Genomic DNA, 56,831 nt, shown 5'->3' with positions numbered 1-56,831 from the left:
AACTAAACACGATTTAAAATTAAAATTTCAATGCTCAAAGAAACCTAAGTAACAAGCAATAAGGATTTTAGACCTAGCTATAAATAGAATACCTCCCCTTAATAACCAAATAAGTCAATTAAATGAGAGGGCCGTCGGCCTTACCAGCATAGCTTTAAAAGCCTAAAACATAAAATTTACTCCAATAAAGCTTTAGATGCACGACTTGTGCCTCTCGACTTCTTTAAAGTTGAAGAAATCCTGTAAAAATACAATAAAAATGATGAAATCCAGATTCTATCGACACTATATGGCAACGCATGTGGCGCGTGAAGACCACACACAAGGGACTCCTCCGACGCATGGAGGCATGTGCAGTAATAGAGGGAGGCGAATATGCTTCATTTGACCAGATTTCCCCTTCAAAGGACGATGGTGGTGTCCATTTTGTGAACTGACGTGGGGGAGTGGGTGTTTCTAGCTCTGGCAACCTGAGAACAGAGTATGGCAGCAGCTAATCTCCGGCAACAGGAACGGCCTAGGAGCATTCAGAGCCGAGCTCTGATACCAAATTGATGCAATACTCTCTCTCCTCTCTCTCTCACTAGTTCAACAAAAAAGGAAATGGGAGATCAAACAGAATAGAGAGTTAAATGGGGAAGGAAACGAGAACAGACGGAGGGAAAGAGAAGAGGAAGGACAAAACAAAGAGGGAGTAGGAAGTGAGAGGCAGAGAACGCAGACTGGAGGGAAAGAGCATTCATAATATCCCAAATAAATTCATTCATCAAAATCTGATTTGAATACACGAGTTACCCATAAGATTTCCTTCCTAACAAAGGTAACCTCTACCTACTTGCTGAAATAAAAAAAAAAATCATTTAAAAATCATTTCCACTCACTAGCTGGTTTCCTTCACAAGAAGGAAACTTATAAAAGTTAAATGAAAAGCAACAAAAGACTAATAAACTATTTCCTTCTAAAATAATGTTTGCCATATTTTCTATCAAATAGGGGCTATCCTAATGCAAGAAGGCCAATCTATTGCTTTTTTCAGCAAAGCATTGGCACCACCACTTTGAAGTTATCAATTTATGAGAAAGAGTTGATGGTAGTAGTACAAGCTTGGAATACTAGAATTTGTATTTATATGGTTATTGTCTGTTGAGGGTTAGTTAGGTCATTCAGCTGTCTTTTTAATAATCTTACTCAGCATCTCTTAGAATCCTATAAATATTAGGATGCCTCCTCGTTTGTAAATAGCCTACTAACATAATGAATTAGCACTATTCAGATTTGATCTCTACCTTATGGATCTCTCTCTCTCTCTCTCTCTCTATCCTATCTCTTTTATTTCTTTCTCTTTCTCTCTCAACTTCTCTATTTTCCTATCTTTCTTCTACCTTCTTTCTATCTTCTGTATCAGATTGCAAAGGAACTGTTCCTACATTTATGATGTTATGCCTGGGCAATTCCAATATGATGGTCTATAGAAATGCCTCCTGCTTTTTGGTTCTAATGTCTTTAACTTCCTGAATAAATTCATGTTTCATACATCTCAAAATAAGAAAAAAAATGGTTATCCATATTTTTCCTTTATAAATGCATTAATTATTGGCATAATTTAATATCCATTCTGAAATCTGAAATAGGAAACTGTATCAGTTTGATAAAAATTATCTACCTACTTTGACAGACAATAGACTGTTCCATAGAAGAATTCCTCTTTCCGCTCTAGCAGCATCAACCATAGACTTGTATCTTGTCCATTGCGCCTTTGCTCTCTCAGTGATTTAGCCACTGTTTTGATATCACCAAACAGGTTTTGTACATCCAAGTTTTATAACTAAATGGTAAGTTCCATAACAGAAAAACATGGTGCATGTTTGACAGGAAAAAAGAAAAGGGAAGAAAGAAATTTGAATATTTAAACAAAAATAATTCAGAGTTATCGAAGGTGTGCCAAAATAGACAAAATGACCTCACTGGCCTCTCTAGTACTTCTGGCAAGGAAATGCCCTTTGACTTAGCCCACTTAAATGCCCCTTCACCTGACAAGAAGCTGCAGATACAGAAATATAGTGCAGATATTATCACACAGATTTATTCACGAGCTGAAAGGAAAAAAAAAAGAAAAGAAAAAAACTTCAAAACTGGCTGTATCAAATATTGATTATGGATTTGAGACTGACACTTAACCCAATGTTGAAGACTTCAGAAGCCCAGATTTGTAATCACAAAAATTCAGCTTAAGGCAGATGTTACAATCATAGGAAATGCACTGATCATAAAAACAGTGAGTTCAAGTAGTCATTACATTGGAGGAATTCGACCCAATAAAGGAATTCCAGTAATTGCTCTTTTGGCCAATAAAGCAGCAATTTGGATAGCATTTCGAACACCTGATCTATAATTTGTAGAACAAACAATTAAAAACAATATAATAAATCTTAGGAGAACAAGAAGTTAAAAACATATCTCTTCAAACATCAGATCTCTCAATTGATTAAACATTATGAGCTAACTGTAAAGCTTAAGATATGCAGTTAGGTCGCTTGCTATCAATGGAAAATTTTTCACTTCAACACAAACCATAACATGAGGTGGTTCTGTCAGGACTCAGGTAAGCACCTGGAACTGCACCAACAGCCCCAAAAGCTCCAGATTTTGCATCCATTATACTGGCATCACATTCTACATTACCATCTTCTGTCAAATTAGAGCCTCTCCCTGCATTTGTGCAAGGATCATCCTAGAAAAACAGTTATATTCAATCAATATATCCTGAATGAATTATCATTCTTCTCTACGGTAATATACCATTTCAACTTTTGCTAGATATTATCATTAATAAATTCAAATCAAAGCAAATCCCAATAGTTAATGCATAGTAGACTTAATAGGAAAAGCACCCACAATTCGATTACTTAACTCACTTCAATATTACAAAGATACAAATAGCCCATATTTTGTCAGTAAATCAACAAAGTAACATTTATATTTTAACTTGAGACATCACGGTTAAAAGATAACGCAGCTAAGGTCAACGAAGTTACAATATAAAAAATCCAAATAACAAAAACAACAACAACGAATTCAATGAAATTCAAAATTTATATGCAAAAAAAGAACATAAAGTACCTCCAACACTGAATTGCTGCTGCAACAGCATCTATACACCTTCCAGACCCCTAAATCAATTAAACATAATGAAGCAACCAGCAATATTTCAACTTTATTTTCTAAATATTGCTTCATCTTAAGTCCATAATAACCGATTATTTATGACAAAGGCTCCTTCTAATAACAACTGAAAGGCCCCAGTTCGAGCTTCGAACTCCTTGGCCCCTAAACCAATAAATGAATTAGAGAAGATTTATTAAATTAAATGATTAAGCCGGCAACTTGCACCATATTGATCATCATTACTGCAGGTAAAATAATAATCCATTTCTTCTGTTTTGGCAACAACTCCCACTATCAACTGGTTACAAAATTATCATCATTTTCTTCAATCAAACCACTATCACTTAAAAGACTAAATATCATTTCACGTGAATCAAATATTTTATAACGATCTCTTTTCCTAAAACCATAAAGAGGGATAAAAGGTCATTTCTAAACAATAAGAAGAGAACCTTGGACAGAAGCGAAGCTGCAGCGAGGCAAGCGCGATTCATGGCAGACCTGAGGGCTTTCTCATTGGAGGGGGAGTGGTAACCTGCGCCTACGTGAACCGCCACGAAGAACGGAGTTGGGCTTTCGGCGTTCGCCTTGCCGGCCATTGAAGTTGAAGCAATTGTTGCAGCTCGAGCTCGTGACTCGTGAGTGGCTTCAAGTGCTGACGTGGACTTAGGCCTCTTCGTAAATTGCACGCGTCGGAAATCAATTTTTTTCTGATACACGGGAAAAAAGGAAACTAAATAGGGCAGTCCTTGTTCAGAAAATGCATAAGAACCAAGGAACTAACTGAAGACCGGAGGCATTAGAAAAGGCAACATTCCTCTGATGAGCGCACCGCTGTTTAAAGGGACGAGCTCACTTTAAAAGACTAGCTTATTGGGTGAAAGAACCCCTCACACTTATAAACCCCAAAATACTTGTGAGCTTCCCGATGTGGGACTCGTAACAATGCCATCTCACAAGAGCCGACGTCCCTGGCAGCTTCATTTTTGGTATCTCGTGAGAATACCCAAAGACTAGTCTTTTGAATGGGCTCTCCCTTTGGGCTTGTGCTCATCACATTGGTGCTTTCATTGAGAGCCCGGTGTCACGAAAAGGGCTACCCACGGAGGGTTCTGACCAGCCAAAGGCCGAGTGAAGTGCCGTGGAGTGAAGCCGCCGGGGACATCGACTCTTGACGGGGTGGCATGTCACGAGTCCCGCATCGGGGAGCCTCACAAGTATTGTGGGGTTATAAGTGTGAAGGGCTCTCCCACCCAACAGGCTAGTTTTGGGATGGGCTCTCCCTTTAGGCTTGTGGTTGTGACATTGGTGCTCTCGTTGAGAGTCGCCGTTCACGGAAAGGGCTATCCATGGAGGGGCTGACCGGCCGAAGGCCGAGTGAAGCGTCGTGGAGTATGAGTCGTCACGGACGTCGCTTTTAAGGGGGAGCTAGTTATCAGTCCCACATCGGGAAACCACATTGATGGAATGTGATTTATAAGTCAGCTGGGCACCATCCCCTTATGAGGGCCTTTTGGGAATGAGTTTTACCCAGATGGCTTGTAGGTGTGACATGGTGCTCTCGTTGAGAGTGCCGTTCGTGGAAAGGGCTATCCATGGAGGGGGGATCGAAGTCGAAGGCGAGTGAAGCGTTGTGGAGTGTGAGCCGTCGCGGACGTCGGCTCTTAAGGGGTAGGCTATGTTATGAGTCCCACATCGGGAGGCCACATTGATGGAATGTAGTTTATAAGTCAGCTGGGCACCCTCCCCTTACGAGGCGCCTTTTGGGGTGAGTTCTATCCAGATGGCTTGTGGTTGTGGACAATCCCATTCACAGTAAGGGAGATTTAATTGAATATAATTGATTATAAAAAAATTATTAACATGATATATTTTTATTATAATTAATTATGTTATAATATGATAGTATTTAGATGATATTTTTTGAAATTAATTTTGATAAATTAAAGATATTTGACAATGATTTTAATCAAAATCCAATTTTAAATATATAAATTACAATAAAGAACATAAATTTAAGGTGACTATTGATAAAATTGCATATAATATATGAGACAATTAACCATTTTATCCATCTAATTTTGATTTGGTTGTAATTCAATCATTAAACTTTCACTATTATTAACTTGTTTCTATAATTAGATTCAATTATAATAAATTATAATGTTTCATCTTATTAAATTTATTTTGATTATTTAACAAACAAATATCTAGTGATATATTTAATATATTAAATTATTTAACACATGCATATACACAAATGTTCGAAACCTTAAACAAGCTGATGCATGATATACGCCACGAAATGCCAGGGTACATTGGGTACCACTTGTTACAAAATGCCAAAGTCATGGAGCATGAAGGCTATGTTTCGAAATGCTAACAAATAATAAATCCTTCAACAACATAATTGTAATTGAAAAGCTAAGGAGATTGGCTTAGTATTTGATTGAGGGGAGGGAGGCTCCCTTCCCTTGTTGGTAAGGTGCAGGGAAAGGAGATTTTTTTAAAATTTTTCCTCCCCTGACCCTCCCTTTCAAAACCCCCCCAATTTGGGAGGATGCTCTCCTCCCCCACCCTCACTCCCACCCCTCCCCTACCCTTCCCCCTCCTCCCCTCTCTTCCCTTTTCTCCTCTTGAATCAAACAGAACCTTAAAGAAAAATATAGTTTGACGCAAATAATCGATTATATAAATATTTGAGTGTTTGAATTATTTTTATCAAAACTTGATTTCCATACAAATCATCAATTATAACACACGTATACAAACAAGTAGTAAGCAGAGCCTTGCCTCGATGATTTGACATGCATTAATAATGAATAATATTTTTCATTTTATTTAATCTCATATAACCTAACTCAAATTTAAAGTGGTTATTTATTTCTTTTCACGACATATTGAAAAAATTGTTTTACTTTTCATTTTTATTCCGTAAATATATATATATATATCATACACACACACACATTTGCAAATCAAATGATATCTAGAAGAATAAACCTATCATTAAAATATAATTTTCTTGCATATATAATGTAATAGCTAACTTGCAAAGTCATTGAAACTTACTACAACAAATGCTATTTAGTATGTGAATAAAATAGAACAAAACAAATCAATATCAATAATATGTATGTATATATATATATATCAAATATATCATATTCCAAGCCAAATCTGAAAAAATAGCTCGTATGGCTTCCCTCTCATGTTACTATTACTAAGTCCTTTTTGTTGTTTATATATAGAGTTGAGGGTTCAAAGAAAAGTGATAGCTTGTGTTTGGACTACATGTTGTAATTTTAGTTTGAGAAAGTTTCACTTCTTTTCTCTTTTAAATTCAAACTCCCTATATTTTTTCAATTTTCTTAAAATAAAATCAAGTGGATGATACTCTCAAGATCTGTGCATGTCTTCTCTGTCTTCTCATCCCACCTCTATTCTACAATTTACTTTATCCATTTTATTTCTATATCTTAACCAAGGAGAGGTTTCGTCTCTCAGTGAAGTCATAGGAAATCCTGAGAGCATAGACATTAATCACACAGATCTTGAGCATACTATATGTTGCTCATTTGAAATCAATTTTCATTGCACTCATACTTTCATCCTTAGGACAACTTCAAAACCTCTCTTTCTCCGTTGTGATCATGGTCCTTGGCTCATACCTTCTTTGTTCGCCATCATTGGTTCCTATGATCGAACCCTCAAACTGGACAAGCAAGTCTACTCTCTATTCTTCAAGTAAACTTCCATAATTCATAATTGCCTTCCTTATATCGTTTATGGCTTCTAACTCATGTTCTTATTTTAAAGAAAACCCAAATCAATATAAGGCCCAGCAAGGCAATTTCCTACGCTTGGAACATACTTAGTAAGCATACCTTTGGCTCAGCCACTAGAGTGATTTTTCATTCATGGCTATCTTACCACTAAATCAATTGATCCATTCCTCTCCTTTTAGTTGATTTCCCATCCTTTTATGGTTTTCTTAGTAAGCATGCCTTTGGCTCAGCCACTTGTGGGTACTGTATTTGTTCCATAGCTATATGTTCTCCCTTGTCATGTTCTTATCAGGAACTAGGTGGTACTGCTTCGAGAAAACTTGTGAGGAAGCATAGTACTTTTACCAAATTGTCTTGGTGTTTATCACTATTTGAGAGAGGAAAAGGCACTTATAGCTGCCTTCCAAGTCATCATTGCTCTTCAACTGGGATGACATTGTTGATGAAGCCAGCTGGATGGAAGAAGAAGGCTTTGCGTTGCAACAAGCAATTCTAGTACCATTACCTACTCTTCCATTTTTTTTGGGCAAAAATTATTTATCATCATCTTCATCATTAATGATTATGATCTATAAGAAGATTGATATGATTGCATCTTCTCACTCCTCTCAACAAATGATTAAATCATGTAAAGGTCCTATAATTTATCTAAGGTTGTGTATTATTGTGCTGCTCTCCTTATGTTGTGCAGTGCTTTTCTTGCCTCCCTTTTTAAGTTTCAAAATTTCTTCTCTTCTCTTCTCACGAATCTCTCTCCCACATTGCTTTCTCTATTTCTCTTCATCTCTTTGAGCTCACTATGGTTGATGCAAACTCCCTTGTCACTATATCTTTGATTTTAAAGGTGGGTCTTTTTTAGAAAAGCAATGATAGGACAACAAGGTCGCAACAATGATGAAGATAGGGAGGAGGAAGGGAAGGAAACAATTCTGTTGAATGCCGCAACCTCACGATTCCAAGAGATAATTTCTTCCTTATTTGTTTTTAAAAAATTTAGAATGATTTTGTTTCTTTGGTCATAATCTTTGGTTGATTTCGTTTACTTGCCTTATTATTTATTTTTTATAGGTAATTTTGCTAATCTACTAAGAGACCAAGATGTTGCAACCTCATGATTCCAAGAGTAATTCTTTATGTCAATAACCCATATCGCATTCGTCTTAGGAGTTTAGAAGTGGTGGACTTTAGTGAGAAAAACCTTCGGGGTCTAATACCAAAAGGGTTCTTCTAACCATGTGGGTCCTTAAGATCAACTTCATTTTCCAAGAACAAGCTTACTGGTAAGATTCCTAATTCATTGAATTATTGCTCTATCATCCTTTCTAGTATATGGTTATTGAGACAACTATAATACCTTAAGCTATAAAATAACATGATGGAGGGAGATATTCTTAAGAGAATTAAGAATTTGTTTAATTTGAAGGAGTTAAATATATAGAGAAGTCACTTTATTAGGAGGCTTCCTACTGCTATTTGTAATGTTCGTTGTCATTAACTAATTATAAACTCAATAATACTAACCCTCATAATAAGGATCAATCAGCTAAGATTAACTCTCTCAATTAACTATGAAAGCATTTCAATTATAGATTTCAAAATTATTTGAAAAAGATCATAAATCAAAAACCCTTGAGAACACATAAAATTAGAGTAGGAGATATTGCAAAAATATAGGATACAAGTTGAGCATTAGAAACAAGATAACAAGGGCAAAACAAGCATTTTGAAATTCTAGGTGTATCTTCCACAATCTAAAGTGCCTCCATTGTGACTAACCTCAAAAGAAGCTGTCCATCATGGCTAACCAAACTTTCACCATGGCAAACCATAAATCACATATCCACTAGTGGCTAAGTGTACATTTTCTATGGCTGATAGTAAAGAGACCATTTATGCTGTGGCTAATGACATCATCTGCCACAACACAACCTCACATATAACACAATAGTAACAGCCCTTAATTTAAACTTTAAAGAACCTAATAAATTGTTCAAACCTTTGATTAAGGTAGTCTAAGTTCCCACATGCAAATAATTAAGAACTTTAACTAATGGCTCTAGTTACAATTCAATCTAGGACCAAACGAGGATTTTGGAATACTTAAGGTTAACATTCTTGTCATGATTATCAACAATGAAAAACCCACATACGCATCCATATGCTTTTATACACACACACAATTATACATTTCACAAAACCTTATAAATGATTTAAGAAACTAACAAGTAAAATAGATTATCCAATTACCTCAATCTTTTTATTGTCAAAAAGGGTGACTCATGGCTTTCAATGGTTCTCAAGCCTCCTCAAGCTTAAGTAAGCTCTAAGCAAACTATCATCTACATAATTAAATGCTAATCATTAATTATTAACTCTAACATAACCACAATCTAAAACTTTTATTGTTGACCAACCCAAAGCCCTGACCATCTTCCATTAGCCCCATTTAGCTTTTTTTTTAAAGCTAAATAACACTAACTTAGAGCCTACATTACTCTTAGTATTCCAATTTAAGGCTAAAGTTTGTCCAAGCCCTAAAGCCTAACTTTAAAACATCATAAAACCACTATCCATAGGTATAGAACCCTAAATTAACTCTTAATGACCCAAACAACTCCATGGGTTAGGCCACAATACCCACACAAAACAAAATCATCATCTCTTTTCCTAAAAAACAATAATGCTACATGAGTAGAGAGAGAAGAGAGGAAAGCGAAGGATCTACCTTAGTGTTCTCAAGCTTAGAACTCTCCTAATGATGATTTTAGCAAGCCCTAGCTAACCATATCCCCATCTCCTTCATGTTTTTGGATCTACAAATATCCTTATCTTTCTATCAAGTTGACATACACATATCGAGTATTTAAAATTATGTTCATCAGTTGCGGTGCATATGACATCCGCCATGACAGATATCTTAGCCTATTAACTTAAATTTAGGCCTTTGCCTTGGGCCTCATTAGCCTAATAACCATCATAGCCTATTCCAAAAACTATCCAAATAATCTATTAGGTCTATTAGTAACCCAGAAACTTGATAATCCTAATTTAATTCATTATGTTAGTAATTTAACCTCATTTATTTTGATTGCTTCTATATTAAAAATTTGGGATATTACAACAACAGACTATGCATATGGTTGCGATGGGTGATTGATGTACCACAAGCCATAATAAATGCATGTTGGATGTGGTGGATGGCTCTGGTTTGTGAAAATGACTGTTTTGAAAATATTAAATTTTTCTAAGACTTCATCCTTTGAATGCATTAAATATACATAATAATAGCTAGTGCAATCATTAATGAAAGTCATAAAAATCTTTTTGACGCCTATAGTAGGCCAAGAAAATCACAAACATCAAAGTGAATCAATCTAAAATTTTAGAACTTATTTCTACTCTTGGGAGAGGTTGTCTTGTTATTTTAGTTAACCATACAATTGGCATATGACTCATGATTTTTAAAAACCTTTGGAATCAAATCAGTATTCATCATGTCATTTAATTTACCAAATTAACGTGAACCAAATGATAATACCATAAATTACAAGAGTAAAAAATATAAGTAGAACTGTAAATATTATTATTAACTTTAGAAATATATATTAAACATGTTCTCACAAAAATAATCTTTGTAATATCCCAATTATTACCCTTCAATTTAATTAGGTTAATAACATCATAAGATATTTTTAAGGTATTTAAATACATTGGAAAATGATTTATAATCAATTAAGGTTTTAGAAGAACATAAAAAATGAGCTGTCTTTATAATCAAAGATTTTTTTTTAAGAAAAAATAATAATTTTTGAGTAATTATTTTTCATTAGAAAGTAGACATCTCAAGCTTTCTATAGAGTTTTAATTCATAATTTTTGAAGATATGTGGAATTAATCACTCAAGGTAACACTTCTAATTCATCTTCTATGCTTTAAGCTAATCTCCTCTTTAAGCAAGTTTAAGTAGTGATTAAGGTTAGAGTTCGAATTTAAAGCAACTCCAGCCATTGGGTTTAAATTATTTAGGTTGTTTGGAGGTAAATAAGTGTTATCTAGGTTGTTCATATGATATTTATCATAAGGGGGTGATTAAATCTGAAACCTAAAGTTATTTTAGGTTAGATTAAGCTAATGACAATGATTTAGAGTTAACCCTAATACTAGATAACTAAGTTTAAGCTAAATAAAGATTAAATAAGTTATTGGAAATGAGTTTTGGGATTAATTTTGCTTAATCATGCTTAATGGGGGTATTGGGCCTTGATAATGATTAAGGGCTAAATAATGACAATTAGTCATTAATGAGGTTTAATAATTCTAATTATATATTTGACTATTCTTGGAGCTTGTTAATTGCTAGAGAACTCCCTCGAACTCCGTAGTGTACTATTAAGGTGGTAAACCAAGATTGGAATTCTTGTAGACAATTATCATTTGTAATTATGAGTTTTATATTATTGATTGTGGTAAAAATGAAAATGTGAATATGCAAGCATATTGGTGTTGATTGTTTTGAATTATGTGATTTATGGCCATGAGCATGTTTGATGATAAAATGAAATGATATGATTGATTATATTGAAGTTCAATATGGTTGTGAAGCACGATGTGAAAATGGTATTGTGATTATTGATATCTTAATGAGTATTTGTAACATCCCAATTTAAATTTTAATAGTTAATTTGGGTTAATAAAAAAAATAATATTTAGAGGTAAGAAAATTAGTAAGAGATGATTATTAAATCTAACTTAGGATATAATTCTAAAAAAAAAGAAAGAAGAAGGAAGAAAACGTGAATGCTTTCGGTCGCCGCCTCAATAGTAACAATAGTAAAATAAAATAAAAAAAAAGAAAAGAAGAAGAAAGAAGAGAGAGAAAAGAATAAAAAAAATGTGTGGGACCCACTGAATTTTTATAAAAACTCACCCGTTTCCTTTCGTTTCTTCATTCTTCGTGTGCGTGAGTTGAGACTGAAAGAGCGTCTAGTTTCACCGGTACAGGAGATCTGAGTTTTAAGGTAAAAGTTTTAATAGGATATTTAGGGTGTGATTTTAAGCTTTTTAAGACTAAGTAAGTGTTCTAAAATTTTTTCTTAGTCATCCTTCTTCTTTAGTTTCTGAGTTTGTAGTGGTAGAAAATTTAAGATCTGGAAGAGGGATGAATTTATGTTGAATAAATATGGTTTTTGAGGTTGTCAGTAGTATAATAAATGTTCTAGAGTATAAATTTATTGATGATTTTTGAATCTGTGGCTTATGGATCAAATTCTAAACTAGATCTGAAAATATATGTTGATTTATTGAGGTTTAGATGATTATTTGGGATGAGAAATGAATTATTATGGTTATAGGATTATGATTCTAAGCTAGAGACTTAATTTTAATTTTTGGATATTTTAGGTACGAATTTATAAAATAAAAAGAAAATTTTGATAATAGAAATTAGTTTAAAATTTGATTTTTAGATTATTAATGTTTATTGATAATTAAAAGAGGAGTTAAAAATTTTACTTAATAGTATTAACTATAGATTTGTATTAAGATTGAGATTAGGAATTATGTTATATTTTTAATTCTATTATTAGAATTATTTTATTAGTTTCAAAAATTGAAACTAATATTTATAAATAATATGTTATTTGTAGATTGTATTACTGGTGAAGATTGTGGTGAGAGAGAAATTTTAAGAAATAATTTATTGAAAAAGCCACAAGGTAACTATGCTTTAATTTGTGATTAGTGTTACTTCATGTTAATTGGGTGATTATTGAGAAAATTATGAATTTTATAATATTGTATAATTGTGCAATATTATTATGAATTTGTTTGATTATTGTGGGAGGTGTTAGGAGACTTGCTATTATTGTTGCTATTATTGTTGTATTATGTGCCACGTGGTACGCCCCTATTGGAGCTTAATAGGTGGCTTGTAAGGGCTCGGGCTAATCTACCTTTGGTCGGGTAATTTAGCACCGAGTGAGGGCTACGGCTCGAGGTTAATAGAGGGATATAAGGATGGTTGTTTGTGTTTATTATAATATTTTTTATATTTATTGGAATTATATTATTTTTAATTCTCACTTAGTAAGCACACACTTAACTGTTTGTATACACTATCATAAATTGGCTTTGGTTACTGGGACTTTTGAGTCTCATTATGTGGTTAACAATTTTCAGGAGAAGAGCCACGAGTGACACGTGGAGGAGTCCCAGAGGCTTAGTGGTATAGATCCACTGTCTCTTTTGGGTATTTAATTTATGATTTATAATGTGTTATATTGCCAATATTAGGGCTTTTTGTTTATTGTCAATTATATGAATATATAAATGTAATCATGCCTTTCAAACTATTTCTGTTTTTGGTACAATTTGGATGACTGTAATTTTAATATTTGGTTTACTTTGGATTGGTTAAAATGGCATGATTATAAGACCAAATAACTGGCTTGTGTTGAAAATTGACTAAATTGCTTATTTTACTTGTTGGGAGTATAAGGATGGACAAATGTGATTTAGTTTACTTGTTGGGAGTATAAAGATGGACAAACGTGATTTAGCCTAATGGCATGTGGGAGGTAAAAATTTATCTGAAATGTTATAGTGTGTGAGTTGAAGCCAATTATAAAATATTTTATATCGAAATTATTGATATAAAAATGTGTTGGGTGGCTGTAACCCAACTATGGTTGAGTTAAATTATTTAAAAAAAAATTTGGTGTGTTACAGTATTAATTAAAGTATGTGACTTAATGAGTTTGCATACAATGAATGTGGATGTGTGATTAAGTGATTAAATGTGTATGGCACGATGCAAAGAATTAAGTTGGATGCATGACTTGATGGGGTAATTTTGCGCACGATCAAATTTGTTAAAGCATATAATGTTCATATGTCATTAAGTATGGGTTTATGATATTGACATAAAGCTTGAGTAGTCATTATTTATGCACAGCTGGACAGTATGCATTTAATTATGAGATAAGTTAATTAAGCTTGCATATATGTCAAGTCATGGAGTAACATGAGCATGTTACATGAGTATAGAGTTAGGTAGGAGTTCATTCGAGAAAGTAGGGCGATAATAAAATCCATATGTTATTCACTGAAACCATGAGGCTTTGGTGCTTTGGTTCTTGACTATCACCCTGAATTAGGTGTTACCCTAGATTAGGCAAGATAACATCTCATGAGTTGAAAATGGGAATTCATGGTTCGAGAATGAGTATGGGAGCTTACTTGGGTCACCCTTCACAATTAGAAAGCTAGCCTAATCCGATCATACGATTTGATCCTATATGATTTGATAGCTAATAGATTCAATTAAAAGATATAAGGAAAGAAATAAGGATATAACACATATGATCATGCATAATTTATCACCATTGCATTATATGCTTTTTAGTTACTGATCATTAGTCTCATTATACATGTTGAAAATGAAAAGATTGTTATTGGTGATTCCCTGCTTGATGTACTTATATTTGCCATACTTTTATGTACTTGACTTTATGTTTCTTGATTACTAAGACTGTATAATCTCACTCTCGTTTGTTAATATTTTTTTAAGAATGCTAAGTATAATGCAAAAGGGGAAAGCATTGAGGTCTAGAGACACTTAACTACATAAGTAAAGTCTATAGCTATTTAGTTGATGTAATTGAATACTTACTATTGGCAACACTTGGGATTGTACAGATTTTAATCATGTTTCCATTGCATAAACTTAGCTTTTAACTTAGGCATTTGTGATTGCTTACTCTTGTGTCTTAGGATAAACCATCTACATAAATGTATTGGTATGATTGATAACCCTTACTTCTTGTCATAATTTGGTATATTAGTTTTAGAGTAGCTTATGCATGAGTTTAAATTACTTATATTCATTTGGGAATAATATTCTTGCTGGTAACATTACTATGCTAATATTGCATAGTTTGTTGTGGCAAACAAAACATTTGGCCATAGTGAGTATGTATATTTGTGTTGGCTATAACGAAAAGGCTAATGGCTACGGTGAAAAAACTTTGTATCACAAGCCGCGGCATTAGTAGTAGTAGCTACAACGAGGATGCCAATGTAGTATTGGCCACAATGAAGGTAACATTTGCCGCGGCTAATGAGTCAATGCATAGTCAATAATGGTGAAGAGTTCTTAATCAAGGCGTACTAGCACTTATCATATTACATATTTTATTGAATATCAATAAAAAAATCACAACAGATATTTTTACAAATTTTTTTTTTGTGAGATATATCTCATCAATCAATATTGAAAGGAGGATTGAAAGAAATTAAAAAGTATAAGAGGCATAAAAATGCTCTATGAAAATTTGTAACAAAATGAGCAATTTAATGAATCAAGCTAGCTTGTTGGGCATTGTAATTAGATCACAAGCAAATTTGTGCATGTTATTTATATTCTATGAAAATTAGAGTGCAACATCATGTACTTTGACTTATCTTGAGTTATTTTTAGTGATAATCACTTAGTTGAGATCAACGTCCGAGATGCATATTTATCCATATTTAACATTTTTGTTACGTATTGTATATTTCATTGGGTGTTACACACACAGACACACACCACTAAGTTATAGATAATTGTCATTACCCCACGATTAAGTTACAGATAGATAACTGCCATTATTTTTCATTTTATGGGGTTCGGCAAATGCTGATCTGGCACAATCTTCCATGGATGCTGAAGCAAAGGACCTCGTTGAGCACAGAGATGATGAGGAAGAAGGTGTACGTGTGCCCAAAACTAATCCACCATGTGCCTTCGAGAGCATTGAGAGACGTAACAGGGATCAAAAAGCTGAGTCATGTGGCTCCTTCTACGTCCTCTCCTCTCCTCCCTCCCTCCCTCCCCGCTCCTTCCACCTCGGTATTCTCATATGCTGCTGTCATGATGTAGTGAGGAAGGATGAGGTAGCCAAATGCATTGGTCGGTGATGGCACCCATATTGATGAGATTCACGTCTAGCCAGATGGATTGCTCTCCTCTCTCTCCTCCCTGCTCTCTCTATGTGCCTCTCTCTCCTCCAAATGTCAACCTTCTCCACCAACATCTTCGGCTCCTCCATCATTGACTTCTCTCCCCCTCTCCTCTTTCAACCTTGAAGCATGAAGTCCAGAGCAGCCTCACAACATTTAAGTCAGTCTAGTTCCTACAGCCTGATGTCCTCTAGTGGCCCAATGACTTGCTGACTACGCTTCAGGAAGGAGACGATGTGGCTGCTCAACATGAACGTTGTCACGCACTCTGACACACTGATGTCCTCAGTCATCAGTTAAGGAAGATACCACGGCCATAATAGTCTTCAGTCTAGGGCAAGCTCTGTTCGAAGAAGAAGGACGAGGAGAAGAAGGAGAGGAGAGAGGAGAGAAGGGGAGGAGAGAAAGAAATGGTGAGGAGACTGCCACATCAGCTTCTCCTGAACCGAAAAATAACAGCAGTCATCTATAATTTTACAGTAGGAGTAAATTGTTCAGGATTTAAAAATTCAATAATGATTTTACAAATTTAAAAAGTTTAAAATTTAGAGTGTTTTTAACATAATACTTTAGGATTAAAAATACTCATTAATCCATATATATAATAATATTTTTATTAAATTCTTCCAGTACAATGCACACAAGAGTTTGCACTAGTTTTATAATAAGCACAGAATCCTCAAACTCTTACTTTTACAAATTAATAAAAAACTATAATTATTATATAAATAACAATTGAATGACTATAATATGTCCCAAAAAAAATTAGAAGACCATAATAGACCTAACGTAATTTTCCCTTTTCTCTCTCAATTTACATCCATTTAACAACTAAATGCATGTCAGTTTGAGTTTTTTTTTAAATAAAAACTTACTTTTTTTGGGAAAAAATCACTTTTGAGATTTACATTGTTTGTTTAGAATTTAAAAATTAATCAGAATTTGAAAAAACATTTTTTTACTTTAAACTGTTACTTAAGCAGTTTGTAAAAATAATAAAATGTGAAGATATGAGAGAAAGTTCTTAAAAATACAAAGATAGATTCAGATATCATAAAATTTGAAAATTTTGTAATGATTAATCTTTTTTATGAATGAAAATACACAAAGATATCATGAAATTTGAAATGCAATAAATTGGTTTTTATAATTTTAACAAAACAAAGTACTTTTTACTTTTTATAAAATGTCTACACAATTAAATAGTTTTTCATAAAATTTAGAAAAAATATATCTACAAGTTCTAATAATGTAACTCAAATGTGAATTAATTCCTTGCGACTTGTTTTGTTTTAATCAAGAATTTATAATTTAATCTATTTTATATATATATATATATATATGTATATAAATTCCTAAAGGTTAAATTAATAATGAATTATTAAATTTCACAAAACAAAATTACTCTTGAAGTTTAACGAAAATTTAATTTAATACTTTTAGCAAAAATTAAAAAAGAAAATTTGATTTAAGACAATGTTTATATTTTTATTAATTTTTTATGAAAATTATACTCCCTCGACTAAAAATGTAATACATTTTTTGAGAAGTTGGATGTTAAAAAATATAAAATATTTTTAATCTTTCGAGGTGTAATCATTAAATCTTTTTAAAAAATGCCCCTATTAATAATAACTTTATATTTATTGTAGGGTGTTTAATAGAAATAAATATAAAAAGATAGGATTAGTTTGAAAGTAGGTAACAATTTTATTGAGATAAAATTCAGTTTAAAATACCTTAAATTTTTGAAGGGAGGAAGTATATGTATAAAAATATTTATAAGACACCTAATTATATATACTTTGATTTATAAAAATTATTTAATTACTTATAAAATCATATAATCATTTGATACAAATATAAAAGTTCTTAATTGTGTTCTTTTAAATGAAAAATTTAAGGAATTTAACATACAGAAATTGAAAAATTGTGAAAACACAATTATTAGCTCCTATAGTTTTTTATCAGATTTTTCTTTTATTTCATTTAATTTTTTTAGTATTTTTAAGTCCTTATAATTTTAATAAGAATGAGTGATATTCATCTTCAAGTTCTTGATGATGTTAAATTACAGGAATTATAAAAATTAAACATATTGAAAATAAATTAAAATAATTAAAAATAAAATCAAATAAAACTATAAAGATCAATGATTATATTTTTTTAAAAAATTTAATTGATTAAATTATAATGATTTAATTGATACAAAATTAACTACAAAGACTGAATTTAAAATTGAATGAAATTATAAAGATTTATAAATATATTTTTCTTAAAATTTAAATTACCTCGTAATTACTTAACTATTTTTCACTGGCATGAGGTTGAACATCAATTTGACAAATCAATTTATTGTGTAATGATTTCAAAAATTTCTCTGGATGCTTGCTTGTGGCATTATCATTGCCTACCTTAATAATGGGTTATGCTTTTCACATCAAATCACCAGCATCAATCTCGCAAAATGGCGCTCTAGTAATCATATTTACTCGAAAACTCATCTGGTTATTGGCACCAAAAATAAAGTGCTAAAAACAAACAGGGAATAGTTGTCATTGTAATCCTCTGCCATTATACAACACAAAAATAGCATTTAGGGGGACCGGCAAGGCATTCATTCAGTAAAGCATACAAAATATTGCTGCAATAATCTTAAGAATTGCTGTTAGGGTTTCCCATGAAGAGTGCTTTACATTGCTTTATTGTATCTTCAAGACTTGTGTAACATCCCAAAAAATTAATCTAAGATTAATTAAGTTAATTTGGAGTAAATGAGTAATTTTTGAGAAATATTTAGATATAAATAATTTTAGTTAAAAGATTATTATTGAATTTAACTTAGATTAAATCCTAAGTTATGATTTTATAGTCAATAAAAATAACAATAATAATATTATTAAAAAAAGAAAGAAAGAAAGAAGAAGGACAAGGAACAGAAAAAAATTGAAGAGGGGGAAAGTAATTTTTGCTTTTGTGTATGTTGATGTGTAAATAGTGCAAAAAGAAAAGAAAATAATTGATTTGTGCGTGTGCAAATTTAAGAAAATAAAAGAGAAAGAAAGAGAGAGGGGGCGTGAATTTGACATGGGACTCACTTTGTGTTTTAAAACCAACACGTCTCTTGTCCTTTTCATTTCTCTTCCCTTTTCTTCATTCCTTCTTCCGCACACAGGGAGCAAGCGACATCATAACTGGAGCTGATTTCGAAAGTAAAGCTCTATAATAGGATACTTCAAATGTAATTTTAAGTATTCTAAAATTAGATAAATGTTCTAAATATTTTTCTTAGTCATTTTTTCTCTTGAGATTGCAGATTTTGAGATTTTGAAAAACCTAAGGTTTGAAAGAGGAATGAATTTCTGATGAGTAAATTTAGTTATTGAGGTTGTTGGTAGTATAATAAATATTTTAAAGTATTGTTTTATTGATATGATTGAAATTTGATGCCTTTGTGTTTATTCCTAAATCTCTATGAGTAAATTTTTGATTAAATTTGAAAATATAAATTAATTTATTGATATTTAGATTATTATTTGAGATAAAAATAAATTATTATGGTTATAGAATAATGATTTTAGAGTTAAAATTAAGTTTACAATTTTTAGATATTTTTATGTGCGAATTTTTGGAATAAAAAGGAAAATTTTGATATTAGAAAATTATTTAAATGATGTTTTTAGCCAAACTTCAATGAAATTATTGTGAAGGAGACTATTGAACCAAGTAAATAGGTTCAAATACATGAAATTAAATTTTAAAACTCAAGAGGCTAAGACTAAGGTCTTAAAAAAATGAAATAAAATGAAATAAAAACTTAGGTGTTAGAGTATGAGTGAAAATTGTGTTAATAATATTATTGACACATTAGGATATGATCAATTGTAGATTAATTTTCTTTTGACACCATTCAAGTTTTGAAAAGTTTTGGAAGTGTTGTAACTTGAGGGGTAACTTTTGATCTCTCAAAGGTTGAGATAACCAGGAAAAATCTATTTTATACATTTGTATGTTGATTAATTAATTATGTTGGTGAAACAAAAGAATATATATATCTAAATTTTGAAATGGTTGTTTATAATGCATGTGGCTTTGTTGAGACCCTATAATTTGTGACCAACTTAATTGTGACTTGATGTTAGTAATGAGATTGATGGTTGATGATGTGGTGTACACTCTTGATTATAAATTGTGGATTATATATAGTGATGAATTGTATATGAACATGTTGAGTTTTATATGTTGCTAATATGGTTTATGAATATAAAATTGATGCAAGAGGCATGATTGAAAAATGATGATTCTTGATACTTATTGAGCAAGAAAGTTGATGAGCATGTGGGATAATTGTGAATTATATATATACGAGCTTTTGAAATGCATTTTCTCATGAGCATGATCATATGGCGAGAGTTCGCCTTAGTGAAGAAGTTAGTGGTTCTGCAAAATCTATATGGTACTTGGCTATTAACCAATAATCCTAGAGGTTATAGCCACCATTTACCTTATAAGGTATTGTAGCATTGTTCCTATTAAGGGATTTGACTCTACTGGTCTATCTGAAATTTTGGGTAAAGCTAGTTTTGGATATGACAACCCATAGTGTGTGATGTAGGGAAAACCGTGTTCATAAATGAGTAAGGTAACCCTAACCCGGTAGCCCATCACGATATGATTAAGGCCTTGGGTAGTCTCATCATATGGACGATTCCTTTCGGTTGTTGGCCCACGGATTTCATGTTAGAGGAAATAATGGGGGATATAAGGAAGATATTGTTATGCATATTATTATTATCATGCCATTTGAGTGATTGATGAGTATATCGAGAATATGATTATAATTGTAGAAATGAGAATATGTAATAATTATGCGAATAATGTATATATGGCCATTTGTGCAAATTTTGTACTTGACTTTATTCTTGAGATTGTTCACATTAGTTAGATGTTAATGTGATTAACATGTAATTAATGTGATTGTTTACATGGTCACCTTGATAAATTTATTAGCCACTTGCATTCATGATTAATTATCATGCATTTGTATAACTTAGATGTATCTTGATTACTGAGTGGTTGTACTCACCCCTCTCTTTTAACATATTACAGGAGCTAACTCATCTTAAAAGAACAGAGAAAAGGAGCATTAGGCCAAGTGATAATAATCACTTCTGTAAGCTTTTTTCTTTTTATTTTGATATGCGTATTTAGTTTATAATATTGCCAACTAGGATAATATATTATTGATCTACTTGCATTATGGGTTTTGTGTTGGGTGGAAATATATTTTGGGTCTTTGAGAATGTAGTTTGATGCTTGTGCTATATTAATGGGTCAAAATATTTGTGCAAGTAGAAATAGTTAATATCTGCTTAGATTGAGAACTTAAATATTGTTATGGTCTCCCCTTGTGTTTTGGATGTCCAAGGGTAAGCAGTTGATATTAATTATATGTAAATAAAAAGGAAAAATTCATGCATATGATGTGCTGTTGATGAATAGATGATATATAGAGTATGATGATTAGATAATAGTTATTATGATAAATGTGATTGAGACCTTGGCCCTTCGCTGCTAGTTATGGAAGGGTTTGAGTGGTCAAGTATTATGATATAAATATGTATATATTTATTGTTGAATAAGGCATAAAGAAAAAATAAAGGGGGAAGCTTTTCTCTCATGTTGATGTGTTTTCTTTATCATGCTCCGGCATATGTCTAATTGAATGATATGAGTTCTTGAAATATTTTAAAAATTTGAGATCCTTTTATATTGAATCGTTTGTGAAAATACATATTAAGAATTTATTTAAGTTAATCTTTTATAGGATAATTTTTTTAAGTTAGTCCTTAATTTAATATAGTTAGTCTGATGATTAAGTCCTAATTTATGACACCTTTTACAACTTGCAACTGAAAAGCAAACAAAAAATATTAGGAACTTGGAATCCAAGAACGGATGTTAATCTCAGTCGTGTAAACAAGTTCGTAGATATGATCTATAATTGTACACAAGTTCGCCGATATCTTCAAGTCAAGAAAACAACCAACCGGCGTGCTCAACAGTTCTCTCTGATTCACAAATTTCATGGTCATTCCCACCCTGATCAGAGAAGAAGTTAACATGAAAGCTAGCAGGCGCTAGAGGATAATAGAAAACTCGAGGCTACTCCATGCGTAAGAGATCTTGGAATCTATCACAATGGTGAAGAATAAAAAAGCACGTGAAACAAGTCATGGAAAATTAGATATCGGAAGATAGCTTAGGCTTTGAGAATGAAATTGCCTCAATTTTGTGTTCTTATTAGACGTTCCTTTGAAGAAAGAAATAAAAGATGAGGGGAACTTCTTTTTGCAGCATACTTCATCAGAAGATTTAAAAGTAAGAAAAAAGGATTCTGGGCAATCTCAAGAATGGGTACTACCCATTATGGTCATTCCATCAGTAGACTGACCTATCATTATCAGCAGAGGCTGCTAGCAAATGCAGATTGATTGGATATCAAAATGACCTAGCCTATGTTTCAATGGAGGCAGAAAATGGACGATCAATTCATCAGTGATGATGTGATCGATTCGATACGAACAATTTGAATACACAATAAATTTATTGATGACCTTGTAGGTTTTGTCACCAAAGAAGTGGATTTCATCGAAGCCATCAAGGTATCTCAAGCAGTAAGTTTTATCCCAACCTTGAGGGAAAACCTGCAGAGTGGATTCAGATTAAAAACTGTTGGCCAATCATTTGACAGATAAAGGTCATAACATCATCATGACAGTTCAGTCACGCAGATAAAAACTTATCTGTCCTCCAATCGAGAATGTTAAGTTCAGACGAGCAAACTTCTCACGTAGGACAGAACCATTTTTGGGCGTATATTGTGAATCTGAGAACTCAAGATGCAAACTCTCAGAAAAAGATATATACCCAGCGTAATATCAATTCATGAAAACGATCAACACAAGATAATATTAAAAATACACCACCTTGTCGTACTTTCCAAATTCATCTTTTTCTTCTTGGCTACAGTTTCGACCAATTGGTGAAACATTCAGCATTCCATTGCTCAATTCTATAACTGTTCCCCTAAAGATATTATTATGTCATGCATATCACGAGCTTCTTGTATGTTGAACCAATATGAAAATTATGTGATCAGCCTCTAGATCCACTAACCTCTTGATAGGAATATCCAAGTCAGCAATGTAATGAAGTGCAAAATTTATAAATTCCTGCAAAATACTATTTAAAATAACTTATGTTGTAACATACATATCAAACCCAATTATTACATGAAACTATATTCTAATTATGTTTAAATGTGTTTTTACTGCCCAATTTTTGAAATATCTGCTTATAAAAGGCAATGCTTGCCACATGCTTTTGAGGAGCCAAAAAGATGGGCTTTCTCTCATCCTCTCTCATTGCTTCATCAATGCTGGTATTACCTTAGTTATTCTAAGAATTTTTGTTATTTTGTGTCTCTATTTATTTGCAGGAAGACTTTGTTTAATTTCAGGGAGCTGCTGCACAATCAATCTAGTATGACAAAATATCTTTTAAGATTGTTAAGCAATGATAAATATGAACACCAATAGCACCAAATTTGCCCTAAATTTTGGACTCACTTAAGACCTCATGGGCATATTATTTTAAATGTAAGTCCTAGGATGAATACCACAATGGTAATGGAAGAACTACTCACATTGATAACTAGGCACACCATCTCTGGTGTTGTGGAGATTCAAATTAATGGCAAGCCCAATGAAATAGATATGTGGATATATTGTTGTTGAATTTGTTGCCCAAAGACTATTTCGACTGTCTTGGTTTTTTGCCTTGTTAGTTTGTGGGTATTCCTAGAGTACTCAAATTATGTGGTTTGGTCCCTTTGTTAGTTGCTTCAACGGGTAAAACTATAAAACCTTGAACTCTACATATCACCATTAAACATAAATCTGCATTGATTAAGGATAATTAACCTTAAAAAAGGGGGCGTGAAACACTGAGATTTGACTCCAAGTAACTAAAATGTGGAATCATCCATTTGCTCATGGACTATATATATGATTGTGTTTGATGTTTAATAATATATGGAAAAAAAAAAATTGGGTGAGAGCATCACAGTGGAGATAGCGATTGACGTTGGCTATGTTGAGGTTGTAATAATATTGCTTTGACTATTATTCATTTAAAGTTTTAAATTGATTAAGCTTTAATAGTAATGAATGTATAAATAAATGCCATTATTTTTAATCTGCAATTGTAAGTTTAAAGATGATCAAGGCATGTTATTTGAATATATTGGGCCTGAACGTGATTTGTTCCTATATCATGTATGGGATTTGAATTCTTTTCATACTCTCTCAAAATATATCTCTTCATATTTAATTTCAATCATTTATTTAATTATATTTTTAATTCAACGGTGTGAGATTGCTAATTATAACATGAAAATAGATATTATATTTATTTAATGGTTATATTAATAAGCATTATAGTTTTATTTTCAAAAATATTATTTAAGTGATAATAGTAAATAATTTATTTATTTTAATATCATAATTAATAATCTCACACTGTAAAATTAAAGTAATAGTTAAATAAATAATTAAGATTAGATATGAAAAGATGTATTGTGAAAAAATATGAAAAAAAATTCAGATCCCCACGTGTTAGTTTCCCCAGTGGAAATGCTCTCGCTGGGTTGCCGCGCTGTGCTTGGAAAGAAACCCACAAACCTAACAAAACAGAGTAGCAAGCCGATAGAGGAGGGGAAAAAGCTGCAGAGATGGTTGCTCCTACCCAAATAGCTGATCACAGTGAAGTCATTCATCCACCACACGATCTGAATGCCAAATGGGACGCTTGCCTTGATTTTTCTATCCGTCGCTTCCTCCATTCTTCGTTAGCCGGTGCCTTTGGTGGTCTCCTCTTTTTCAGTTAGCTCCTTCTCCTTATCCCTGATTTCATCATTCTCTTTTTTCTTCATTCTCCTTCTGCGAGGCTATTGTGAATTCTGGCCTATTGGTAATCCTCAGTCTCCTGGTGGTTTTGAGGTTAAGTCTGTTTTTCATTTCCCATTCTCCAATTCTTTCGCGGGCGTGTTTGTGGCGTTCTAGCACTATGAAACATGACAATTTTGTATGTGACGTTCGCCTTTTCTGCTATTTTTTGTTGGATAATTCAGTTTGAGTTATCGTTTTGCTTGCCTACTAGATTTCCTCAGTTTATTTTTTTTTTCCTGAAATAGGCTACTTCATTTCATTTATAAATCAAGTTGGTAGAAGCTGAGAAAGAAATTAGTTACTTTGTTTTTAAGTTCCTTTTTTTTCGTCTTGCCTAGTTGAATGCTACAATTTAGGATTGGGTTAATTCCTGTTCATAAAAAATTCAGGGACATGGCAGTTTTGGCTGAATTTCGTTTAAAATTAGATTGGCCTGACTGCACCTTCACTATGTGAAAATCCACTTAAACTGAAATAAAAGAATACGATCCAATATTAAAATTCACAAGGATATAATGAACGACTACATGCAAAAGGGCCACACTTGTCGGTGTTGTTAGGTTCTGATTCTGGAGAAGTGCCATAATCGTTTATTTGATAGAACATTTTTATGTATCAGGCTAACCCCGACTAGATGTTTAATCACTCTATGAGATCAAGTCAAGATGAAAAGGAGCCCCTCACAATCATTTTACTGTAGATAAATGCTAGCGTTTGAATTAAGGAGTACTGTTTAACATTGTTGAGTTACCTTTTGATGATCATTTTCTTCCTCTGAGGTCATTGAGCATGTTTATTAGAATATATGAGCCAATGTTTAAAAAAGAAAAAGAAAAACAGTGGGTGAGGGGTTTCAAAATCAGTTCTATCTGTTGTGGCTCATATCAAAGAACAGATGTGAAAAGGCACACTTGAGGCTTTAGATCCTGCCCTTAGCACCTTAAGGTGAGAGCTGCTATAACAGCCCTTGCCTGTGACAAAAAATGCTAAATTATTGGGGGGGGGGTGTCGGGAGCTGGAAATATGCTGTACATATGGAAGATAAATGAATATGACCTAATTTAATATATTTGACACAGAAGCTAAATATTCAAGCATAATAATAAAAAAAGAGAAGTTTAGAACGTTGAAAAGTTAGAGAGAGAAGGGTTGGCTGAATTGTGAGTGCATAACAGATTAACAGAGTTAAATAAAATAGAAAGAAGGGAGCCAGAGATGAAGAAATGAAGAAGAGTGGTTCTTTGAAAGAGAAGGTTAGCAGTGGTGATTTGAGGGAACGCTGTTTACTGTCTCTCATGGACCTTGGTGCTTCCTGGTGGTCCAAGGCTATTATCTAGCTTGTCTTTGTCAATAAGATCCTAAACAACCATCAGGCTGAATAATAGTCTTTCAAAACAATGACCATGTTTTGTTATTATCTTATGTTTGAAATATTAAACTTGATAGTTATGGGTTATTGTGTAGGCTTTAAGTGTTGTATCTCTTTAAAATATACCCAGAGCATAAGGGAGCATTGAAGCCTCCTGGTGTGGATGCCTCTTGCTTTTGACAACACAATTATGATCATTTCCTTAGCACCATCTGTCTTTACAGGCATTTGTTCCACGTATAATGAATTTTAATTGGTTTGATTTGACCACAGCAAGGCAAGATATTGATATCAAATTCATCTGGCTATTATTGTACTAGGGAGTCCTGGGACTCGCTGGGCATCATTAGCTTTTGGTGCTGGAGTGGGAATCGGATCTGCATATGCAGAATGTTCTTATCTGTTCAATGGATCATCTACCAAGCTAGTGTTGCCTAAGATCTCAGATCAGGTAGGATTTTCTTATTATCTCTTACTGTATGCTTTGGGTGAGCTTATGTCAACAGCTGTAACCATTACTTTGTTGACATTTTAGTAAAATTTTGAATAAGTTTCTTTTCTTTCTCCTATCTTTTCTTTTTACTATCAAAGATAATAGTCAAAACCGCTGCAAGAAGTATTTAATTCCCGTAGCTCATGCAAATGAATCCTTTGTAGGGTCTTGTAATGTTGCATCAACACAAATTTTTAGTACTTGGGATTGATGCTGGTGAAAACTGATAATAAATTAGTGATGAAGGCAAGTTTGTGGCTCAATAATGCTGTCCGTGAAAATTCTTTGAATATTAGAGAGTTAGGTAAATGAGGAAGAAAGCAAAGGCTAGCAAGATTACTTATAATATGTTGGGAACTCTCATGTTTTTGAGAAATAAATCTTCTTTGTGGATGGATTTGCAGTAAAGTCCATATGGATTCCGGATTTAAGTGTTGAGGGTGTTTTCCTTGGTTTAGGTGGAATGTTGGTTGTTTGGCACAAGGGGGCGGTTCCTAATATTAATAGGTCCTGTTATGGTATTTATTTCGTTCAATCTTGATTGATGTTAAAAGTAAGGCGCAGTAGTAGTGATTAGCGTGAGGTAAAGGACTTTAGGTCTTGGTGACCAGGACTTTAGACCTTGGTGACCAGTAGAAACTCAAAATTAACGATCCTCCGAACTTTGATTAATTGAATGGCAACTGTGGACATGTATATAAAATAAAAGGAGAGCAGACTCCTACTCCAACTAGAATATGTCACTTGAAGTGGGATAATTCTGTCCTAATCAAAATAGAAAACTAGCAAGCTGGGTTAAACCAATTTGATTTTTCTTAAAATAGTGTGATGGCTAAGTTAAATAGTATGTATCACTGTCATCAACTAGCAAGCTGGGCTTCTAGTTTTATGGTCTCTCTGGTCTCATATATAATAAACTTTTTTCAGGCTTGGTTTGGTCTCAAATATAAAAAGCAAGCAAGTAATCTCTGGTTCATTAATTGCAGCATATTCTGCCCTCCATTAACATAGCAGTGTTGTGTTCACGTGCCACCATTTATTTTTCATATGCATGTTGAGTGGTAATTTAAATAGAGGCATTGTTGGAAAATACTCTTTCTGTCCCTATATATAAGAGGTTTTTCAGAACCTTTTTTTTCCTCTAAATATAAGAGGTTATTAGCATGTTTTTTAATAAATGGACTATTATACCTTATTAAATTGGAAAGAAAAAAAGATAAGTACTCTCATTAATTTACTTTTGAAAAAGAGATTCATTTTTTATTTACAATAATTAGGGGCAAAATTAGAATATTGCTGTGCTTTTAATGAGATAATTAACTTTTATTAGTTTGCGTGATTCAATTAAAAACATCTTATATATATGGATGGAGGAAATACTTTTTATTTGGGACAAAATCAAGAACTTCAACTGCTTTTAGACAACTTATATTGATTCACGTATTATTTGTTTATTACATGAGGCTGGAGGGAGTATCTTTTTTTTAGTCCCATCTAATCCTATTGTTATAAATAGATTCTGGTTCAAACTTAGGACTTCTGTTCTTAGATCTAAACCTGGAAGTAAAGGAGATAAATGATAAATCATAGCCAACGTTTTTCTCTTATTTCGAAAAGAAAAAATTTAGAAGAGGTATTACTGAAACCACTTCTGAACCTTCTTATGGCTTAATCTTGTTGGGTGGACTTGCAAATAGTATTGAACCTTTCTTACCAAGTGGTCTAGAGTTTTCTTTTTCTTATTCCAATTCGTAATGAAATTTCAGTGCACCCAAAAGAAAATGTTAGCGCAAGGAACCACGGACTTGTGCTTGCCTCACACTTCATTTGCAAAGGACATTCATGTGAGGGGGTTTGGTAGAGATATTTATGTAGCCATTGTTGATGTCGTTTCTAATATCTTGCGCTTGTGAAGTGCATCTTTCAAAGGATTGTCATTATTCATTTTATAGTCAAACTGAATTGATAAAAATAATGTATTAAGTATATTAGACTTGTACATTTAGTTTGCTTTTCTGGCTATCACCAATCATTAGAACCAAAGACAACAGTGAGGCAAGCTTTTATTTATTTATTATTATTTTACAACACGGTGAGGCAAGTTTTTCATTACATTTCTTTCCTCTCTATTTAAGCTCTTTTTTGTCAATTACATCCTAACCTCCTCCGAACTACTAAACATAGACCTATGAAAATGCCTTCTTTTATCGACTGATAAAAATTTAATTTTCTCATCATTTAGCTTGCACGTGACATTTTCTTTATGCATGTCCTTGATTCTGTGTATTCTAAAATTTTGTCATGTTTTTACTTGGTGGGCAATGGATCCTGTGCTTGTCACAAGCTAACAACCAGTGCCCTCTCGCAGTAATTTGGAAATTACGTTTAAGGGCTCAGATCTTGAAAAGTTAGTTATGCGATCCTAAAAATCATAATTATTTTTAAGGATTAAAGTCAATAAGTTTTATGGGACTTATAATTAAGTTTTAGGAAAATCTATATCTATCTGTATATCATATAAATCTAGAGCAAGTTGCATGTTCATTTGACATGAATAGTATGACTTACGTGGAGCTTATTTGTGTCCCATTCTAGTTATTACTAAATTTTAAGAATGTTACAGTTCTAAGTACTAGTGTGGATGTTGTGTGTTATAACTCGTAAGGAGTTTGAAAAAATGATTCATAGCTCATGAAGGATGCGATTTGTTGTTTCATTGCATATATATTTTCTTAAGATTTAGTAATTTTTCATTGTACAATGGCATTGTACAATCCATATAGCCGACCCCATTTAGTAGGATAAAGCTTATTGCTGCTGCTGCTGTTGTTTAGTAATTTTTCTTAAAGCCTTTCCTAAAAGCTGATAATAGTGTTGGTCGTTCCAAATAATGACATATTTTAATGTTGTTTAGCTCAATGTTGTTATGATCTGAGTTCTTAGAGCTATTATTTTTCCAATACAAAAGATGAAAAAAAGATCGATTATCGAATATTCATTGTTTGGGGAACCAACCAGCCAATGTCAGACTGATAATTTAGCTCATTATCTTGCAGCACACATTTATTCAGGAATTGGATCAGATTCAGGAACGAGAGTAGTTTTTTGTTTCCAGAACGTGCAAGGCTCGGGTTAGTTAGAGTGATACTGGTGGCTGTTGAAACTGAATTTTCTCAGAGATAATTGGTGGGATTTAGATTCACCCTGTTTTGTATGTAGTTCTACCTTGATTCCATAAACGAAAGCCGCACATCATTGATGCAGCTTTGATTCACAATCATCATTACCCTGTATTTTCCCCTCCTGTGAACTCCTGCAATGTCATGATTCATGTCTGGCAGAAAGAAATAAATTGCTTTTCACAAGGCTAGTTTTTCCTTCTCCCCTGCCTCATTGAGCACTTGCAATATTCAAGAGTTCCTAAGGAATTTTCGTACTTCTGCAATAAGTCATCTTATCGTTGATAAGAAGGGAAAAAAACATCATTTTTATCGATTTGAACGATGATGCTATTCCAGTGCGTATGGTTCTAATTTATCCAAAAAAATAGAAAAAAAAAAGCTCAGGATGTGACAAAAATATTATTATACATGATTAAGTTCAAGATTTCCCTTTGTGTTACCGTGATGTGATACTTCATGCTAATTTTATATTTTGATTAAGTAAACTGAAACGAAGTCGAGATAGTGTGAAATAGACCAACTTAACACCCAATACAACCCTTGTATATTTTCAGATGCCAGAATTTGAAAGCTTGAGGACACAAAGTCGTAGGATGACCCCCAGTCAAGTTGGGCATGGAAAAGGAAGGAATGAGAATTAGCTCTGGAGCGTAAGGAGTGACAAAGTAACTTGGAAAACTCAATTGGATTCATGCCACAATCAATAATAGCGGCCCGCAGACCACTTTGAGATTTAACCATTGAGATTTAAGAGGATTATTTAAAGAATATTGCGCTACATATGCGTTTTTTACTTTTCTTTTGTTCTTGTTGATTACATTTATCACGAATTCCTTTATATTTTTTTCTCAACTATTTTTTTGTCTCTCGTTACGGGTATCTCTAAAGACAAAATCTTGATATTTCCAAAGTCAGGAATGTTAGTTATTAAAAAAAAAAAAGTTGAAAAAGGAGCCTTAAACTAATGAGAAGGAGGAGGAGGAGAATGGAATGATAAGAATGAAAGAATAGTTATTGCTGAATTTTTTGTTTGAATAGAGGATTCACCTCAGAAACATGGTGACCAAAAATGTGAGACGGCGAATGAGAAACTGGAAACAGAACCAAAAACGGAAGAAAGGAACGAGACCAGTCGGCCACCAAAAAAAAAAAAAAAAAACAAGAAGAAGAAGCGAAAAAAAGCATATACGTATAAGGAGTGTTTTGGGGAAGGATCTAAGAGTGATGCTGTTCTTCTTCAGGGTCATCTTTGGGGTCGTCCTTCTTGTCGTCCTCGTGATGAGGGCTAGGGGCATCGTCTTCAGTGGCAGGTTCAGGAGGAGGAGTGCCAGAGCTGGCACTGCGCTTGTGGGCGGCAGCTTGGAGGACATGGTTGTAATTTCCTTTCTCCATGAATAGCTGAGCAAAGTGGTGCCTGCAATACAGGACGCCGTCCAGGGCGGCGTAGGACGAATGGGTCAGAGGGCACCCCGCATGAGCACACCTGAAGCACGACTTGTGGAAGCACTCTCCTTCCAGCGTCATCTGCACATCAACATTCCATCAGTACGCATCCATGCATGCATGCACGCATCTGCTTCCTCATTATTCAATCATACAAATGTATAACACAACCTTCTCCAGAGGATACACTGTCTTTCCACACACGGAGCACTTGTCCTGGGTCCCACTGAACATGGAAGACAGCTTGCTTGAAGTTCTGGACTGTAAACATCAAAACACGCGCCCCATATTTCAGTCCCTCTATATGCTAATTAAGGACGCATGGTCACAATTAATGAACACGCATACGTGAGAGGGATGGCCACTAGTACATACCAGATCATTCTTCTCAACGGACCTTGCTGCCAAATTTCGTTTTCACCGCACAACATACTTCGTTAGACACCTGAGCTTCCGATTGAACAATCCAAGAAACGAGAGAGATGGCACGTATTACCTGACTGAAAGTTCTTGCTGAAATTGCCAGATTCCTTGAAAAGCTGCTCAAAATGGGGTTTGCAGTAGAGGACGCCATCCATCCAGGAGTAGCTGCTCATCTGATCATCATCCAATCATTTTGTCATTTCAAACTTAAACTTGAAGACATGTGATTACAATTTACAAACGTGATAATTATTCTAAGAATATATGCATAAAGGAAGAGAAGAATTAATGTGTGGGGAATATTAAGCATACCGAAAGAAATCCCTTGCAGTGGCTGCACTTGAAGCACGATTTATGGTAAGGAGTACCTTCAAGGGTCATCATGTCCACCACATGGACAGTCTTGTCACAAGCCTTGCATTTATCCAAAGTTCCAGTGAAAGACATTTTTATTTTTCTTTATATTCTTCTTCTTTCTTTGTTTCCTTTTTGTGTCTTGCTTGCTTGTGTTTTTTGATTTTGTTCTAGTGCGGGTTTTCCCTGTAACCCAATAAGTCTGAGTTTCAGAAATAAGATTATTGAATGAAATCAAGAGAGACCCCCCAGACAAAGTCTAAGAATATGTGTGAAGCCAAAGCGATTTTATATCAGATTGAATAGACAAATACGGGAAGCTCGTGTTTGAATATGTGGATGATATCCCATTCATTTCAGCGAAACAAGGTTGGTGCTACGACCTTTTCAATGTTGCAAATATGGGATGCACTATTTCTAAATGCCTTTGACTTCTACTACGTACGTTACTCGGTCATATATATATATATATATATAGTAAAGCATCTTCCCACAACCAGCTTGAGATTTGAAGAGGAGCTAAAGTTGGGTTGCACAACCTTAAACAAATGATCGTACATATGCACATGTACTTCATCCATCTTATTTATAAAGCAATTTTAATTTGTTTTGTCGGAATTAAAAAAAATTTTAAAAATCAATAACTCTTTCTAAATACTTAGTAAGTTTTTTAACTTTGTTCTTATTTAATATACACACTTTATTAATGTATTTTCTCTTACCAATATTTACCCTTCTTTTGGATTGAAGAAAATAGCTAGGAATGAAAGAAAATTAGGAGAGAAAACTCTTAAAAATAGTAAAAAAAGTATAATTTTTGGAAATTTCTCCTTTTAGATGTTTCTCATCCCTGTGTTCTTTCCACATTTTCCTTCATCTTAATGGAGTGAAAGAAAAAATTGTGATAAAAATTAACGACATTTCTATAAGTAAAATTAAAAAAATCATTCCATCTACTTTATAAACAGAACCAAATGAAAAATAACTTAAATCTTGATGGCTTCTTTTATGTCAACTTGCTCTCCCTCTCTCTCCAATATTATAATTTGTTGATGCTAGCATTTATATACTCTTCTTCCTTTCTCTCACATGCTTGAGCCTGGATTTGACTGAAATAATCCCTTTTTAGAATTGACTTTATCCTCTCAAAATATTGCAAAACCTACCAAACCCACAACAATTATTACTGACAAACCTTGCCCAAAAATACATAAAAAAACTCTTTCAACTAAACCTAAAAAGCTTCATAGATTGGGGCATGGTGGACAGACAAGTTATAAATATGAAAAATAATAAAGTTGGAGGAGGGAGGGTTAGTTGCGCCCCTGTCCTCCCATGTTTACCAGCACAATCATCTCATTTTAATCGGTGTTTGTTATGAGGTCATGCTTTAATCAAATTACAAAACATCTTGACACCACTTTCCGCACTGCTTTTATCATTTCACCCTCCCTATCATAATTATCTAAAGAGCATCCTAACAATGCCCGGAAACTTTGTCTAATTTTATATTAAGTATTTTAACTTTGAAAAAAATCTATTGTTATATACTTATTTGTAATATACTTAAATTTAAATTTAAATTGTAATAAGAACTATACATACATACATGTGTGTGTGTGTGTTAAAATTAGTTCATGCATGCTTCCAGTTATAATTAAAATACATAAAATAAAATTGCAACATTTATTTAGTTCTTTTCATTTTACTCACCGTTGGTTTGTTTTTTTATTTTAAATAATTAAAATTGATATGATTTCACAAAATTTTGTAATTTATTGCAAAAGGAAAGAAAGAGAAGAAAAAGAAAAGGCAAGATGAATCCGTTGCATAGGATTAATTGGATAAGCAAAGTAAGAGAGGGAGAGAGAAGGAAGCAACGAATATATATATATATATATATATGGGAGTTTGAAAAAGGAAGATAATAGTTAGTGTCCATTACCTCCCTTCCAAATTATAAATTTATAATTATTTTAATTTTCTTAAAGGATAATATAAAAAAAACATTATTTAAAAACTTTATTTTTATCAAATTATTTTATATTTTGAGACAATAAAATATTTTTAATGTTGTTTTATAATTTAAAATGGAGAGAGAGAGACAGGGGTGGGAAGGCATTGAATAATGAATACAATGGATGACGAGATTCACATGCATGCATGGATGAATATGTAGCTGCACACCACAATGACTGAAGGCAATCATGTCGGATGAAGGACACATATGTTGAACAGCTGGGTAGGCGGTGTCATTTAATTAAGACAACCAACGCACAGACTACAGATACGGCAGTAATAAATGAAGTGCATCCATATGAAATACAGTAGATAATGAGAATCAAGGCACAAAATTGGACAAAGATAAAATGGGCGGCGGGGTTAATTTAATTTCCCAGATGAATTAGTATTTACCCGCGCGGACATAATCATATATATGTCAGATGTCGCTTGCTGGCGCCTCGGACTGTTTCACTCAATCAACTACTCATCCATTATCAAAGGATGCTAATTGAGCTTTTTGCTTGGGATGACCAACGCCAGCCAAACTATTGCAAGGTTGGAATCAGATGCTGAACTCGTTTCGTATGTCCACCACTGCAACAGCTTAACTCACCCAATGCGCAGTCGGGTCTCGATCATTAGAGGAATTAAAAAGCAGCTTCAGCAGAATTGGCATCTTGGTGTTCACCACCCCCTGGAAGATGATGCTTTGGGGCACTTATTCCTGTTAATATAGCTTGCCGTTCGGCTCTGATCTTGTATCCCACAAGATGAGATAGGGATAAATTTTGTGGTTACCGGCAACCAATACTTGTGGTGGGACCTCCTAGCAAAAGAGACCATTGTAATTTAAAGAAAATTATGTATAAATCTCATAGATCATACTTATTTACAAGAATGTCTCACAAAATTTTTAAAATTAGAGTAATTATTTAATATTACCCTTATTTGTAATGCATAATTGTATTAATTATTAAATATGTGAAATTAAAATTGCCATAAAAAGTAGAAGTTATAATAGTAAATTGTTAATGAAGTAATTCAAAATAATTAGTGTTAAACTTTATTTGTAATACATGATCAATTTAACTATTAAATATGTGAAATTATAATTATAAAATATTAAAATGATAGTCATAAATTACTGATGAGGTAGTATTGTAAACAATTAGTGATAAACTTTATTAGCAACGCATGATCGGTTTAACTATGAGATATGAGAAATTTTAGCTATAAAATGTTGAAGTGATAATTGTAAATCACTAATAAATTAATTTTATATAATTAATATTAAACATGTAATGTATGATCATTTTAACTGTTAAATATATGAAATTAATTACAATTGTGATAAAAAGTTAAAATGATAGTTATAATTTACTGATAAAATAATTATAAATTATTTAATTAATTTAATATTTTTTAATAAGAGCATTATTATCTTTTCATCTTAATTTCAAACTATACTCATATTTCAAGAGACCTAACTATTATTTTTAAATTTTATGGAATTTATTTATAAATAAATTTATTCTGCAAGAGTTGTACGTAATTTTCTCTATAATTTATAATTAGAGCCAGTAATTTAAGCTAAGCACGACTGGCCAACCCAAATTTACCTAAAAAATAATAACTTTTTAATGTCCTGACCTATTTGAGTTGCTCGAGTAGGCCCATGAAAATTCAGACTAAGCCTGATTAGGCGCAGCCTTAGCCCGAATACCCAAAAAACATAATTTTTAAAAAACATGTAAAATATAATTAATATTAATTAATTCTTTAACTTTTATGTAATTTTATATTAAAATACCATATATTTGAGTGCATTACTATATTTATTTTTAAAAATTAAAAATATTTGTATTTTCATCTTTTTATTATTTTTAATAAGTAAAAAACCTCAAAATAATATTTAAAATATATTTTAATATTAATTTTATATTTTAAGATCCATTTTTTTAAAAAAAGTTTTGAGTCCTATACATTATTTATGTATTCAAAAAGATATATTTTATATTTTTTATAAAATAAGATAATTAATTTAAAGTAAAAATAAAATTAAAATATTTTTAAAAATAAAATTCATGTACAAATTCTCAAATTTAGTACTAAATAAACATAATAAATAGAATAATATTTTAAGTAATTATTTGGTTATTGTTCATGCTAGACTTGGTTCAAAATAAAGAATAAACTAGAATAAATGCCCTTTGTAAATTGGGGTTAAATAATATAAAAAGTCAAAGAAAAAATAATTTTAAAAAATAATATTTTACTCATAATTATATGATTTTATTTTATATAATATAATGATGGATATTTTTCTCTTATTCTTAAAAATAAAAAATATAATTTATCTAAAAGTTATTAAAAATTTTAAACTAATCAGAACAATAATTTTAAGTTAGTAGTTTAACCGTGATTGAATTGAGATCAATTTAATCATAATTAAAATATATAAAAGATTTATATATAGTGGGATAAGACTTGTTGTTGTTGCATCTAAAAGATTTATATATGACCATGATAAGAGCAATATTTAAACAACTAAAACATTAATTTACACATAAAGAAAATATTTATAAATAAATTTTACATAATCCAATAAAGCAGTAACAGAGTTATTTAAATATAAAGTTGATAAGTTATTATTTTCTAAAAAAATAAAATAATATTTTATGCTTAACAAATTATTTAAAAATTAAAATTGATTCAAAAATTTAAAAATATTTTTAAAAAGTTTCGGGTATTTGAGCTAATTTGAATAAACCTAAAAGTTTGAAAGTATTAAGATTGAGTTTAGTTATGAGCTTTTTAAAAAGGATATAATACTTTAAATTTAATTTAAATAAATTTAATTTGAATTGAATGTAACTCGAGTAAATTCAGCCCGTCTGAATTTCAAGCTCAATGTATAATTATCATGCACGTGAAGCGCCACGTCCGGTGCCTTGTTCCTAAAATACGACGTGCGCTGCCAAATTCAATAATTAAGCAACGAATACGTGGCACTCTCCTTCGTCCATTACCTGTATTACCTGTCGGCAATCACCAGAAATCATTCCCTACATCCGCACCCACCTTTCGTCCCTACACCTCTGTCGGAACAATGGAATGAGATAAAGTGAAGGAGTATAAAAAAGGAAGATCAAGGGCTGCCAAGGAGGGTTACACATTCGTTACGCGGGATGTCCGCCGCGAGGAGGGAGTGAGTAACGATGAATTCATAAAAGCTGCTTAGCTGTATAAGAGGCCCACCCCCACCTTCTCCAGCCCTATCGTTGCGACTCTCATCACAAGTCACAACACCGCCTTGTTTCTGTCGTCCCACTCCAATTCAAATCCATGGCCGACCTCCAAACTAAGCCCGAACCCGCCTCTGCTTCCCTCGATGCCAAGCCCCTCGGCCCCCCTCTCGCCGAGGTTCCGCCGCCCGACGTCGCCGTTGATTCCAAGACTCTTGCCGTTGTTCCCAGTGAGTTCTCTTCCTCTTCCTCTTCCTCGTTGCTTCTCACTTCTCACTGTTCACTAAAATGATTTCAATTAATTATTCATTTTCTCTCCGAGGCTGATCTTCGTAGCTCTGATCCACTATCGTTCTGAATATCTGATACTTGATGGATCTGTTGTGCTTATTATGATTTTCTCCACATCACAAAACCATTGTCATTGATTTTGGTTTGCTGTAGTTGGCTCTATCATCAATTATTCATTATTTTAATGCTAATGGAAATCCAGCTCACTCTTTCTTTTGGGTTAAAGAGTATTCCTCCAGTCTCATCTTTTAAAAGGAATTAATTATACGTTTTATACCTCACTTTGCATTAAAAAAATTTTTGTCATTAATTATTTTATTCTAATTTTATCATTTCTGTTTTTATATATATAAGTAGAGTAGAAGATTAAATAGGAGAAATAAATTATTTTTAAAGTGATGAATTTAACGAGAGTAAATTGTGATATTTTCTCAGAGAATAATTTAACTCTCTCTCGTTTCTTTTAAAAAGTGACTTGTATACAACAATGAAGTAAGTGCTGCCTTCACATATTATCCTGTTATTTTTATATCACAAATAATTTGATTGAATAGAAATCTAAACAAATTTTTTGACTTAGCAGCAATTATATGACCAACTTTCTTCTCAGAGAGACAATTTCTCTCCTTTCCAACAAAGAAATTTATATTAGGATAAATTTTTAAGTAGAGTGAACCACATCATTTTTGTTTTGTCCAATAAAAATGATATTTATTAAATGGTATTGAACATAAATTAATTTTGATATTAACAATAATATAAAAAGAAAAGATAAAAAATTAAATTTATATTCTGTTATAAAAATAAAATCAATTAAAAAAATATTATATAAAATTTTATTTATACTATTGAAGCATTTTAATTGGACAAATTATAAATAATATAGCACTTAATCTATTTAAGTATTTTTCTTATATTAGTCCGATGGGACCTCAAAATTTAATTCTGTTCCCCACGTTGCGAAAGTCTTTTGTCACTCTGTCTAATGTTGCTTTAATTTACAGGAAAAGTTCTAAACTTTCTTTAGGGCTGGCTGATTCTATCTTTAATATATGCAAGCTGGATTGTGCGCATCTTAATTATTCGATTATATATTTACTTTGTTCTTTAAGATTATTTTATTTTCAAGTGGACTCCTTTCTTCCTCGTGTTGGCAGCTATGCCTCAGTCACTTAAATATTCATCGATATCCCGCTTTATTTTATTTCTTTTCCACGTTTCTCTGATGTATTACTTGTGTGGGAATGTTAATTATTTCAATATTTATTGATTTAAGTTTTCTAATTTAAATCTAATCGTTATAGGTTCTGGCGTTTTCGCTTATTTTGGATGTATTGTAGGAAATTTAGTTGCATAAGATCTATGGCCCCCACTCTTTAGTCGTTAAGTTTTTTTTTTTTTTTGAATGCTGTGTTATGTATCCTATAACCTTGATGTGGTTAATTCATTCAGTACTACACTTGCTAGACCTGCTGAAATTCTTTCCCAAATTTTTTTTTTGGGGGGGGGGGGGACCGTGTAGGGAGACACACTGGAAAAAGAATTCTCCCTATTTTTGGATTGTTGGACATACACTATTGTCTTTTTATGATTCTAGACTTTTAGGGATTGAACAACATCATTCATCATCTTCCATAAAAACTAGTATTTCCTTTTCTCTCGTTGCTGCATTGTTACACTTCAGTTGGTTGGACTAGTATAAATTAACTTGCAAGGGTTCTTATTTGAGATGTAATATAAAATGCATGCTTCTCTAATTGATGTATATAACTCACTTGTCATGACTTCTGCTTTTCAGGGCCGGCAGAACCTGCAAAGAAGCAAGGAGGATCCATTGACAGGGGTTAGTTTTAAATTTTTCTGATCTTTCAGGTTATGTCACACTGTCGTTCTTACCAGAATCGGATCCTTGTTCATATTGCATCTCTTGATCATGAGCAAATTCCACATATTGTTGGGAATCTTTTTTTAGAAAAGAGAGCAAGAATTTGTAACTGCTTGGATGACTCAATTTGTAAGCTATCCAATGAAGTTTCTATATGTTCTAGTCCATGGACAGATAGCAAATTCATGCATAGATTTTTATTATCAAATATCCTTATCTCTCCCTTCGTCGTACTACTAACCTTGATTTCAAACCTCCTTCTCATTGGAGTTATAGTCCAAGAAAGCACAGATACACCGATTTTGGCGGTGTATCCGATACGTATCGGACACGGACACTCGCTCCGTGCGAGTACGTCCGTGTCCGACACGTTTTTTTTTTTTGGGCGACACGGCTAGACACGGCGGGATACGGCTTTGACGCGGCGGACACGGCTGCTACGCGGGACGCTGCATTTTGCGTAAAAAATTTGACTAAATCCTTAATTCGCAAACCATTCAGCAGTTCGAACGTTTTCGGATCCTGCAATCTCTCCCCAGTCTCGTTCGTCGCTCTCATCCCTGTCCGTGCTTTCTTGTTTGTGCCGTCGTGAACCCATCCATTCTCAACTCGCAAGTCGCGTCTTGTTCTGTCTTCTGTGGTTGCTCAGCTCGTCGGTCCAGTCGAGGTTCTCGACTTCTCGTCCTTCACTCGCCTCGTCTTCTCTCTTCTCTGCCTTCTTGAGTTTTGTTTCAATATCTCACTCGTCTTCTCTGCCAGCTGTGGTAGCATGAAACTGAAGCATATTTATTATTTTATTATGTTGTTGCTTTTTTTAAAAGTTTGATTATTATTTATATTATCCATTTAATATCTTGCTCTCCATATGCACAGAACCTGTTGCTCTCTGTTTATTTTAAACTTAGTTTGAGTATAATTCTCAATGGTTCTGGTCCTGTCTTATTTTAATTTATGTCTTTTTTTAATTAGATATGGCTGTAACTAATAATTTTGAGGGAAGTATTAATTCAATAGTTTGTATTTGGTTGAATTGTTTGCATTTTTAATAGTTGAATTATTATTTATATTTATATAAAAATTTTTATATATCCCTGTACCTGTATCCTAAAATTTTTAAAATTTGCCGTATTGCCGTATCATGCCGTATTGTATCCGATACTCGTACCCATATCTGTGCAACCTAGATTATAACTTACCCGAAATTTTTGAAGTGTTTCTTGTCACGTTATTCAAACAAAACACAGCATTTAGACGTAATTTCAAGCACACAGCTGTTCATTGACTCTTTAGGACATAATTAAATTAATGGACTATTAGCAAAGACCTATAAAATGCATGTATGTTGGTCGGTTCTGAATATCATGTTTGAAGTTATTGTTTGCTTGTCGGTTTCACGTTTCAATGGGACGCATATATCTTCTTTAGCAAGAAGCTCATGTGGTTTCTATATGTTGTACAGATATTGCTCTAGCAGAAGTGGAGAAAGATAAAAGGTTGTCCTACATCAAGGCATGGGAAGAAAGTGAGAAAACCAAAGCAGAGAACAAGTAAGAACTTTTATTTCTTCAGTACTTGTGCTTTGTTTGATATGAGCCTATTTTCTGAGATATGGTTGATCTAAAAGCCGCAACAGATGAATGCCAATACTTATTTATTTTGCTACTGTCTCACAAGACTGAAATTTGATTCTTCAAATGCCAAAAACGAAAGTCCCTGCGAAACAAGACAGAAATGGTCTTTTTGCAGATTTCACATATTCTTTGACAAAGTTTACTTCTATGATCATGTCTTGATCTGTCTTGATAACCGAGTTAAAAAGAGACATTGTGATTTGTAAACAGAGCCCAAAAGAAGCTTTCTACTGTAGCCGCATGGGAAAATAGCAAGAAAGCAGCAATCGAAGCTAAGCTGAAAAAAATTGAGGTAATACTTACCCTGTCGCTCACTGATTCACTATTGTTTTAGATCTGAAAGTGAGAAAGCATTCATGGAGTTTCACTTCAAAGCATATTCTTGTGATGGTATCGAAGGTTTTTTTTTTTTTTTGTTTAATTATTGAAAATGAAAATGTGCATGAGCAGGAAGAACTGGAGAGAAAGAAAGCAGAATATGGGGAGCAAATGAAGAACAAGATAGCGTTAGTTCACAAGGAAGCAGAAGAGAAGAGGGCAGTGGTTGAAGCCAAGCGGGGCGAAGAAATTCTCAAAGCAGAGGAATTTGCTGCCAAGTACCGCGCAACTGGAACCACTCCAAAGAAGCTCCTTGGCTGCTTTTGATTCCTTTTTCCTCTTCCACTTTTGTCTGTGGTTTGATATTTTATAGTAATAAATGGTAATTTTGAATTTTGTGCATATGTTTTTTGGGGCTTTAATTTGTTCTTGAAGTTGTTTTATGTGTGTAACAAAAATACAAGGTTCTTGTTTGTACCATCCGCCTCATATAGTGTTCTTTAATGGATTTTTACACAACACAAATCCTCTACTCATGTTATGGCATGGCTGTCTTTTCTTCTCTTTCTCGTCTCTCCTGTTTTGTCCGCTTCGCAAGTCTTCCGCTATAAGCAAGTCACAACTGCCAACTGGCCTGGTTTTACAATCTTCCGAAACACGTACGCTTTTCATATTTCATGTATCGCTAATCTCAATTTCATCGTATAAAAACTGTTTAATTTAAAATAATCTCCATAGTTAAACCTATTGATATATAGTTGATAGTTAATCCAACAGATGACCATCACCAAAGAGGCCAGTTAAAGGTCACGCGAGCACTTCTTTAAAGTTCTAAATTTTTAAAGCAGAGTTTTGGAACAAACTAAGCCAGGTTATCTGTCATTTTGGAACGTTCGTTGCAAGCTACTCTATAAGTTATGGCAGACAAGTGCTATCACTACAAGTTAACATCTCGAAATGATTTTCTTTCTTGTTATCATTTTTTGTCCAACTCACAGAAACGAACTCGTTCCCAGGAAACGCTGCAAGCTAGACAGTACCTTTTTTTTTTTTTTTTCACTCCAACATTTATGTATAATTTTTTTTTTTAAATTCTAGTAACCAATGTTGGGGTACCATACAAGAAAGAGAAAATAGCAACCAAGGATCTCAATAACAAATTAATGCCAAGGACCATTTGATTTTAAAATTGAAATACAATCTCTTGACCCTTGTTGATATTAATTTGTGAGGTCAAAAGATCAAATTGTCTCTAAAAGGAGGGAAAAAAGCCACTCCCCATTGTTACTAGCAACGTCCGTCAGCAAAACCGTTGAGCCCCTACCACCAGCAAGGTTGCTAGTAGCCACCCACCACCTAAAAACTTTAGTAGCCACTAGGCCACCAAGCTCTTTAATTATATATGCAAAAAAAATATAAGTAATAAATCAATGTTTTATCTACTTTCATATTATAACATAACTGTGTGTTGTACTCATTAATCTAATATGGACAATACAAATTGAAAGTTGTAAGATCTTCAGGTTAGACCAGTAAGATTACCTTTACTAATCCTCCCTAAACTCCAAACATCAATGTAATTATCAGATATATCAATTTACACAAATAAGATCTTAAGTTTTTAAAGTTTTTTCAAAATTAACAACTCATCTTTGCAAGTATAAATCAAAATTAAATTAATATGTGGAAGCATGGGACCTCTATAAGGGTCAAAACACTTGCATAAAAGTGAAAACAGTCATTCAATGCAATAGAAGGGCATGCATTGCGGCCTGTGTATCTCTGTACCATGCACTGTGACTTAGGCATTAGAACCAATAATTTGGGCAAAGCCCAATGAGCTAGCACGAATCTACTCAAAAAATTTAGGGTCAAACCTAAAAAAATATTAATTTTAATGTTTGGGCTTATTCGAGTTACCCAAATACCCAAATAAAAAATAATTTTTTAAATATATATATATATAATAAATATTAATTAGTTTTTTAAGTTTGATGTCATTTTATACTAAAGTACTATACATATTTGAGGACACTATCATAGTTATTTAAAAAAAATAAAAATATTTATATTTTTATTATTTTTACTAAATAAAATATCTCAAAATAATATTTAAAATATATTTTAATATTAATTTTTATAATTTAAGACTCAATTTTTTAAAAAAAAAGTTTTGAGTCCTATACATTATTTGTGTATCCAAAAAAATATATTATATATCTTTTTATTAAATAAGATAATTAATTTTAAAGTAAAAAATAATTTTAAAAATAAAATTTGGGCATGTATAAATTTTTACCTTACTGCTAGATAAATATAATAAATAGAATAATATTTTAAAAAAAATTATTTAGTTATCGCCCATATTATACTTGGTTAAAAATTAATAATAAATTAGAGTAAAAACTCTTTGTATGTAAGGGTTAAACAATGTAAAAAGTTAAAGAAAAAATAATTTCAAAAAAATAGTATTTTACTCATAATTACATAATTTTATTTTATATAATATAATGATGGCTATTTTTTTCATATTATTAAAAATAAAAAGTACAATTTATCCAAAATTTATTAAAAATTTTAAATTAATCAGGGCAATAATTTTAAGTTAGTGGTTTAACCGTAACTGAATTGAGGTAAACTTGATCATAATTAAAATAATATAATTTAATTAAAATATATAAAATATTTATATATAACCATGATAAGAGTAATATTTAAACAACTAATATATTAATTTAAAAGTAAAGGAAACATTTATAAATAAATTACATATAATGCAATAAAATAATAACGGAGTTACTTAAGTACAAAGTTGATAAGTTATTATTTTTTATTTTATTCTTTTAAAGTTAAAATAATATTTTATGCTTAACATAATTATTTAAAAATTAAAATTGATTTAAAAAATAAAGAAAAATATTTTTAAAAAGTTTTCGATATTCAAGCCAGCCTAAATAAGTCTGAAACCCAAAGTTATTAAGGTTAGATTTAGTTATACGAGCTTTTGAAAAGTGTTAGGATATTTTAAGCTCAATTCGAATAAGCCTAACCTGAATTAAGCCCGACCTGAATAAGCTTGACCCGCTCAAATCACTGGCTTTATCAAGCATCATGCACTGCGACGCCTTGCAAAATTTTGACAACAAATGGGGTGAACTTCTTATGTACATTTCTCAGTTCGACGTCCGATTAAGGTGATCTAGGTCTCTATAGAGAGCTTTTTCCTACCTCTAGTTAATGACTTTAGTTTCAAAATCAAATTATCTCTTAGTCAAAAGTTGAACACTCATTTCAAAATTCACCCTTTTTCACAATTTACACATAACTTGAGTGTCTAAATCTCATACCAAAAGCTAAAGGCTGCAAACACCACCCAAATCACACTCAATGGATTGAAATAAACCTATACAATATGTAACACCCTCAAATTTACAAATCAATTTTTTGCAAATTATTAATTTAATAAATTATTTTTTTTATTGAACCCTTATCATACCCTTATCATGGTAGAAAAATTTCTACCATGGTACATCCAAGACAATATACCACAGGTCTTAAAATATCTCAAAAAGCAATTAGAACTATGAGGGACAGACAGAATCCTCATGGCATGATATTTAAATTAGGTCATGAATCAAGAGGGACAAACATAATCCTCTTGGTCATATAAATGCATTTAATAAAAAGGATTAGAGCTTACATGTTGTCAAAATAAGAAATGTCCTAGGTTGGCACAAGATACATTGCATAATACAAAATGAGAGGCAACGTAAAAGATGATGTCTCATACACCAAAGTTATGCCTCTGGTGCTTTCTCGGCCGGATTCGCTCCTGTAAAAATGTTAACCACGGGGAATGAGACTTAAAAGTCCCAGTAACCAAAAATTAATATGTAATGATGCATGCGGATGTAACTAATCATGCGATTGCTAAGTAGGCACACAAAACATTTAATCGAATAATATTTTCAAACAAACCGAACAAGTACTTAATTGCATGACTACACCTTATATCCTCCTTTTGCCATGCTCGGATGCCAAATCACCGGCCAAAGGTGAGTTGGACCAAGTGACACGCCACTCATTGGGTCCAATGAGGGCTTACTACGTGGTAATAATTAACCGAACAGAAATTTCCATTAACACCATACATTAAAATACCCTGACAAGTCATGCATCATTCAAATATCCAAGCAGAAATATATTCGAACAATAATATCTCATCATGATAAACAAAAATAAATTTTAACCCACTTGGCAATAATTTCAAACAAGTATATACAGTATTTATTTTCAATAATTCATAATTTTTTCAAACAATAAAACAAATCATAATCATTCACAAACACACCCATCACAACACATTAATAATGGTTACCTTGTGTCTTGAATAACAAGTTTCCCTTCACAACTCCTCTTTCACCACTATCTTTGTCAACACAATCTACATAGTTATTTCGTAATACTATATATTAATTTTATATTAAAATAAACAACTCTAATTTAAAGAGTTAGAAAGTCTTAGATCTATAATCCATATTAACACTAATTTAAGATTTATGCCTCATTTAACTTCCCAAATTCTTTTCTAAAATTCTCGTACCCTAATAAACTATTTTTAAGCCTCAAATCACTTCTAGTATCACAATTTCATCCTTCTATATTCTAAAAATTCGTTCAAAAATAAATTAAAAATTTTAGAATTATCCTGAAGCCTCAAATCACCTTTCTATAACCTCAAAAATATATATTCATACTTAAATAAATATTTAATAATCAGAAGTTCATCCCTACATCTCAGATTCAACATAAATTCAATCCTATAGATCTAGAGTTTAACTCAAAACTTTTTAAACATGAGTTTCAACCTCAAGAAAATATTTTATAATATTTATTATATTCCTAAGAGCTTTAACCTATATTTTTAATCCATCATATCATCAGATTAACTATCCTATAAAAAAATTTTAATCAGAATATTTACTCTATTCTATAAAATAATCATATCACTAAAAAGTTAATATTATTTAGAAAATAATTATAAAATTAATTTTGTACTTAAATAATTTTTTAAATGCTAATCTAAACAAGAAAGTTGGAACATACCTGAAGAAAAAGAAAATAATTCTCCCTTGCGAGAAGACGTCGAGCAACGTGAGAGGAGAGAGAAAAATAATATAAAAATGAGATTTTAGGTCCCACAATTATATTAAAAAAAACTATAGGTCTGAATTTAATTATTCAAACTTTTGGCCTATTACTTGCAATTCTCACAAATTGCACCTTGGGCCATTAATTACAATTTTTACTAATTACAAAAATATTTCTTTTTGCTTCCTTCTGCGTCTCCTCGCCTGTGCCTCCTCCTTTTGTATGTGAGAATGCACCTCACCTTCCCCCATCTAATCGATGTGGGACTTCTACAGTGCTCCCTTATTTTTTCTTTTCTTTTTTTTTAACTCACACACACACATAATTTTTTATTTTAAATCTTAAAATTATATCTTAATAAAATATTTCTTATATAATTTTAAATCTAAGTTTTTAATTCATAATTAAATTTCTAACCATATTATTATTTCTAAATAATCTCAAATAATATAAATTTTTATTATTATCATTTTTTTTAAAATCAGGATGTTACACAATACACCACATTACTAACATACCATATAAAATACATTTTTTATTGCTCAACCCCTTAATCACAAAAATAGAAGGGGGAGCTCTAATCACAAATTTCACCAATTAATCATTATAATTCAAGTGCCATACATAAATCTTATTTGCACTAATATTTTAGCTCTATTATAGATCTCAAAATCATTACATATGCACCCTAAGGCCTAAAATACACGATATAGTTTAACAAAATATATAGTGCAAGTATGACACAATCATGAATTCTCTCTAGTTGGCAATACCATATAAGCTATACACATAACAAAATCAAAGTAAATGAGGCCTATTAATTTTAGGATCACAGTCCTAAGCCTCAGTCTATTTTCCTTATGCCCTGATGAGCTAGTCCTTATAATATTGAAGATAATATAATGAGTACAACCACTCAAGGTCCTTCTAACTTATAATAATGCATGCTAATCAATTTAAATGCAAGTGGCAAGGATATCATATTCAAATCATTTAATGTGTTCAAGAGCACAATTCAAGATTTACATTCATAGCAACACATGCTCATGAGATAATGGTTTCATAATACAATTTCATATAAAATTGAGACTAATCACATGATTTGTTTTACTAGGGTTATAATATAGACAACTATGTACCATTTTATCAATATATGTATGTTCACATATCTCTTATATCCTCCTTATGTCTCTTATATGAAACCACAGGCTATAACACATTAGGATAGTCTATAAATTGAGACTATCCTAGCTAAACTCAAGTGAGAGATTACTTGATCAAAGTTTTCCAACTTACTTGTAAGTCTCGATTTTTCCTATTTCTCACATTATAAAGTGTCATTTTTCCTAAAATGAAGTGTCATTTTCCTAAACTAGTTTTTTTATTGAACAAGTAGATAATTAGATAAATTTGAATCCCTTGTTGAACTAGTAGGACAGTTTCTCGTTGAAGTGGCCTTTTTTTAACTTTTAAGGGCAATTTGGTCTTTTAATCTCAAATTAATATCAATTAAAGACTAAGAGGCTGTATTGTAATTTTAAAGTAAAATGATTCTTGACTAATATTAATGTTACTGAAATCCTTGGCTGCTGATTTCCTTACAAAAAATTATATGGGAGAATGCCACAAATACAAAAATATTTTCTATTATAGTACAAATAAAAAGTTGGCTTCTGAAAAATTGAGTTTCAATTTTTTTTTTTCCAAACACCTTGTACTAAAACGACGTAGACCAATTTGAGTACAACCATGGAAGAATCAGTTCAAGATTATCTACTTTCTTCTAATTTTTTTCCCCTCATAAAGTACCTGATATATTGAGCCTATCTTACGCTAAGATAAGGGATTTTATGTAATAGTCCAGGAATTTAAGAAAAATTAAATGTGTAATAATATATTTAAATGGTAATTATATTAATTCTTAAAACTATAATGACAAGGGATTGTTACTGTAGTGAAAGATTATACAAATATTATCCATTAGATCCCATATTCGAATCTGTTGAGGCTAGGGAATTTCATTTTGGCCTTTTACTTTATAAAATTTATCAAATTACCCTCACTCCAATCAGGTATTTTTCCCCTTCTCTCTTGTCTCCTTCAACTTTCAAAGAGCGAATCAAATTTAGGACATCCACATTCAATACTTGTCGAGTGATAAGCACCGAATGCTCATCAAGACTAAGAACAATTTTTATCCTTTATTTTAACTTTATTTAATCCCTATCATTTATTTAATTAATTTTTAAATATTTATAATATTATATTTATTAAAATAAAAAATATAAATTTTAATATTAAATATGAACTATTTATAATACATTTAAATGGTTGATTTGTAAAATTTATAAATTTTTTAATATTAAATTAAGTCATTTAAATTATATCTAAACTATACAGAGTCTATTTTTATAATCAAATTATAAAATTATAAATTTTTAATATTAAATTAAATTACTAAATTAAATCTATTTTAGTCAGATTGATAATGAAAAGATATAATAAAAATTTAAAATTTTATATATTTTTTATATTAATAAATATAATATTAAAAAAATTAATTTAAATGGACAATAAACATCAAATAAAACTAAAATCGAGGTCAGAATTGCTCTGATCCGTGATGAGCACCACGTGCTCATCAATGCAATTCCAAACTGAGGTGCCCTGATTTTTCTCTCCCTTCATTCATGCTTCCTCTGTATCTCGGTCTTCCTCCTTCCTGTTCCAACCGTCGCCGACGTGAACCTCCACTCCGTCCGCTACTGATTGACACGAGCTACCATGAACGAGGAGCCTTCCTCTTCCTCCTTTGTCGTTCTGCTGCATGGGAACGTTGGAATTCTTCATCGTCTCTACTACTTTACGTCACAGATCGCTCAACCTTCCCAGCCGTCCAGCTTGCCATCGTTGACAGGTGCGACAGCTCCATCCGCCGCTGTTGTGAAGTTCCATAGTGAGTTTTTCTTCCCCTGGTTGTCGTTGTTAGCTTTTTTTGTGTGTCACTATTTTTTCTTCTTCCTCCTCTTTTCGTGCTTGCTGTCTCTGATATGGTTTAAGGGAGTTTAAAATTTTCTCCCTGTTTTTGGCGTTCCTAATTCAAGTGGCTGTGGGAGGTTCATTTTGATGGCCGTCGCTCTTTTCCCCTGTATCTGCCTTCGTCCCTTCCTCCCTATGTCTGCCAATGTGAAGGGAGGTAAAGAGGTCTTGAGTCCACTTTTTTCTTATCATTTCTGTGTGTGTCTTGGGACTCAAGTGATGAAGCTACAATTTTTTTCTGCTATTTTTGAATAAGGATGAGAAGTTGATTCAAGATAAAATTTTATGTTGGATCAAGATGGTACTTAATCAATTTGAATTTTGTAGATTTAAGATTGATATTCTTGTTAGAGGAAATGGGATTTGGGAGGTTGTTTGATTTAAATGTCTACATTGTAAATCTTTGGGAAATGGAATCAAGGAAGAAGTTTGATTCGAGCTTAAAGATTAGTGTATGGAAGGTATTTGGCATAATGTTTGATAGAGGAAACTTTACTTGATTTGCATATTTTGAAATTTCATTGATCCTTGCAAGTAATATGTTCAATTTGAGTGCTATTACTCTAAAAATTTAAATTGAAGATTATATTTTAATAGAGTATTGAGCTATAGCTTTAAAGAATTTTTATGTGTAAAGTCTTGACTTTAAAATTTAAAATTTATTATAGTTAAATGTTGATATTGGTAGCATTGGAAGTTTATTTAAATTCTTACAATGATTTTAGGGTGTTTGGAAAGGGACAAAATCATTGGATTTTAAAATTTAACAAGTAAGTAAATAACATCCCAATTAATTTATCAATAAAATCTCTTTTACTGAAATATTAAATTTTTATGTAGATGATTTGTTGTTGTTATTGTTAATTATGTTAAGTATTGGACATCTGTTAATTATATTATTTTATTCTGTGAAATTATATATACAATTGTGACAAGAAATAATTAAGATATGATATGCACATGTATTTTCCTTATGAATTATGTTTTTAAGACTGATGAAATTTTTTTGGTTAGGTTTGAAAATTTTTGGTTACCAAATAAATGCAAAAATGAACCTTACTTATGAAATTTTATTTTGACGACTATTGAATTAAAGTTTGAAATGATTCATGTGAGTTTAATGTTGAGAGTGGAAATTATATTTCAAAAATGATTATTCTTGCATGTTTGAAAAGTGATTTTTAAAGGACTTTAAGCAGAACATTATTGCTAACGGTAATTCCTTTAGCCCTTAACGCACCATAATTAATGACTAGTTAGTTTAATTTTTATAAACTCTATTCTTATGTTTGTTATTCATAGGTCTCATACCTGCATCTATTTCGTGGCTTTGGTCACATCTAGTTAGTTTTCCTCATAATCTGTGTGTCAATATTTGTTTCATGACTTCAACCACATCTAGTTATTTACTCTCGTGAATTGTATGTCCAAATTTATTATTTATTCTATTCAATCCTCAAAATTCTAAATTTTAATTAACTTTTGTATTTGAGATTTCAATGTTTTCAATAATTAGTAAGTGTATTACTTTGATTTACATATGGATAATTTGTTTTCTTTAAACATGATAGAGTAAAGCAATTTTAGTTTACTCTCATTTTATGGTTATGATTAAGTTTTACAAATTTATTATATTTATTACATTGAATTATCATCTTTTCAATCATTTTACATAATTATTGAGTTATTATTTTTATCCTTTTAAATTCTCTTTTTTTATGCTATTCACTGAAAAATGTTTTGGTTTTAGATTCATTAGTTGATGTTAAACTTTCTATTGATTATTGAAGAGTTTATCACTAATGGGAAAGTGGGAGAGCCGTAGACTAAGTTACCTTTTGATGCAATTTAATTTATGAAATTGTATTTTGTAAATTAAATTTTAGGTGCTCCATATAAGCAATATAGCTAGAGCTTTTATTTTGTTACATATTCTTTCTATTGGCTGAAAGAGACTGAGCTCCTAATTGATTTAAATAACTTGCCTAAAATATTGCATTATAAATTGTTGAAAGATCTTATTTAAGAGAAGGTTCTGCTAAAATTTTTATTAAAAAAAATTGAAGCTTTTGTTATAATATAAATAAATATGCTTCAATAATAAAATTTATTAAATTAAGGCTTAAAATATGTGTGTTTGTACACATATCCTTTGCCCGTTACTTTTGTATTTTGAGATGTGACATTTTAATAGTGGCCCATACTAATATGAAATGAGCCATGATAGGACATATTTAGGTGAAAGTTTTATCACTAAATTTTATCACTTAACACTACTACATTCCCGAGCTCAAATTTGGAACCTCTAGTTAAATTTGATTCATCTAACAAAGAAGTTATAGCTATAAGCTCTTGAATTTAATTTCTGACATGTAGTCGCATTGGTGGTTAAGAACGAATTTATAGGAGTACCAGAAGGGTTGCTGACCACTACACAAATGTTTACCTCCTTGCAAATGTTTGAAGCCATGCTTTATAAATTGGTTATAAAAAATTTATAGCTAAATCTTGCGCCTCGTTACCCCAACTCCCGCCGGGGTGAAAGAAAAAAAGGAAGAATCCTAAATCCGTCACTTTTGGTAGAACTTCTACCCACAAGAACATTGCCCTGACTCATTTGGATTTTCTGAAGCTTGTTGAAGTCTCTTAGATCAATGTTAGGCAAGCTTAAAATATCAAGTACTCCCAAAAAAAATAAAATTAAAGAGGTGTTCTCGAACAAGTTTTTATTTTTTCTGTTAGATTGTACTGAAATCAATCGGACACAGACCAATTTCAGTACAACATGAACTCATACGTTGTCGCAAAGTCAGTTCGCTGTGTGCTCACTGCGTGGGTGCGTTTCCTCAAACCATCCTCCATCTTTCATTAGAGGAGAGAAAGGGGGAAGAAATGATGTCGTTGATGTATTTTGATCTGTTTAGACTTTTGATATGAATGAATCACCTTTTATTCAAAAAAATTTGAGAGGAAATCAATCCACAGAACATTGTGCAATAAGCAAGCTAAGTTAACGTTTCTGATACAATATGTATTCCATATGTATGTATAATTACTGATTTAGTTAACCCAAATGAGAAACCAAAATTCAGAAGCGCAATCGACGAACAACTACCATCGTCCTACAAGATCTCCAACACACACACACACACACACACACACACACGCCTTTGACAGGAAACCCTAAAAGATACTCAACCCAAAACACGCAAACAAGGGGATTACAACATACCTGATAACTACATAACGTACACCTAAAGAGGAGAAATGAAAGAGTTTGCTTCCAAGAAGCTCATGTCATTGTAAATGGGAAAATCCAACAAGAGCTGCAACGCAGTGTCTGACGACTCTTCCAAATCATTAGAGATGGAAGAGTCGTCAGACGAAGCCATGAAAGCACGTGTTGTTGGAGCAGTAGCAACAGTGCACTTGGTGGAAGAGGAGGATCCCGGAGAAGAGACGACATTTATGTTGCGGAAGGCGTCGCCGACTTCGGAGTTCCACAAGCGGAGGAAGAAGTCGGGGTCGGCGGCAGAGGAATGAGAGGCGAAGAGAGAGGTCTCTTTGGAGAGGCGAGCCTCGGCCTCGAGCCTGGCACTCTCCCACTGAGCCATGTGGCGGGTGGAGATGGAGGCATTGGAGGGAGTAGAAGCGGCAGCTGAGGAGGAGGAGGATGAGGAAGAAGAAGAGAGAGGCTTGTGGGTTTGAGGGTCGAGTCCCATGCACAAGAGTCGCTTCTTCAAGTGGGTGTTCCACAGGTTCTTTATCTCATTGTCTGTTCTTCCTGGTAGCTGTGACGCTATCGCCGCCCACCTGCAATTTCAGTACATACCAATTATTCTTCATTTGAACAGCTCACAATCAAACAAGGGGATTATTCTTCATTTGAAGATACCTCACGCCGGCCCATGAGAGTAAAGTGACATGGAAATTAATTACCAGGGGATGAATACCTGTTGCCGAGGATGCCATGAAGCTGTATCACAAGCTTCTCTTCCTCAACACTGAAGGGACCACGTTTTATATCAGGCCTCAGATAGTTCGTCCACCTTAGCCTGCAACTCTTCCCACAGCGAAGCAGACCTGCACACCACAACCACCCTTTTGTCTACTCAATCACATCTTTTATTTATTAGAAGCAATGGGATGGATTTGTAAGAGCAAACCTCAGAATGGAGGAATCGAGTTCTCAAAAAGTGCAGATCGTACCGATAAAAGACCATACATATAAAGGTTGTACATAAGCATGAAAACATGATACCCTATTAGTTGAACTCTTACTTCCAAGTAGCTTCTGGCCTAGTCAAAGAATCACTTTAAACAAGAAAATCTAAAACTGAAGTTTGGAACCATGGGAATGATTCTGGAAAGAAAAATGAGAGATGAAAACCTGCCAGCTTAGGGAGAGAACGCCAGCTTCCATGGCCGCCATTCTTGTTGATGTAATCGACGAGAATCTCATCCTCTTCAGTCGTCCAGGGCCCTTTCTTCAAACCCCTCTTGTCACAGCAGGGTGTTCTTCCCATCGTCGATCGATTATGAAGAGAGGATCCACGACAGATTCTCTGCAACAATGAGCCTCCAAAGTCCAAAGTTTAGGGGAGTGAGGGATGAGATTCAGGTACGACAACAAGCGAGGAATGCACAAGAGAGAGATGTGCAGGGGGGTTTAAATGTTGGGAAAATGGTACGATCATAGAGAAACAACCTTTAGGCGGATGGGTCTGAGCAAATTTGAGTTAATAAGTATCGTTGCATCTGTAGACGACAAGGCGGGATTTAAATGTCGGAAAAGTTGACAAGACCCTTTGCAGATTTTTAAGGTTATTTATTTTAGATGAAAAATACCTATGTATTCTGGCAATAAATGCTTGTGATGGTAGAAAATTTTACCTCCACCATTTATAAATGAACTGGTGACGCTGATATACACATAATAAAAATGAATAAATTTTGAATCTGCATTTAATATGTACGGATGATGAGGATGGAGGAGAGAAGAAGAGGAAGTAGAAGGTGAAATAATTGATGGTAGGAAAGAAGAAGGGGTTTTCAGCGAGTTTGTGGCTGGCTTGAGCAATAAATGCCAAGTAGTGAGTAGAAGGCAGAAGAGAGAGAGAGTTCAGAGAAGAGAGTTTTGAAAATGAGCAGAAGTGGGAAGTGAGGGTGTGGATGATGGCGACGGCATTAAAGGCTGATATGTAAGAAGAGAAAAGGGCATTGATGGCGGATTCTCTGGGATGAAACAGCAGCAACAGTGACAAGCCCAGAGAAAAGGAGTGAAGAACATCATTAATGGCGTCGATCATATTTATGAGCAGCAGGGTACGGACTCTCTCATGCAATGTCCTCCTTTTATTACTACTCACTCATTACACAATCTCCGTTCCTCCTCGTTCCGCCTTAGATCTTGGGAAAGTAGCGTCCGAGACCACTATCTCAAATTTATATCACACGAGAATTAAATAATTTGATATTTATTCTCCAATATTCTGATCCTTCTTTTATATTAGTTTCATAAGTAAATTAGTAAAATGATAAAATTATCTTTCAAATAGGTAAAAAAAAAAAAAAAGCTCCACCATCGCCTGCTGTCGGACTCCTCGCTGCCGCCCCTGCTGCCAGCGAGGTTAACGGCTGTTGGTACGGCAGCAATATATTATTTGAAAAATAATTAATTTAGGTAATTAAAGAAGAATTAATCTCATAACACTTAGTCATTTAATTATATATAAAAAAATATAAATAGTAAATCAAACTTATAACCATTTCTATATCATAATATAATGGTGTATTATTAATTTTTAAATGAAATTTATTATTTTATAAATGTTACTTATAAACTGACATAGACAATTACAAATTAAAAGCTTTAAAATTTCATGCATTTAACTTTATTAAAAGTCTGAATGTATTATTGTTAATCACGAATAGGTTGTTATCAAAACTCATACGAATATTTATTGATAAATGACTAACACGTATAACTAAACTCTTCTTATCAATTTTTTTTAACTTATTAAAACTAGAATAGATTGTTATTAATTTCAAATAAATTGTTGTCAAAACCTAAATGTACACTTATTGTTGTGAAGCGCTTCATTGTGCGTGTTTTTCATCATCAATGTTAAGCATCCATTCAGGTTTTGACAACAGTACATTCTAAAATAACAATAGTCCATTTAAGCTTTAACAAGCTAAAAAAAATATATAAGATTTGCACAATTATATGTGTTAGTCTTTCATCAATAAGTATCTATTTAGATTCTAATAACAACCCATTCTAAATTAAAAATAATCCATTTAGAATTTAATAAGATAGAAAAGCAACAGTCCATTGAACCTATGCTTTTAATTATCAACTACAATTATGATATGAAAATGGTTACAAGCTCAACTTACTACTTATATTTCTTTTTTACTATATATAATTAAATGGCTTGTTGACTAGGCAACCAAACTTTTCAAGTGGCCAAGGGTCATGGGATCAAACCCTCCCTTGGCCACTTAAACTAATTATTTTTCAAATAAAATGTTGTTGCCAAAGCTTCGGCGACATCATCGTCGACAGTGCTCCTATGGTTGATGTCGTAGGGTTTCTTTTTATATTTTATTTTTTAAGTACTTAAGGGGTAATTTTGTCATTTTGCTTACGAAATGAATACAAAAGAAGGACCAAAGGATTGTAGAGTAAATACCAATCTTTTGGTCTTTATGTGATATAAATTTTACACAATGGTTCTTGGATGCTATTTTTTCTTAGATCTTATTTATAAAACATTTTTAAAACATTTAATCAAAATTGAAAAAATTTAAAATTTATTAATTCTCTATAAAAATTTAATAATTTTCTAACTTATCCTTATTAAATATACATATTTTAATAATATATATTTTCTTTTCAACATTTAATAGAAGTCAAATAAGAAAATTTGTGATGAAAATTTAATGAGATGATTTATAAATGAACCAAAAAAATCTTCTCTCCCCTGTAATTTACTCCCTCCATACCATAATGTAAAGCATCTTTTAAAAATTTTAT

General features: G+C 32.4%; 4 protein-coding genes and 1 pseudogene across 10 annotated transcripts; 2 read left to right on the top strand and 3 right to left on the bottom strand.

Moving 5' to 3' along the window:
• Positions 1–18,605: 18,605 nt before the first annotated feature.
• On the bottom strand, positions 18,606–23,679 carry LOC129289388 (phosphomannomutase-like; annotated as a pseudogene).
• Positions 23,680–24,648: 969 nt separating this feature from the next.
• On the top strand, positions 24,649–30,860 carry LOC129288497 (MICOS complex subunit MIC10-like). Of its 7 annotated transcripts, none has more exons than XM_054925108.1 (3): positions 24,649–24,895; positions 26,651–26,781; positions 28,590–29,870. In XM_054925108.1, exons 1-3 carry the CDS (start codon positions 24,745–24,747, stop codon positions 28,734–28,736), a joined length of 429 nt encoding a protein of 142 aa, XP_054781083.1. In that variant the 5' UTR covers positions 24,649–24,744; the 3' UTR covers positions 28,737–29,870. The 7 variants fall into 7 exon arrangements, 3 of the variants coding, with proteins under 3 accessions (XP_054781083.1, XP_054781084.1, XP_054781085.1); XR_008588011.1 differs by lacking the exon at positions 28,590–29,870 and adding an exon at positions 29,880–30,188 and having other exon boundaries at positions 24,651–24,895; positions 26,604–26,781; XM_054925109.1 differs by lacking the exon at positions 28,590–29,870 and adding an exon at positions 30,560–30,860 and having other exon boundaries at positions 24,653–24,895.
• Positions 30,861–30,996: 136 nt separating this feature from the next.
• LOC129288496 (LIM domain-containing protein PLIM2b-like) lies at positions 30,997–34,910 on the bottom strand. The gene is made up of 6 exons (XM_054925107.1): positions 34,641–34,910; positions 32,184–32,411; positions 31,945–32,044; positions 31,824–31,849; positions 31,620–31,709; positions 30,997–31,529 (listed from the first exon to the last, which is right to left on the bottom strand). Exons 2-6 carry the CDS (start codon positions 32,316–32,318, stop codon positions 31,221–31,223), a joined length of 660 nt encoding a protein of 219 aa, XP_054781082.1. The 5' UTR covers positions 32,319–32,411; positions 34,641–34,910; the 3' UTR covers positions 30,997–31,220.
• Positions 34,911–37,388: 2,478 nt separating this feature from the next.
• On the top strand, positions 37,389–42,124 carry LOC129287505 (uncharacterized protein At3g61260-like). Its single transcript, XM_054923692.1, has 5 exons — positions 37,389–37,704; positions 39,564–39,608; positions 41,110–41,197; positions 41,492–41,573; positions 41,732–42,124. The coding sequence occupies exons 1-5, from the start codon at positions 37,575–37,577 to the stop codon at positions 41,924–41,926; spliced, it is 540 nt and encodes a 179-aa protein (XP_054779667.1). The 5' UTR covers positions 37,389–37,574; the 3' UTR covers positions 41,927–42,124.
• Positions 42,125–53,003: 10,879 nt separating this feature from the next.
• Positions 53,004–54,704, bottom strand: LOC129288004 (transcription factor MYB17-like). Its single transcript, XM_054924306.1, has 3 exons — positions 54,180–54,704; positions 53,743–53,872; positions 53,004–53,602 (listed from the first exon to the last, which is right to left on the bottom strand). The coding sequence occupies exons 1-3, from the start codon at positions 54,313–54,315 to the stop codon at positions 53,044–53,046; spliced, it is 825 nt and encodes a 274-aa protein (XP_054780281.1). The 5' UTR covers positions 54,316–54,704; the 3' UTR covers positions 53,004–53,043.
• Positions 54,705–56,831: the final 2,127 nt, after the last annotated feature.

Source organism: Prosopis cineraria, unplaced genomic scaffold, assembly GCF_029017545.1.
Source record: "Prosopis cineraria cultivar Desert tree isolate PC_DT_omini unplaced genomic scaffold, ASM2901754v1 PC12, whole genome shotgun sequence".
Lineage (NCBI taxonomy): Eukaryota > Viridiplantae > Streptophyta > Magnoliopsida > Fabales > Fabaceae > Prosopis > Prosopis cineraria.
This window is presented reverse-complemented; position numbering and strand designations above follow the sequence as displayed.

Excerpts from the sequence above, each read along its gene's own strand:
- LOC129288004 (XM_054924306.1), bottom strand. The coding sequence starts at position 54,315 with ATGGGAAGAACACCCTGCTGTGACAAGAGGGGTTTGAAGAAAGGGCCC. Across the intron at positions 53,873-54,179 it reads TTCTCTCCCTAAGCTGGCAG|GTCTGCTTCGCTGTGGGAAG; the intron begins GTTTTCATCTCT and ends TGTGGTGTGCAG. Across the intron at positions 53,603-53,742 it reads CATGGCATCCTCGGCAACAG|GTGGGCGGCGATAGCGTCAC; the intron begins GTATTCATCCCC and ends CTGAAATTGCAG.
- LOC129288497 (XM_054925108.1), top strand. The coding sequence starts at position 24,745 with ATGGTTGCTCCTACCCAAATAGCTGATCACAGTGAAGTCATTCATCCA. Across the intron at positions 24,896-26,650 it reads TGGTGGTCTCCTCTTTTTCA|GGAGTCCTGGGACTCGCTGG; the intron begins GTTAGCTCCTTC and ends TTATTGTACTAG. Across the intron at positions 26,782-28,589 it reads TGCCTAAGATCTCAGATCAG|TGCACCCAAAAGAAAATGTT; the intron begins GTAGGATTTTCT and ends ATGAAATTTCAG.
- LOC129287505 (XM_054923692.1), top strand. The coding sequence starts at position 37,575 with ATGGCCGACCTCCAAACTAAGCCCGAACCCGCCTCTGCTTCCCTCGAT. Across the intron at positions 37,705-39,563 it reads GACTCTTGCCGTTGTTCCCA|GGCCGGCAGAACCTGCAAAG; the intron begins GTGAGTTCTCTT and ends TCTGCTTTTCAG. Across the intron at positions 39,609-41,109 it reads AGGAGGATCCATTGACAGGG|ATATTGCTCTAGCAGAAGTG; the intron begins GTTAGTTTTAAA and ends TATGTTGTACAG.
- LOC129288496 (XM_054925107.1), bottom strand. The coding sequence starts at position 32,318 with ATGTCTTTCACTGGAACTTTGGATAAATGCAAGGCTTGTGACAAGACT. Across the intron at positions 32,045-32,183 it reads ACTGCAAGGGATTTCTTTCG|ATGAGCAGCTACTCCTGGAT; the intron begins GTATGCTTAATA and ends GATGATGATCAG. Across the intron at positions 31,530-31,619 it reads CAGTGTATCCTCTGGAGAAG|ATGACGCTGGAAGGAGAGTG; the intron begins GTTGTGTTATAC and ends GTTGATGTGCAG.